The 71,281-nt window shown below is 48.0% G+C and overlaps 2 protein-coding genes across 2 annotated transcripts; both read right to left on the bottom strand.

Moving 5' to 3' along the window:
- Window positions 1-10,869: 10,869 nt before the first annotated feature.
- FAM53B (family with sequence similarity 53 member B) lies at window positions 10,870-38,313 on the bottom strand. Its single transcript, XM_062496555.1, has 4 exons — window positions 38,245-38,313; window positions 35,107-35,158; window positions 27,828-28,501; window positions 10,870-14,606 (listed from the first exon to the last, which is right to left on the bottom strand). The coding sequence occupies exons 1-4, from the start codon at window positions 38,311-38,313 to the stop codon at window positions 14,289-14,291; spliced, it is 1,113 nt and encodes a 370-aa protein (XP_062352539.1). The 3' UTR covers window positions 10,870-14,288.
- A 25,760-nt stretch (window positions 38,314-64,073) lies between these two features.
- On the bottom strand, window positions 64,074-70,747 carry EEF1AKMT2 (EEF1A lysine methyltransferase 2). The gene is made up of 6 exons (XM_062496653.1): window positions 70,692-70,747; window positions 69,834-69,899; window positions 69,196-69,310; window positions 65,986-66,093; window positions 64,951-65,167; window positions 64,074-64,201 (listed from the first exon to the last, which is right to left on the bottom strand). Exons 1-6 carry the CDS (start codon window positions 70,745-70,747, stop codon window positions 64,074-64,076), a joined length of 690 nt encoding a protein of 229 aa, XP_062352637.1.
- Between the last annotated feature and the right edge of the window lie 534 nt (window positions 70,748-71,281).

Raw genomic sequence — 71,281 nt, 5'->3', positions numbered from 1 at the left:
GGAGTCCCCGTCCCTGGAGGGATTTAAAGGACCTGTGGATGTGTTATCTGGGGACGTGGGTCAGTGGTGGCCTTGGCAGTGCTGGGGGAACAATTGGACTCAGTGATCTCAGAGGCCTTTTCAACCTAAGTGATTCTATGGTTCTGTGTGTGCTTTCCCCTTTCCCTTTTTTTGTGGAGTGACATGTCTGTCCTGAGCAGGAGGCTCCTGAGGAGGCTCAGGTGACCAGCCTGGGCACAGCTCTTGATTTTGGACAGACAGCTCTGGGTGACATGGGTCTGGGCCAGCCTGATGGGAAGCCTCAGGTGACTGGGGGTGAATGTTCACCTCTGCAGTAGCAGAAGCATTTTGTGCTCTCAAATATTTATCTGTTTCCTCTGGCTGTTCTGGTTGGCCTAACAGAGCACATTGAACAAATATTCCCATCACTGTGTAAGATGGATTGAAGTGGTTTCCATGGGGCTGAGGATGGCAGTCCCTGCTGCAGTAACTCCTTTCCACCTGTGTCTTCTCAGGAGTCAAATCCAGCATCCATCACCCAGCATGGAGCCACGATGGCTTCACCTTTGGATTCAGGGTTGGATGGGCGCACAGCAGCTCAGAGCCCACAGGATACCTGGATTATGGGCAGAGGAGAAGGGAGCAGAGCCCTTTGAGACAGAAGGGGCTGATTGGGTGTCCCCTCATGCTGTGCTCACCAGGCTCCAGCTCTCCCTGCTTTACCAGCTGTTCCCAGGACATGTGTGCAGCTGTTTTGGGATTAGCAGGCTGGGAACCAGTCCAAAACCTGATCAGGCATGTGTGCTGCTCCCTCTCCTCCACCATAATGCTGGTATGCACACTTTTAATGCCTGGCCCCTGCTGAACTGCTCTGGCTGTGCAAGATGAGAGAACTCTGCAGTTTTGACAGGAAAATTGCTGCCCAGATGCAGGAACACCAGTGCTCTGCTTGTTTAAATATTTGTTCAGACCAGCTTGACTTTCCAGTGTTTTTCCATGAGGGATTTTAGAGGTAAGGGAAAGAAGTCAGTAGTGATAAGATCTCATGCTCTGGTGTAATGACATGAGAGCATTTAGCCAGGAGTATCCTCTGTCCCATCACCATCCTGCCTTCCTTCGTGCCTGTTTCTTGCTGTACAGATGTGTGTATGTCCTCTCCACAGACTTTCAGGACTTTTAATCTCCAGAGCTCCTAATCTGGCATGTTCACATGCGCTGGGTTTCCTGAGAGAGAAAATAAATAGGGATGGGTGGAGGAAAACAGCTGCCATCATCTGCTTCCTCAGCACTGTGTGCTCAGAGTGGAGGGTGCACTGCATCCTGCAGAAATGCCAGGAACTGGGATTGCTCAAGGGTTAATTTGCAGTCAGCACAAGTAAATGTTATGTCTGTGGAGAGGAGTATGGGAAATGCTTGTGCTGATTCTCTCCCAGGCTTTTTATGTGAAAATCATGGAATTTTGCTCCTGCCAGCCTCCAGCTCTTGATCTGTTCTCTCACCTCTGGTCATTTAATGTCTTTATTTTGACAAAGTCCCACTTGCTCTCCTTGAACCTCTTCATATCTGTGGTTACAATCCCCATTTCCAATCTATTCCTTGCTTCCCAAAGTGATGTCCTGCACCAGATCTTGGCAGTTTAAAAAGACCTGGTGGAAAACCTGGTGGAGCAGAGTGCAGCAGGGGCACCAAGCACTCCTCTTTTAGCCCTACCAGTACTCTCAGCACCCTCTTCTAAGCAGTAATTTCTGGAATTGCGTATCTGAGATCTTTGGTTAGAGCATCTCCATGCAGCCAGCTGATCAGAAGCTAACAAATTCCAACTAAACACTTCCAATTAAATTTTCAGCACATGTATGTTTGAAAAGTACAAGTGTTCACCCGAGAAGTGTATTGAAGTTCAGAAGAACAAGGATCTGGGGAATGGCAACCTTCCAGTGCCTAAAGGGGCTCCAGGAGACCTGGAGAGGGAATTTGGATCGGGCATGGAGTGACAGGATAAGGGGGAATGGCTCCCCATTGTCGGAGGGCAGGGATAGATGGAATATTGGGAAAGAATTGTTCTCTGTGAGGATGGGGAGGCCCTGGCACAGGGTGCCCAGAGCAGCTGTGGCTGCCCCTGGATCCCTGGGGTCAGTCTGGACAGGGCTTGGAGCAGCCTGGGAAGATGGAGGATGTCCTGGCCCATGGAATGGAATGATCTTTAAGGTCCTTTCTAACACAAACCATTCCACATTTCTGTGATTTTTAGCATTTGGCAATTTAATTTAATTTAATTTTTAGGAAAACTATGCAGGAGGATAACTCCCTGTACCCTCAATCTTAGTATTGTCCACATGTTGAGATACATTACCTGGAGAAGTGTTGGACTTAAGCTGGTTTATTCTGCTCAGTTAAAACTGCAGCAGTTTAACATAAATGGGAACAATTAAGTCTCAAGCCCACAGACTTCCTTCAGGTGTTAGCAAACAATTTGGCTGTAATTTCTACCCGTCTGTGGATGCTTGAATTTAAATGAGTCACAATTAAACACAATTAGTGTGTGAAGTTCTGGGAGGCAAAAGAAGAGCGGTGGAGGATGCTGGTTTGCTCTGGCACAGCTTTGCTTTGCTTGGAGCTCTCCAAAATCCATTTTTTAACCACAAAAGCCTCTCTTCCTATCCCAGGGGTCTGTCCATGCCATGAGAGGGTCCAGGTATGGGGTTTCCTGGAGTTCTGGGAGCTGCTCCAGCCCTGGGTGCTGTTACTGATTTTGGTGTGGGTTTTTCTCTAATTGTATGGTCAAGAAATGTGCTTTACAACCATCCCTCAGCTGTCCATCAGGGACCTGTCAGTCACTGTGATTTATCTGGGTTTTCAGTGCCAAACTGATTAAATTTCCTGTTTCACAAAAGAAAGAGAGTTTCGCTCATGGCAGCAAGTCTAATTATTGCATCTTTCCAAAGCATCCAGCAAAGGTTACAGTGTCTATTTGCATTCCTCATAAAGAAAACCTTGTTAAACCCAGTCTTGCATACTTTACAGCCATGGTAAGAGCCCCTGAAGAATATGCTGTCAGGAGAAATGGTCTCAGGCTTTTTTATCTCATTTTCTGGAGCAGGAGTTGGTGCTGTTTAATCAGGGAGTTGGTGTGAAGTCTGGTGGCACAGAGATGCCTTGGTCAAACAGAGGGTGAGCTGTGGGGTGGGGTTTGCTGTGTGCCAAGAGTGGAGCTCAGTGGGACAGCAGAGCTGGGATCAGCTTTGCCAAATGACTGCAGCTCTGTGGCACTGGAATGTGGGATCATTTGTCTTTTTCAAATTCACTTTGGTGCCTTGCCTTCGCCCTGCTCAGTGTTTTTCCTACCTAGCCCGATTTCTGAAGGGCTGTGTAAGAGCTAATTTTAACCTGTGATACCGATCAGGTGTCGATCAATCCCCATCTGCTCTCACTCTCTCAAGTCAAGTTTCAGCAGGTCTCAGGCTGAGCTGGATCTCGACTCTGTTTCCATCCCTGTGACCATGACTATCCAGTGTCAGCTACCTCCACTTGGGCTTTTATCTGGTAAATATTTTGCCCATGCAGTAACCCAGCTGTTTCCCTTTTGTTCCCCACGTGTTTTGCTGGAGAAGAGCACGAGTGAGGTGCTGAGAAGGCCACTCCAACCTCACACAACCAGTGTGTGAAGTTTCCTAGGACAGCATGAGGGGAAGCCTGGAGCTCAGACATCCCCTCTGAGGTCCTGGGGGGATGGTTTGCTCCCAGTTCCTAGAGACTCGGTCACATTCCACGTTCTGCAGGTCCAGTTCTCTTTCCAGCAGTGATTCCATGTGACAGTGCCATTGGGACTGGCTGACAGCACCATGCAATCCTCTCCTCAACACACAGACCACACCTGGAATCCTGACTGCTGTGGGGAACAACAGAATTAACTCAAAGGCTGTGGGTTTGGGGTCATCTTTCCTCTGTATTTGCTTCAAAGACTCCTAGTGGTGCCTGAAAGGACCAGGCAAGCCAGCATAGATCCCTTCATCCCTCGGAGATGTTCAGCTGCATCTGGGTAAACCATCCCAGAAAATTGCACAGAAGTTGGAACAAGACCATTCCTGATAGCTGAGTCCAGGCAGGGAATCCAGCCTGTCAGAACGGACTTGTCCAGGTGGAAATCTGACCCACACAGGAAGTGAACCTTCTTATTCTTGCAGAAGCTGATTTTTTTTAAATCAGTCCCTTACAATTTGGTTTTATCCTTCACCAGGAGGAAGCCATCACTTCCTAACAGGAGTTCTGAGACTGGAGTTCCCCTGATAGCTGGAGCTTCTCTTCCCAAGTGAAGAGTTAAAATTTCAGAGCCAGTTTCCTGCAGCACCCTGCTGCTTCCTGATGTCTCCAAGTGCAGCACTGATCTGAACTAAGCAGTTTAGTACAGGCTGAGGGTCTGGCCCAGAGCACAAGGGACCACAGAACTGCTCAGCTGCTGCAGCCCTGACAGTGACAAATGGCCCCTGGGAGAGGAGGATGTTCAGTCATCTCCTGAAGAGCATTTGATGGACACGAGTAACTGGAGCCTCAAGACCCCTGTCTGAGCTGCATCATGTTAAGAATAGTTCATATTGTTCATGTGCTATGATGCACTGGTCCTTTTGGGTGGCTTTTCTTTTCAAGAACACATTCTCCTAACATCACCCTGTGTCCCTGTAAGGACCAGGAAGGACCACCCTGGATTTCAGAGGGATCCTGTGCTAAGCCACTCATTTCCCTGACCCCTTTGTAATGCCAGCAAGGTGGCCACCAAAGGCAATGCAGAAGTGTCACATTTCACAGTGCCATGGGCAATTTGGGCTGGAAAATTGTGTGCACTTCCAGGCTGTGGTGCTCAGTCATTCCAAGGAGTCCTTCTTTACAGAAGAAAGTGTTTCCCAAGGCTGTAGTTGATTTTTCACAAGCAAGTTTGTGCACTGGCCAGGAGTGCTGACAGCTCAATGTTCAGCTGCAGTGTATAATTTTCTGTCATTTTGATTTATGCTCTTCTCTGCAACCAGAGTCCCATGTGAGAAAAAAATTGGAAAGAGTCTGTCCTAAAGTTAGCTCAATGCTAACTTCTTCAACTGACCTAGCAAATGAAAGATATTTTTAGATGGGTTATTTATTTATTTATTTCTGGAATATGAAAGAAGAAAGCATTAAAAACTAACCTTCACTGTCAGTTCTGTGACCTGCAGTTGCCATGGGGTTGTTGTCACTGAGAGAGAAGCTGAGCTGGGCCCATGAGACCGAGATCTGCTCTTGGCTCAAGCTTCCACCTGCACCCAATGACCTTGTCCGGGGAGTGTCTGACACATCAAAGTAATACCCAGGACATCAGGGCTGAGCCCCAGAGCACTGCTTCACCTTAGGGTATCTTAAAACTCTCAGGGGCTGGTGTTTCTCTTAGGAAAAAGCCCAAAATGCCCAGAGAAGAGGCTGGTGTAGAGCCATAGTCTGTGCTCCCCCTGCACAACAGAATAAGGGCTCATCCTCCAGCATCCTGGGTTTGCCCAGAGGTTTTATGGCACAGCTCTCTCTTTTTCCTCACTTCTGGCACCCAGGCTTGAGCTCCTGAGTTGTTTTGTTGCATTTGGAGCTTTGTTCCTTGGCATTAGAGTTTGGGGATTATTGCTTGCAGTTCCCTTTCGTCGGATGCTTCAAGAGCATCTCTGAGCCAAAGCGGGGAGCAAACCCATCCCGTGGCTGTTTTTGTGAACCACAAAATGCCTGTGAGACAAAGGAAGGGGCCACATGAAACAGGAATTGTGGTGGCACTGACAGGGACAAAAGCTCCACACACAGCTCTAGGAAAAGGCAAGAGAGCAGGGAAGTGTGTTTATTTCAGCTCTCTGCTTTCCTTAATGTGTTTTAATATTAACTTCAGTGAGCCAGCAGTGTGTTGTGATCCCATGGTATTTGGGCAAGTGGGTAAAAAATAACTTATTTCATATATATACATATATATATATATACACATATACACATACTCCCTTTTCACATTAAGTGCATACAGGACTTTTCCTTGATGACTGGCATTTAGCAGCTGAGTTACAGATGGATTTCTGTGTAGTCAGCACAGATATTAATCACAAAATCCTTTTAATAGATCAAAGAGTGCTGTGTAATTGAAAATTTCTTGTAGAAGCGTTCATTTCAAGCAGTTCTTAAAATTTTCTCCTAATGTGTAATCTAGGAAAGGAATGTTTTTTAGGGTGTAAAATGCAAAGACAAGTTCTGTTCATTGCTTTATTTAGTTCTCCACTCAAATTAAGGATTAGTGACAAGAAATTGATATTTTACTGTATGCCCAAAGTTATTTTTGTGTTCATCAAAGCCACTTGGTTAAATCAGGAGTGAGCAGTAATTACCAGTGAAGGGATGGACACACACTGCATTTTTACTTGCTTTATGTGAGAAGATTTTTCTCCATCAGCAAACTCTTTTTTACAGTTGAGAAAAACCTAAAAAGTATCATAATTTTTATTCTCATTGCTCCCTAGCCCTGTAAGATAGAATTTGGATATTTAAAGAAAGACCCATCCACCCTTTAAATAAGATGCAGAGTCTGTTTCATGGAGCCTGGCACTGGGCATGGCTTTGCAAGTGACACAAGGAAAGGTGAATATCAGCTGAAAACATCAGGATACTTTATTTTTCCTAGTTCTTAGCATAACTTTGCAGCAAGTAAAGCCTCAAGCACACAGTGTGGGCTTCCAAAAGAGGCCATGCATTTGTGGGGAGCTCATGGTTTGGATGTGAGGAGCACAGCTGAGAAAAGAGCAGGAAGGAAACAGCCCTGGGGAGCTTCAGTGCTGGGACAGAAGAAATGATTTGGTGCTTGTACAGACAAGTGTGCACCAAATCCTGCACATCATTAATAATAATAATAATCATCTCTCTGCCCTCCCCTGCATCCGGTGGGAAATGCATCTTCCCCATAGAGAGGCTGTGCTAAATAAAGGTTTGTCCTTCCCAGGGAGCAGGAGAGGTGGGAGGTGGACATTTGGGCTCCCATCTCTTTCCCAAAGGAAGGTCATTAAGCATACAGAGTACATATGTTTTCCCTTCAGCAGCTGTTGGGTTTCTCAGCCCAAGAGCCATAACAGGACCATGAGGTTTGGAAAATCTCTGCCTCCCACATCTGCCCCTCTCCCCACCAGCAGTGCTGCTGAATCAGCAAAATGGGATTGTGCAGCTGCACCTCATTAGGCCAGTGCTGCTAATTAAATATTGGCAAAAAATGGCTTCAAGTCACTCTGCTTTGGGGTAGTGACTTGGTGGAGGGTGAGACTGAACCTTCTGGTGGTGTTTCAAACCACTGCTGCTGGGTTTGCAAGAGATGGTGATCCTGGAAAATTAAACCCAGGCAGAACCTTCCTTTTCTCTGAAGTGATGTGAAGACTTTCTGTGTCTCTAGACCAAAAATTGTTCTTTCTCTGCCTATTTCTAGATAAAAACTGTGGGAGAATGTATATTTGTTTTTTTGTAGAGTCCCAGGCTTGCAGTGAGGTTTCCTTACAGCGTGGTGCTGCTATTGCCTGGGTGAGAAAGTGCCATGTAAAATGCAGTGCAATGGATTAGTTAATTAACTAATTGGAATTCTCTTCTAGTTGAGGCTTTGCAAAGTTTTGCCGAGCTCATTTGCACAAAGGATCTAGGATCCACCTGGACACAGGGGAGATACCTGGGTGTGGGAAGGGGATAAAAATAAACGGAAGAGGGAAGAATGTGAACCTCAGGGGTGCTCCATTGGCACTGCCTGGGCTCTGTGGGCAGCAGGATGATCAGGGACATGGGGCCTGTTTGGGATGCTGCCCTTGCTCAGCTGTGCCCCTCTGTCTCCTCCCAGGCCATCTGATGAACACCACCCCTTGGTGAAGCCTGATGCCTACGTGAACAACCTGGCTGAGGCCGTGGACATGATCCTCCAGCAGCAGCTGTAAATCCCAGCAGGGGCAGGGATGAACCCTCACGTGCAGCCCCTCCATGGAACCACTTCATCCTCTCCCACCTCCATCTCTCACCTTAACAAACCCAGCCCAGCCTTGTCCACGGTGGTGGGTGCCCACCTTCCGAAATATTTCACGTGATGGTACTGAAATGATCTACTTACCTCTCATCCAAGGGAGCACAAAACTTGCTGTCCTCTGGCAAGTCTTGAATGTCCTGCCCTTGGTGCTTATGAGGGGCCTCAGCCTCCTCTGGGTGATGCTAGGGGGCTGTTCCCCCTTTTTATCCTTGCTTGCACACTGGGGACCCCGCCTGGAGGTGAGAAACAGAGAACCTGGGCATCCCCTCCTGAGTGGATTTACCTGTTTAACCCTCATGTCCTGTGTCTTTTGGGGTGCCTGGGATGGGCTGGGGGATGTCCTTGGGGGCTGATGGAGGCCATCAAGCCCCGGGGTCCTGTGTGTGCCTCGGGTGGCACAAAAGCCCTGGGGAGGGGGACAGTCCCACATGCCTTGGCAAGGCAGGAGCTGTGGTTCTGCCAGGATCAGCCTGTCTGGAGCAGCCCCAGGTGAGGGCACAGGAATCCAGTAACACTTTAGGGAATAACTGCACCATGCTCTCAGGAATAAACCCTGTCCTTTGGATCTGGGCTGTTTTTCGTTGTGTTCAGTTGATCAGCACTGGCAGGGATGTTTACAGGACCTGAAATTATTTTCCTTACCTGGAAGAGCTGGAAGAGGCCATGGGACTGATGGGCTTTGCCTTCCCTCTGTAGGGGTATTTTGTGAGCAGCCGTGGCTGTGTGGGAGGGGGTCTGGATTTCCTGCCTCTCCCCATTAAAATCCTGGACGTGCAGTCCTTGTGCCAGGGAGCTGTTGAGGCTGAGTCAGACAGCTCCAGCTGAAAATGCACTTTTCCCAAGGGCATGTAGTGATAGATCAAGGGGGAGTAGCTTCAAAAGGGTAAGTTTAGACCAGATATTGGGAAGAAATTCCTCCCTGTGAGGGTAGGGATACTGTGGCACAGGTTGCCCAGTGAAGCTGTGGCTACTTCATTCCTGGAAGTGTCCAGGGCCAGGTTGGACAGGGCTGGGAGCAGCCTGGGACAGTGGAAGGTGTCCCTGCCCATGGCAGGGATGGAATAGGATGAGCTTTAAGGTCCCTTCCAACCCAACCCATTCTGGGATTCTAGCATTCTGTACTCACTGAACATCCCCTGGGACTGATCCTGCCCCACATGTCTGCTGAGAATCTGTTGCACCAGCTCAGCTCCAGCTCAGCCCCCTCCTGCTGCCAGGAGTGCTCAGCCCATCCAGGACTAGGACAGGCATGAGATTTGCCTTTTTGTCCTAATCAGAATAAGGATTTCTAAAAGGACCTGTTCCCTGCCTCCAGCCATCGCAGCCCTTCCCCTGGGATTTTGGTTTCTCTCCCTGTCAGTTTTGCAGTGCAGCTGTTGCAGCGTGTGTGGTAGCACCTGGCCACGCTGTACCTGGTAAGAGCATGGAAGAGGCTCAAAATGGGTCAAAAAATTAAAAGATGAGGAGTTGTTCCATCAAGTCCTCCGCCCACCCTCACTGACACACGGTAGCGTTTGCAGGAGTCACCGTTTAGAGGCAAACGTCTCGTTTTAATCACTATAGCAGCAACTCTGTACCCTCTTGGGCTTTGGGCAAGACTATTTGAGCTTTAATCTGCTTCAGATCTCCAAGGGGCCATGGAAATCATGTAATTATGTTTGTGCTACATATCTTTAGTATATACCCATACTCTCAGCATGTGCTGGCCACTGTCAACATTCAGCCACTGTTCTCTGCCTCTGCAAGCAGGAGGTAAAGGATAATTCCAGCTCTGTTTCCAGCAGCCCCAACAGCTGAAGATGACCCCACTCATTGAAGGACACCAAAATGATGCTCCCTGTTTCTGGAGTGTTGGAACACTTGTTTTTCAGAGCTACCAGCTGGCCCTGGAGCTGCATAGCATCCCCTGGGGACAGCAGGGAAAAGGGGGCTGGGAACTGAGTTCTAATAAAATAGGCTACATCTGGGAAAATGACCTTCATGCAATTTTTTTTTTGGTCTGTTTTTGCATCTTTTATCCTCTGGGTAGTGGTTCAGCCAAAGTGTATGGTGCTGTCGGCATCCACACACATGGAAGGATGCTGTAAACCCTGGTCAAACGTTCAGGCTGTGATGGATGACTGAGAATTTCTTTTTTATCCCCTAATTCTTCCTTTTTTGTTCTATTATACTAAGCCTATCACTTCAATCTGATTAAGTTTAGGGAGATAAACATCCTGCCATCTGTCATGAAACTTTTTACACTGTTGAAGCACAGCTGTTTTCCTTTTTGGGTTAAAAAAGCTGCAGGGAGATACTGCCCTGTTTCCCCAAGAACTTATTTAATACCTCCATGTGTCTTTGGGCTGCTGCGGGCTCTGAGTTTAGATTTGAGTTTCAATTTTATTTTAAGGGGCGGGATATTGTGTTTGTCCTTAAACACAAATAAGGAGGTGCTACTTGGCACTTCAGTTTGCATTTTGTTTATATCTTTGGCTGTGTTACAGCTAAATTACAGGCTTGGGGGGAGGCATGGGTGTTGTCCCCCCACCGTGGGGAGGGTGCAGCGTGTGTGTCTGCATGTGAATATCATAAAATGTCCATTCTCTTATGCAGCCCGTGGCTGGTCCTGGTTGAGGGCTTTCCTGATCTCCACCCATTTTTTGGGACATCCCTTCCCAGCAGCTACAGAGATGTCAAGGAGGTTCAGCCAGGAGAGCAGAAGAGGGAGCTCCATCAAACTCCAACCGGTGCCACAACCCCAAGGATCAGTGATGTCCCCAAACCCCCTGACCCCACGGACGCGCACGGCCGCGGGGACAGCACAGAGAGAGAGACGAGACACAGGGCAGGGGGTTATTGAACCAGGAAGCTTTATTTACACAGTAAAAGTAACAAGCAATTTCCTGAGATTGAGCTGCTCTAGTGCAATCAAGTCATGGAGGGGGCAGGAGCAGCCTCCTCGCCCGCCCGTGGAGGGGACACCTCGGGCAGCCCCTCCCGGGACACGCACGGCCCGCGGCGCTTGTGCAATTGCCAGCGAGACTTGGCTACTACAGGTCATAGCTTCAGAAGGCTTTGTTTTTATTCTTCTTCCCATTTTTTGTTTCGTTTTGTTTTGTTTTTTTATTTGGCCATCCTCTTCTTTTTCTTTCTTGAACACCGAACCCACACACGCCGCAAAGCACTGCTACAATCCTAGAACATCCTACGTCAGTCTGTTCGCCTGGGCAGCCAGGAGCTTTAAACAATGCACTTGAAACACAACTTTATTGGCCAGACAGGCTATGCTAGCACGTGGAAAAATTACAATCTATTTTACAAATGCTTCTTTTCCTTGGTTTGTTTATTTTTTTTTTAAATGTACTTTTTCATAGGACAGGCTCAAAGAGCTACATCTGCAAATCACACAGCAAACTCCCGTGTGCCTGCTAAGACTTTCTGTGTTAAAAATCCTATTTTTTCAGGATGAAGAACCTTTATTGCTGCTTCCACAGCTTTGGTGTCATCCCAAAACGGCTGCTGCCCAGACTGGGTCACACCTTGGACAATCCACTGACTTCCTTCACTATAATGAGTCTATTTTAGCTACCTCGCAAGGAAGAACATCCCTTGTCTGCATATTAGTTTAGCATCACATTCTGGCAGCCAGCAGGCTTTTGCCTTGGGCTTTGGGGAGGCTCCCAAAGCATCTGTGTAACAGGTGAAGTTCTTTACAAACCAAGAGCAAGACCCCCAGGGGATGTCCTGCTCTCCCACTGTGTAGGGGACAGATCTCCTGACACCAGGGGAGCAACGCCACTTCTGACTTTACAATCAACAGGATGTCCCCTGAATCTGAGGCACATACTATATTATATTTAATATTTTTAATTACTTTATTTATATATATATTTATATATATATATATAAATCCACAAATGTTTTACCTCTACAGAGAGAGAGAGAGAGAAAAAATTTTAAAGTAAGGCTTTCTTAAACTGAGAATAAGTACATGAAATCATACAAACCCAACAGGAAATACCAAACAGAACACCAGTGTGGCCTCAAAACTGTCGCTAACTGTAGTCTGTGCCTACGCCAACGTGCCCAGTATAAGGCCATGACTCATTGGAGAAGCATTTTTAGTAAGGCAAACGGGTTGTGCTGAATGTAAACTGAATGCTACAGCTACGTCCAGGACAGCTGGGCCGTGGCCCATTGGCCACCTTCCCACTCTGGAGGGTTAGCATGGCACCAGGAGCAGCCCTTGGAAAGGAAACAGAAGCCCTTAGGAATTCCAGCCCTGGGGGTACCCACACCAGGGCCCACCAGGAGCCCTGCGGCACCACTGGACGTGGATTTGGGTGCATTTGCCCTTTTTTGCTCAGCTGAGGAGGTGCTTGTGACCAGCAGGAGCCGTGTGCCCCGAGACCAGGACGTGTCAGTGGTGGGGAGGGATGGATGGAGCATCAGGAAGACTCAAAGCCAAGAACTGTGCTGTGAGGGTGCCACTGCAGGGGCATGGACAGAGGGGCAGCAGTCTGGGAAAACACTGGCATGGCTGGACCTTCCACAGCAGGAGGGATAAAAATTAACCCAGGATGTATTTTCTTCTAAGTGTCGCAACAAGCGACACTTTAAAAGAGCTGGAGGGTTCCCCAAAATGAAAAGACATCCCTGTCATCCCCTCCCCAAATATCTGGGGCTCGTCCTGCTTGCCTGGAGGGAGTGGAAATGGCCTCAGCCACCAGCAAAACCTCTGCAGTGCCAGGACAGGGGGAACGACTGATGGGTTCCACTGTGGTGGGAGATGCCACATGCATCCTAAACCACTGCGGAAAAAAGTGCACTAACATAACCAGAAATGATGAATGAAACCTGTGCCTGCAGCTCTCAGCCTTTCTGAGTTATGGACCCTCAAGGCATTTCCAGCAGGGGTGCTGAACCCCTTTAAAAATGTCCTGTCTTCAACTGTCTTGGTATCAAAGTTTTTATTCCTTTCTCATGTTTGCAAAGCTCAGGAAGCGACTCCTGAGCTTGAAGGAACCAGCAGAAGGAATTCAGAAGATGCTGGAAGCCATTTGTACAGCTTTCCTAGAGCTTTAAACAAACAAATAATAAAAAAAAAACACCCCAAAAAAACCGAGGGAGGAAAAAAAATATGCGTCCTTCTAAACCTGTTAGCAAGTGGACAGCTTATTTTTAGCAAAGAGAATTCATATCATACAAACATAATGGTCACCACTTTATCTGTGCTTTAAAAAAGGCACAGGAAGAGGAAAAGCTTTCAGTGCTGCTACCTGGATTTTCAGCCTCTTGCCAGCTGACTTTGTCAAGTAACCCCTTCACGACGTGCCTTGGGCAGGCAGCCCTTCACAGTAAAGCCAAAAAAAAAGAGGGTGGCAGCCATGCCCTGGGTAGCAAAGTGGGCACAGCTACTGGTAAATGGGTAAACAGCTCAGCCCTGCTCAAAACAGGGTGTTGGGAGCCCAAATGAGGGTGGCACCAAGCCTGAATAGGGTTTTTTTTTTCCCCAGAAGAGTTGAGAGAGGGGCCTGGGAAGAAAAAAAATAGGGAAGGAAGGCATTTGAGCATCCCCGTGCAGCAACCAGCAAACACTACTGGTTGCCGCCCTCCATGGGCCAGGGATCTGTTAAATTCCTCATCAGGAAAAGAAAAACTAAAAAATAAAGGAGTAAAAATCCAGCTCTTGCCATTATTAAATTGAAGCAAAACACTTCACTTGTGATTTCCTTCTCATGGCACTGCCAGGGACATGGGCAGAGAGGGGAGTGCTGGGAGAAAAGAAACCACAGCCACCCTGGCAGCCACCAGGCAGTGCTCAGTTTGCAAATCTCAATATTCTGCTTTTCCCTCCCTTTCTCCAGTCCCAGGGGTGGTGGTCTCTCCTTGTGCACCCCTTTCTAAACTAGCACAGGTGGGACCTGTGGGAACATGGCCAGCTCCATCAGCTAGCTCCCTATCCTGGAAAAGCCATTTACTCATGGATTCTGAGTTTTTGGCAATCCCCGTGCCCAGTTTCCCTGGGGGACAGGCACTTTCCTCCAACTGGCTGATCTCTGGCTACAGTAGTTACAAAGAATTTCAAGATTTAAACACGCATGCACATAAATTCCTCTAAATACCTGATGAAATTTTGGCAAAGCTGCTTCGTCCCCTCCAGCAGGCAGGAAGGGAGCAGTGACAAGACCCCACAAACTCGCTGGCACTGAGGAGCCCTCCATGGCTCTGCTGGCAGCCCCCAGGCCCCAGGGTGAGAAGAGCTGCTCCCTTCTCAGTTGTTCTCTATCTGCTCGATGTCTATCTCGCCGTCCAGCTGGAAGAGGCTCTGGGTGCCCGTCCCTCCGCTCCTCCAGGATGCCCTGTCCTCCTCCTTCCCGGCACTCTCCTCCTCCTCCTCGCAGGACAGATCATCCCTGCTGGCCTGGTGGCCATGGGGTCTGGCCCGTGGTGGCTCTGGGACCGGGGTGCAGGCGGGAGTCCTGCCCGGCATCACCTCCGGGGCAGCGGTCCATGGCTGGGGACCCGCGAGCCGCTGGGAGCCGTCCTCGGCCGTGATGCTAAGGCAGCTGAGGCTGTTGAAAGTCTGGTTCTGCAGAGGCAAGGGGAGAGAGGCAGCTGAGCTGGAGGCTGGGGGGAATCCTGAGGCTGGGATGGAAGTTACAGCAGATCAGCTAGGAGGCTTCCTGACCCCAAACCCAAGTTCGCTCAGCCTGACAAAAAACAAGCAGAGCAGCAGGAACACTCAGCAGGTCCCCAGGAGATGAACAGCTGCTGCAACTCCTCACCTTCTCATCCATGGCAGGTCCTGTGGCCCACCTGTCCCTGCAAAAAGCCACCCCCAGCCTGCACTGGATCAGTCCCATCACCATCTCCACCCCAGTTCCATATGTAAGGCAGAATGGAGCTCACGAAAACTGAATGAACATTTCCAACAACTCCCTTTTTCAGCCAAGAGAAACTTCAGCCCTTTCTTTAAGTAGCTGGAGCTTGTGTCCGGCTAAACCCTCCTCTGTGATGGCTCATGGCTGTTCGTCTCACTAAAGACCAGGTGAGCACAGTTATCTGTTCCCCAAGTCTCCACACCTGGCTACCCTGGCCAGAAATTCGATTTAGTTTATGTACTGTCACATCTTCTAAACAGTTTCAAACTCTGAGAATGACAATGAGTGTGCAGGCATTCCAAACCCTCTGGAGCAGAGGACACAGAACTTCCCAGGCATGCGGTCTGGCCAGGAGTGTGCTCACCTGCCAGGGAATGCCTTTAGCCCAGGTTGGTTTTTAAAAGAGCAAACTAAACCCTGATTACTGAGTGCCAATGGAAATAACAAAGTCATCCCAGTGGCAGTGTGCTCTGAGCAGGAGGAGACTGAGGAGGATCTCAGCAGCTTGTGGAGCCTCTCATCAGGCCAGTCTGTGATGGTGCATTCACTTGTCAGACATTTGGCCTGGACACATCCCATGGGATAGGCCTGAATGGGAATTAAATAAATACCTGGGAGGAAGGCAGCCCCTCACTAGCTGGAGATGTTCATCTGTTACTGGTCAGTTTTGGGCCCCTCATGACAAGAAAGAGGGGCTGGAGAGAGATAAAGGAACGGAGCCAGGGAAGGGTCTGGAGCACCAGGAGCAGCTGAGGGAACCAGGAGAATTTCAGTACCAACAGAGCATTGGCGACACAGAGTGACAGGGATGCTGCCTGTATCTGCTCAGGATGGCCCAGTTCAGGACCAAACACACAGCCTGAGACACAACCTTGCCCCAAAACATCCCCACTGGCATTCCCAGGGAGTTAGCACGTTTGCTTGAGGGTTTTTTCGTTCAAATCCAGCTAAGCTGAGAACAACTCCACCAAAATAACTTACCCCAGGCTGTAAACAAAGGAAGATCACCTATTTACACAGCACCTAAGGGAGATGAAGGGGCTCTGCATCACACCCCAATCAGTTGTTAACAAATCAAATGGCCTTGTGCTGAGCTGGACCCATGGACCATTGGTCAGAGGCTTTGGGTGCTGCACTATCCTATGCACACGATAAAAAAAGTCATTGAAGAGGCTGCTCTATCTAAACAGAGAAGTTCTTGCTGCCTCAGGAGGAGCTGGCCACTGCCCAAGCTGGGGGAAGCTACATTTCACATGGCCTTCAGTTTCTGAAACCTTCAAAAACCCACAAGCCCCAAGCCTGTGTGAAAAAAAGAGCATTTGTTCTCTCATTATGCAACTGCACCCAGTCCTCACGTCATCCTGGGTCGTATTTTTTTTAATCCCAGCTGTGCGTCTGTCTTTTGGGTGCTGAGCATGCAACAGCTTCAGGCAGAGAGCTGCACACTGTGGTTAATAGACAACTCGTAATTACCACTGGAGAAGGCCCGAGGACATAGTAGAAATATTTTCTAAGTACTTCACAAAATTTGCAAGCATATTTCCAACAGTGATTTAGGGACTTTAAAAGACTATGTCTCCTGAAAGTCAACAGCCCTCTCAGAAGTGCAAATCCCTTCTACAAACAGAACTCTGGCACTTTTGGGAATGTTAACTTTTCTCCTTAATCAAGCTCATCTCCTGGATCTGGCACTTCCCAGGGCATGGTACCCAGGTGTGGACATTCTGGGCTGCTGCAGGTGGGATAGAGCATCCTGAGAGGATGGGAGATGCTCTCCAGTGCTCCAGAGGAGATGAGTGATGCCTGTGGTGGTGAATGAAGGAGGATGCAGACTGGAGAGTAACTCAACAGGTCCACACAGCACATCCTTCCCATCCAAAAGAGAAGCATTTCCAAGCTCGGACATGTCTCAGGGAGCAACCATGAAGTTACTTGACCTTCAGGGAAACTCTGCATTTTATGGGACTTTGGCAAGACAATAAAGCCAACGGGCTCATTTTCCCTGCTCAAATCCACACATTGCAACCCATGAGCCATTCCAGGGAATGCAAGAGGATGGAAAACCCCTTCTGATGGTCCCGGTGCTGCTGGTGCTGTGGCAGCTGCTGCTGGAGGAAGGCCACGTGCAGAGGGTGCTGGGCAGGGACACTCCCTCTGAGGCAGGTTTGACAGCTCAGAAAGCAAGTTTTCACAGGCACAGGCTGCCACAAAATCCCACAGGTCGCTTTGCCAGTGGCTGGGGTCAGGAGGGTCCCTGGCCTCCAGTGCCAGACAAAAAGGGGTATCAGGCACCTCAAATCCCTGTTGTTCTAGGGGAAGCTGTGGGACTCCAACACAGATGGCTTTTGGGAGATGTTTCTGGCCACCCTGGCTTCACCCAGCAAGCACCTGTAACACACCTGACACCCAAACCACCCTGAGGATGAGCACAAGGAAACATTTTTGACCATTTGAGCTGCTGTTTTTTTCTTCCCCCAACTGTTCCCAATGCTGCCTTAATCCAGCAGGCTGGGCAAACCCTCCAAGAGAAACAAGGCATTGCTATTGGAAGTACTTGAAAACTCATCTAAAAATACATAAATAAGAAATTCTCAGTCACTTGGAATAAGGTACAGGGTTGCTCCAGAACAAAGCCCTTCTCGCATGCTGGTGACCAAGCTCAGGCTACTTCTCTTTCCCACAGGGTCTTGTGATGCTCCACACTGTGCAGGCAGCAAGGCTAGAATCAGAGAAGGCTTCAGGAACCGACTCACCCCTCACATCCATCAGGTTTTCCCTCCCCTTAGGCACATGTCCCCATCAGGGATGGGGCTGGAGGCTGCAGGGCCCCGACAGCAATCTGGAGAAATCCCTCAGCAGCATTCCTCCATCTGACTCTTCCCGTGTAGAACACCCAGCTGTGAGCTTTTCCCCAAAACACATCCCTGCAAACACGGTGGCTCTACCTGAACAAATATTAGCAGGACTGTGATCCCTGCAGTGATCACAGCTTTTGCTCAAACGCATTTTTATTTTATCCACCGTGCCAGGTGATTGCCGCAATTTTCCCAGGAAAGGTGTAATGCTACAAGCTGTCAGCAGCACCGGCCCTACCTCCCAAGCTGTCATCACCTCCTGTTAGCACACTGGGCTGCAGTTGCTTCAGAAAGATGAAAATAACCCGGTGCCAGAAGGGAAGGGGGAAGCGGGCAGCGAGCTCCATGTGGGAATGACGAGCCTCTGCCAGCCCTCCCAAGCCAGCAAAGTCACCTCCACTGGGGGATTCTCTGCCTGGCCCAGGTTTAAATCACTCTGTGAGGCAAACGTCTCCTGTAAAGCACCTTCAGCTGAGTTGTTATCTTTATATCATTATGTATAAATGCTTTGGTTGTTTGCGTTGCAGTAAATCCTGCCTGACATTTGTGCCAGGGAAAGAGCTCATCCGTGCTGCTGAGGAGGAGGGAGAGGTGCTTGAGACTGGAAAATGGGTTTGATTTGGTTTTTAAGCTCTGCAGAACTTCATTACAGCAGCTGCTGTGATTTGGGCCATGCGCAGGCTCACACATCACTTCGGTTCAAAACGCTGCGCTGCCTTTAAGGCACCCACAATCTTCTCCAACTCCATCCCCAGGCTGGTTTCCTGGTGAGTGGAAATGGAAGGGACACGGGGAGGCAGCTGCAGCAAGCACAGCTTAATCCCAAGGCTCCAATAACCAATTCTCCTCTTTATAACAAAGGAGCATCTCAGCAGCTTTTCCAGCAGGTCCAGGCTGCAGCACTGGCACAAGCACATGCCAGGCTTTGTGATGCCCCAGTCTCACCAGCACCTCCCTTGCTGCAGTTTGGCCTCCCCAGAAAGAGGGAGACACAGCAACCTTGCCCCAAGGAGCTCTGGTGACCACAGCCCCACGTGGCTTCCAATATCAACATTGCCTCTGGGGGAAGGTCAGAGGTTTTGCACCGACCCTGTCCTCCCACAGAAGGGGCCTCTGAGTAATGAAGTGTTGGGAAAGAAATGCTGGAATACCCGAGGAAGGAAAACACAGGAGGCAGTGATGAGAGGTGTGAAAAGCAAAAGGAGCCCGTGTGCCTGGTGCACAGCGAGCTGGGTTAGACGCAGTGTTGCCATGTCAGGGAGCTCAAACTCATCTGCTACTCTATTTTCTTTAAAAAAATTTATCTATGGAGGCATTGAGTAGCTCACAGGCAGCCCCACAGCCTCCACCAGGCCAAGATGCTACAGAACATACCTGCAGCAGCACCCCAGAACAGGGGGTGGCTCCCTGCCCTGCTCCTGGTGGGTACCACACTCCTGCCTGTTTTTCAGGGTCTGCCTTCCCAGATTTTCCCTTCTCACTCACTAAAGATCAACTTTTACTCCGCCCCAATCCTCATTTTGCAACAGGCACCAGTTCTTCTTTGGTGCATTCAAAGCTTTAGCAGGTAATTTTGCTTTCATTCTGTTTGATGTGAACACCAGCTTTCACAAGCAGGCTCAGAAATATCTGTTATCCTCCCAAGTCACTTCACCCCGCAGTATTAAACAAACAAAACCAAAAAAAGCAAGGCGAGGGCTTTAAGTCATTAGTAGTGATGTTTTGGAGCCTGTGGAGACAATTTGGATTTACTCATGGTTCTGCTCTTGTCTGTGGAGTATGTAGCTGCCTCAGTGCCAGTGAGGATGTTCAGGGAGATTCCATAAGTGCAAAAGAAAAAGGTGTTGTATGACCCACCAGTGGGAACCCCTCTGGTGCTACAGAGCCTCAAGGAGATGCTGAAGAGATGAATACCAGAAACCATGGAGAAATACAGAAGGCACAGCAATGCAGGGAATCAAAGAGCAGTGAACACCACTCTGGGGCTCCACTGTCCCACCCAAGCACAGCATCCCACACGTGGGGACTCAGTCCCAGCACAGCCTCCCAACCGATTCCTATTCATAATAATAATTGGAGGAAACCCTCATTTCCTGCCAACAACAAATATTTTTCCTAACAGACACCAAACCCTTTGCTCTGAAATGGGAAAATCCATTTACACGAACAGGTCATTAGTGATCACTGTGTATTTATTTATTTATTTAGAGGTTGCCCTTCCTAGCCTTTCACCTCTGCCTTCTCCTGTGCATCCTTTTGGGATGCAGATCCCTGGAGCACTGCAGCCCCTTATGCCAACACTCAGCAATTCCAGGAGCCCAGTGGGGACAGTGGCAGGGCTGCCCTCCCAGTGATGATTTTGCAGTGCCATGGATTTCAGTGGAAAAGGATGAACCTGAACCTGACTCATCCCCAGAGCTGCCAAAACTCCAGGACTTGGAGTGGCTCATCTTCGGGGAAATTCAATTTGAAAAGCGATTTGACTTGTCCCAAGTTAGGATAAAACATCACTAATATGGAATTATTCTTTTTTTCTCAGCCCTATTCCATTTCATACTTCATGATTTCCAGCACAGAAGTAACATTTCTGTTATGCCACTGTGATTCTCACTTCAAGGCCTAAATGATAAGGTGGAACCTTATAAAAATTAAAACCAAACTTCATGTCACTGTTTCAGCAGGACTGAAAAGAGAATACCAGCAAGTAAAGGGATAAAATCACACTGTGGATGACCAAAAATCCACAGTGTGTGGCACCTGCACCCACTGCCCCTACCTACCAAGACCTCCTGCAAATCCCATGCAGACTTGAAATAACACCTCACTTTTCTGTCACAGCCTCGGTTTCGGGTTAACCCTGAGCATCTTTGTCTAAAAAGGAAAAATGAAGGGCTCTTATTTATTTGTTTGTTTATTTGTTTGTAATTTATTTAGCGCAATTTCCTGAAATGCTTTGCCTTCCTGAAATGCTTTGGGAGATTTTTGCAAGGCAAGTGGTTCCAAGTATCTCCCAGCAGCTCCTATCTAACCCAGTAGCTCCTAGAGTGCTGGGAGGGTTTAGTAAACCATCATGAAAAATCCTTTTGGCTTTTTTGAGCCAAAATGCCACTTTTGAGCATGCTGACTCCTTCAAGAGTGAAATTTCTGTGCTTTCTCAAAGCTGCTTTTTGGAGTCACACAGCCTACAAGCCTGGGGATGGGAGGGTTAATGAGCACGTGGTGAATCAGATGTGCATCCTCGGGATACAATTGGATTTTGTCTATGTTTGGGACAGACACTGCCAACCTTTGTTTATGTTCCCAGCCCTGTCCTCCCATGTGAGTGCAAACAACTCAACCCTGAATCCCTGGGCCTGGTGGTGGGATGGAGCTGGGAGCAGGGGATAGAGGATGGAGGCAAGAGCAGGAGATACAGCCAGGAGCAGGGGATGGAATGGGGTGGAACTGGGAGAGACTTTAGAGCCCCTTCCTGTGCCTGAAGGTCCTGCACTAGAGCTGGAGAGGGAATTTAGACAAGGGAGTGACAGGACACAGGGAGTGCCTTCATACTCCCATAGGGAAGAGTTAGATGGGATTTTGGAAAGGAATTGTTCCCTGTGAGGATGGTGAGGCCCTGGCACAGGGTGCCCAGATTTGCTGTGGCTGCCCCTGGATCCCTGGAAGTGTCCAAGGCCAGGTTGGACCTTGGGGCTTGGAGCAACCTGGGATAGTGGAAGGTATCCCTCCCATCTTCAAGCCAGCCAGTTTCTTTTGATTCTCAACCAAAGGCTTTTTCCCACTAGCCATAAACTGACCTTTGGAGACTCTCATTCCTGTTTATTTAAAAAACACTGGGGCTTGGAAGCTGGAATCTCTCTCAGAAATTACATCAATAGCAAACTATTTCCTAGGATACGTATGGAATTTAAAACCTCCAGTTTTTTGCCTATCACTACATTTGGAAGTATTTGTCACTGGCTCAAGTGGGTGCTGACGCCAACCAAGATCACTGCCACCTCTCCTGCCCTCTGCAGCCAGCCTGAAAGGTGCCAAAATTTAAACAGAAAACCTTCTGACGTGAAAATTAGAGATTTTTAATCTCAAGAAAAGACCTGCGTGCTCAGAGAGGAGATGTCCCTTCTCCCACCCTGCAGTTTGAAACTTCTTCTCACTCAGTGCCAATGCCAGCCTGAAACATTTCAAACTGGTGCATTGCTTACTTCAGCCCTGGGAGTGTACAAACTCCTTTGTGCATGGATCCTCATGGAAACTGCCAGAATTCCTAAGTTTGCAAGGGAAAACAAAAGCCTGGTTGGGGCCAGCCAGGCTCCCAGTCATCGCTAGCATTACACACTGCACTGTGTCTGGAGACCCTCTGGATCTCCAGCCCAGGCTGGAGCTGATTTTAACCCTGAAAACCACAAGAACCACACACGCTCATTACAGGGGGATGCTCCTGTGATTCCTGGTGCAGATGACTCCATCCTCTGAAGGCACGTGCTCCTCGTAGGGCTGTGAAGTCACCCTGTGAAAGGCTCTGTCTGTCCAGGCAGCCAGGGAACAACGTCAATGGTCCCCTTGTGCCCAGACCCTTCCCACAACAGGCACAAAGTCCTCTCTATAACTGACCCTCATCAGGCACACCCAGGGCTTCACCCTCACCACCTCCTCAGCTGGTGCCCACTGCTGCCAGCACCCTCTCATCCCTCACAGGAAAGAAGCTGTTTATGAACTCATAACTGTGGGATGCTCTCCATTAGCTAGGGAGATGCAGGGGAATATTGTATTTTAACTGCTTTGTTTTTTCTAGAGTAGCTACTCTGTCTCTATACTGCAGGACATTACATAATACAGAGCTTCACAGAAGAGAAATACTTTGACAGCTACCTGGGAATCCTCAATGTCCATGGGCACAACCTTTGTAGAAAATGAAATGGATATTAGAGAAAATTCAGGGGGAAAAGAGCGGGAGTGCAGTATTTGTTAGGAGAGATGAAGCTCTTCGAACTGCAACTTCTCTGAAGGCTCACAGAGGGACTAAAACCTTGAGGAGCTATCAGAAATGGGGTACAAGAGCCACCTCCATGCCTTGATTTGCTACCAATACACAGATCCTGCAAATGGAAGGAGGCCAGTATCTCATCCCATCTGATAATTCCTGTCAGCAGTGCAATGCTTTACATGCCACTGAGATATTTGTTCCTTTATTTTCATGGAAAGTTGTATTTTCAGACTCTACAGCACCTCCATTTCCAGCCAGAGCTACTCCTGTTTGGGGTTTGTGCTGCAGGGAACATGACTGGGTTGAACAAATACATATATACATTAAAAATCAGAAAAATAGAATGGTTTGAGTTGGAAGAAACTTCAAAGTCCATCACATTCCAACCTCTGACTTGGGCAAGGACTTTTCCACTAGACCAGCCTGCTCCAAGCTGTATCCAACCTGGCCTTAAACATTTACATATATATATATACACACATATAAAAATAAATTATCCATTTAAAAAGCACATCTGTAAAAAGGACAGCTCTTTTTGGAACTGTCCTAACACAAACTGAAATCTCTCAGTGACCACCACACCAAAATTTTAGACAGCAGGAAGCAGAATGGGGAAGAGATAGCAAGGGCTTGCATGGCCACAGATGGGGATTACTGCAAATTCCCACTGAGGGTGGCAGTCACTGGTGTGAGGGACCTGTCATGTGTCCCCTGCAGCTGCTCAGAGCCTGTGTGAAGGAAGGCAAACTGCACACACCAACAGCAGGGCTGGCCCATGGCTCAGCTTCCCATCAATGACTCAACCAAGCCACCAAACCCAATGTTTGTGCTGCCACGAGACGTTCCGGCACACAGCGCCTGAGATCCCGGGAAATGTTCACACCAGGATGTCAGAAAGCAGCAGATGTGGAGGTGGGACGTGTCAAGTTCCTCTGGAGAAGAATCCACCACACCATAGGGGAGGAAAACCCAGTGGGTGTCTCTCCACCCCACAGCATCCCTGGCAGAGTGTGACTTTATTTTAGAAAATCCAACTTCTCACATAATTCACCCAGATGCTTCTTCGAGTGACTTGCAAAGGGTAAAACCACTCATTCCTGCCAAGATCAGCCCAGCTGGGAGGACTCCTGGGGTCTAAGCCACATCCTGTCACCTTTGCAACACTTCTCATCTCACATTTATTTTAGATGCACCCACATCAGGAAAAGAAAAACCAGTTCCCAAATAATGGAAAAATCTGATTCCAATCGTTTCTGGTCATGGCCTGCCAGTACAGACACAGTCCCTGGGGCTGTGAGGCCAAGAGCACTGTGCCTGGGAAGGAAATTCATTAACACTCTGTCAGAACAACTGCTGGGATCAGGTAGGTGGGCTGTGTCCTCCCTGGGCTTGTGCATCACTTGGAAAGAAGGACTAAAAGCCAAGGCTGGAAAGCAAGCCCAAACCCTACACTGAAATGAGAGGATGGTTCATGTCCTCATGTTAAGGAGGTTGGAGATGCCAGGCCAGGTACCCAAACTCTCCTTGACCTGGATGAAGAAGAGAAAGCAGCTTCTTCCCACCCCACTTGCCTCTGAAGTCAGGATTATTAAATGACACCTCGTAGTCACCCACTCGCCTGACTGAGACCCTCCTGGATCATTCCCAGTTTGAAGGCAAAGAGGCACAAGGCAAAGACTTCATGTGCATTTGAAAGGAGCAGAAGGATTGCCATGGTGCCTGTGGCTTTTAAAATTTGTTGCTATTTCAATGACAACCATGTGCACGTTTGGTTTCTGCCCGAAGCTGAAGCCTGTCTGATTTGGTACCATATGAGTAAATAATAAAGGGAGGGATAAGGGCTCTTCCCTCTCTGGGCTATGGGAACTGCAGACAGAAGAGACACAACCAGGATTTTGAGGAATGAAAGGCAGTATTTTCCTAAGTATTTTCCCTCCTAGCTTAACTTCAACATTTAGATTCCTCTCTTAATTATCCCAGTTATGTAGCCATGTAATTGCTTCCAGGAGCAGCTCCCTCCCCTCCTGCCTGGCCTAAATATCCCTCCTGGTATGAAGAAAACATTTCTTTCAGGTCAAATTATTTTTATTTTGATTATGGTGCCAGCTTTCAAGCATACAAACACATGTGGTTACCAGCACAAGTGAAAAATTAACCAATCTGCTGCCAGAGCCAGATACTGATCCAGTACCCAGCACCTCAAAGCTCAGTCCCCACTTTGACACTAGCACCCAGGGAGTCAGGGAAAGCCCCATGTCTCAATTTCCCCATCTGAAAAGTGAATACTTTGTGGATAACTGGAAAGTCCAATCTGGACACTTTGGCTGTCTTTTGCTTTGCCCATTACACACAAGGTGTTCCTACCCTGTATAAACCCAGACTTGAGCACACAGAGTGCAGCCACACAGACACTTGCCATTATTTCAGCTCTTCCTCTGACATCACCCAAATTTGTAGACTCCTGGGCTGGAAGCTCAAAAGCAGCCTGGAGGAGACTCAAATGTGCAGGGTTTACTCCAGCACATTTATTCCCCACAAGGAATTAGCTGGTTTTCCTGGTATTCCCATTCCAGGGAGGGCTCTGACCGTGCTCCACCAAGGGCAAGAATGCTCTCCATGACTTGCCTCATCCTGCTCGTCCCTCTGTGCCAGTCCTCCCACGCCAAGAGGTGCTGCCAGAGCTGCTCTCCATAACCCCTCAGCTCTGAAACCCTGGCCCTTTCACAGCTTTGCTTTCTTCCCACTCTGCTCCAGCCCTGCTGCCCCACACCCAGCAGCACATCCCTGCCTTGGGGACTCACCCGCTGCCATGGGCACATGAGCCATGCTGGGTTTCCTGCCTGAAAACTGAAAATATCCATGGGACCTGCTTGGCCTGGATCCCATTGGGGAGTTCCTTAGTGATGCTGTTGTTGGTTGTTGGTTGTAGCAACCGCCGGGCGTTCGGCAGCAACTCCGGCCACCCAGCCTGGACCAGAGGGACAGGAGGGGCTGGGAGAGGGGGTGCCCACTGACATTAGGAGAGATGCTGCACCACGCAACCCCTTCCCCATTCCTACAGAGCTTGTGCCACACAGTGTGGAGCTTCCAACCCTTTCCTTGTGGTATCACTTCTCCCAGAGGATGAACCACCCCAACACTGAGCAATGCTGAGCGTTCAGGCATTGCTTTCTCACTTTGGAAGATGTCTTGATGTGAAGGACAGCAGCCAGAGAAAACACAACTGTTCCTCAAGCTGAGGGTTTTCCAGGAACATGGACTGAGCTGCTTTTTGACATCCAAGTGATTAGATTTTTTGTCATCCTTGGATCACCCACCGATGTCAAAGCCATGGCCATCCAAATTATAAACATGTGCTTGGGCTCAGCATCCACTAAAGGGAAAGGGAAGCTCCTCCTGACCCTCAGGATCTCCTTGGCCAAGCCCTTTTTTACAAATCAGGCAACAAATTTTCCCCCTTGGACTGATGCAATGGAGAAGCTGCCTCAGAACATCCTCATAGGGCAGCGAAGATCTGTGCATCCAGAGCCTGGACAGTCTCCTCCTTCCCTGTCTATCATACCAGAGAACCACAGAATGGTTCTGGACTGAAAGGATCCCTAAAGCCCATCTCATTCCACATCTTGAGATGGGGAGGAACATCTTCTACTGGACTGGGTTGTTCCAAGCCCCATCCAACCAGGCCTTGAACACTTCCAGGGAAATGAAATTATGCTTGCCTGCTTGTACAGAGAGAATCAAGGGGTAGTTGTGCTATTCTGCCCTGTGGCTAGTAAAATATAACAATATATGTGCATGGTTTTTACTGTCCATCCAGCTTATTATCTAATAAAATAAGCTTGGCATAATAAACGTTGCTGTTGTGATTTACGAAAAGACAAGAGCAATTCTGATGTTTTTTGCCTGACCTCTCCCAAATATGTGACTCCTTTGCCCTTTTTATCCTCTAAGCTCCTCTGGAGGAGGACCTTAGATTAGAGGATTTTCTTCCAATACCACTCTACTCCTTCAAACACCCTCTGCACTGTCAAGCACAGAACACCATAAAATATCATGTTCTTGTAAGGCAAAAATGTTGGATCTCACCCATATGGTGAGTTTCTCCCAGCAGTTTCCCTTGTTTCCCAACAAGGAGAATGACTTGCACCAGACAGGCTTTGCTGGCCCCAGCACTAAGAAAAACCTTTAGGGCAAACACTCCCAACACAGATGACTCCGGGATGAAGCACAGCAGGCAACCACATGGAACTGAAACCATGGGGGAAATTTTAAGGCCAGCAGAAGGCGACAGCCCACCCTGGGAGCACACCCTGCTCCTACAGTGAGAGCCCTGGGGCCTTCACACAACCCCATCATCTCCATTCTACACTGAGCTGATGGTGTCATTGACTTTGTGACTGTAAACTACTGATGTGGGAAATGTCGAATCATAAAACTGCAGGAAATCTTACAAATGTGAAAGGGAAACTTTGTCCTTTGCAAGAGCAGCCTCTTGCTCTGTCTCTTGCTAATGTCCAGTGACTTGGTCCAGCAGGGAGAGGACCAAGGAGCAAAATCCTCCCAACAGATCGTGCTTCAGATCTGTTATCTGGCTCTGTGCAGAGGATCGAAGAGGGAGGCTGTGCTCTGTGTTTGCAACTGAAAATGAAACGTGATAACATCTCCAGAGTGGAAAATTACAGAGCCTAAGAGCAAGTAAAGCATGTGGCAGTAAGAATTCGGCACCTGACAGAGCCCGAGCTGGGTGCCGTGGTGTGCTGCCTTCATCTCACCATGGCAGGCCCATGGTTCCTCTCCCCTGAATTCAAAAATATGGGGTTTAACATGTTCCTGCTCAAAATCCATGCCAGAAGGAAATGATGATACGGTGGACTTGGCATGCGAAAAACCAGCGCGGAAGAGAAATGAACGAGTTTGCCAAAGAAATCCATTTAGAAAGGAAGGGGTTATTCTTCCTGGATAGAAGGAGGTGTTTCCCCATAACACCCACATTCCTCTTTGTGCCACAGACCCACCCTGGAGGACGCTGAAGGCTCTTGAGCAAAGCAGAGAACACCTGAGCCCCTCGCTGGGATGGCCCCGCCGCCTCTTACCTGGGTCATCTTGGCGAGGTCCAGCGAGGGCCTCTGCTCCTGGACCTCCTCCGGCCTCCTGCGCTTGATCCCAACCTTTTTGTCGTTGAGGACGCAGGGCTGGGAGCGGCTGCGGGAGAGGCCGGCGGCACGGCGGCCCAGCTCGGGTGTAGAGGCCGCGCCGTACTCGGAGCACGAGAAGCGGTCGTGCGAGCAGGACAGGGACCTCTGAATGTCCACCCTGTCCCCGCCGTGCCCTCCAGCAGCCGATTTCCTGGGCTGCCCGCCGCAGAGCGGGTTGGAGCGGGTGGGCAGGCTGAAGCTGGAGCTCCTCTGCATGGTGGCCACGCCGTTGGAGTAGCGCTGGACGCTGCCGCCGCTGTAGCAGCGCCTCTTCTCCACCGGCGTCCACACCTTGGAGCCCAGGGGCCTCCAGGAGGTCCCGCAGCCCGACATCTCATCGGAGAAGGACAGCGAGCGGCACTGGCGCTTGCTGGGAGGGGCGGAGGGGTGGCCGTGGGGGTCGCTGAGGCTCAGGTCCTTGATCAGGTTGGTGACGGAGCAGGTGCCAGCTGTGTCCCTTGGCCAGCGCGAGCCCTCCTCGCCCTTGTCCGACAGGCAGTCCCAGATGCTGGCGCCCGGCTGCTCGAGCTGGAGTGGACATTTCCTGCTGAGATCTCTCCATCTGTCATTTTCTGGTTGAGAAAGGAGAAAGAAAGGAAAGGAAAAAAAAAAAAAGCCACACACGTACAGGCATTAGCGTTAATTAATTCTGCGACTCGCTTTTGACGTCCATAAACAAAAAAGAGTAGCATATGGGACGTTTTCCAGTACAAATTAATTAACTCTTGGAATATGGTTTCCCGAACTGCCAGCAGAGCGGGTTGTGTGGTGTAGATGGAGAGAGAGACAAAGTGACAGTCCCAGCAGGAGCAAAACTGCTAGAAGAAGATAAAAACAGGCCTCTGAATATTCCAAGTTGCACTAGCTAAGGGAAACTCAGCAGTGTAAAACATTGAGGCTATTGGTTATCTCTGTGCTAAACCATGTCTCAGATGTGCGTGGTTTGTCCTGGGCTCCACAACTGACAATTGCCTGAATTACAGCTGAATTTAGAAAACATGGAATCACAGAATGGCTGAGGTTGGAAAAGCCCTCTAGGATCATTGAGTCCAACCATTAACCCAGCACTGCCAAGGCCACCACTGACCCGTGTCCCCAAGGGCCACATCCATATGGATTTTAAGCACCTCCAGGGTTGAGGATTCCATCACTGCCCTAAGGCTGCTGTGCCAGGGCTGGACAGTCCTTTCCATTAAGAAATTTTCCCTGAAATCCAATCTAAACCTTCGTTGGTGCAACTTGAGGCAGATTCCTCTAGTTTTATTACTTTTTTATCTGGATGGAGACCCCCACCTAGCTGCACCCTCCTATAAGGGAGTTGTGAAGAGTGAAAAAGTGCCCCCTGAGCCTCCTTTTCTCCAGGCTGAGCCCCCTCAGCTCCCTCAGCTGTTTTTATCAGACTTGTGCTCCTGACCCTTCCCCAGCTTCCCACCAATAGCCACGTCGGAGGAGAGGATTCAGGAGGATGATTTCATTCCCACACACATCCCACTGACAGCAAAAGAAGAAAGCAAAGCAGCCTCAGGACTAGGCTGCCCTGCAAAGGACGGGGCTCTCTGCAGCTACACCTTCAACACTCAACAGGAAAACCATGGCGGGACAACCCTGCCGGCTGCTGCAGTGGAAAAAAGTCATCAGCCAACAGCCTCTCACCAGTGCCTGTTTTTGTCGTTGGCTTCTGCAAACAGAGCCCAGTCATGCTGGAGAACCGTGGCTGCCGAGTTTCACATGATTGTATCTAAACCGTGCAATATTTTGGGGGGCTTTTTGGGTATTTCCACTCAGGCAACTGAAGGATGAATTAAGAGCTGTGCCCAGCCCGCAGCTGCAGGTACCAGCCTGGTAGGGAAGGTGCAACAGTGCAGAACGCTTCCGACGAAGGTTTCAAGTCAGAAGGTCAGATTTGGGGCCCCCCTTGCACCATTCTTGGCTGAGTTTCCCATTCCTCCCTGCCTCCAGCTGCTGCCGTAACAGCTCCAGCCACAAACAGCCTGGCTCTGCCCGCAATAACCTCGCGGCATCTCAACTGTTGCTCTCCTCATTTTAATAAACACAATGAAAAGTGAGAAATCTGCGCTAGACAACTCCATCTATGTTTAGATCTTTATTATTTTTCCTCTGTACTATGCTGCCAGCAGAGAGATTTCTTGGGTCAGGTCAGCAGACAAAAGAAACAGAAATAGAAACCGATTTTTCATGGCAAGCTGCCACAATCCTCTGGCCGGAGACTGTACAAAAGGCCTTGGTGAGGAGGATACGGGACACCTTCCTCTTTCACCCCTGCTTCAGCACAAACAGCTATAAATCTTCCAAACCTGGCAAAGAAAATGGTAAAAGCACCACTATCCCCAGCCCCAGCGTGGAGTTACTTGCTTTTCCCCTTGCACAATGTGAGCTGGCACAACCTGGCCCCTCCAAGTCCCCAGCCACCACTGACCAGTACCAAAATTCCAGATAGCCCAGAAAATGGGTTTTCAGTGCAATTAGGTTGCCCTGAAAAAAAATTGAAAATGGAGTAGTCTAAGGGCCGAGGGTATAATTAAAGAACTCTGGAAAGCCTTACTGAGGAAAAGCAGCTGGTTTTCTGATCAATTTTTAAAGACCAAGATTCCCATCCTGTGCACGTTGATAACGATAATTGCACTGGAGCCATTAATTCTGCTGCAGTTAAACATGTATTAATTTTCTTAAACTGCAAACCTCAGCCTGGTTTACCCTGAGGCAGCAATTTGTTCCAGGATAAAACCCTACCAGGAGAACCCCTTGGTCTGCAAGTGAACTGCCTGGCTGGAAAACTCTCCTTTGCCTATTGGAAAACAAAGGGACAACCAGAGCATATTGTAAGTGCAGCCTGAGGGGCTCTTGCCCTGCTTAAACAGGTCCTTCTTGGCTGTCAGTGTCCCTGGATGAAATAGCATCTTACTTTTGGATTTTGACTTAAAACTGCAAAAATAAACACTGACACCTTAACAAAACCCAGCCATTCTCTCACAAAACCTTGGCTGTGTCAAACAAACCCTCGTGGTGCTCATGGACTGGAGTCACATCCCAAAATTGGGGAGATGGGTGTTGTCTTCCATCCCTGAGAGCTTTGCACTGCCCCATGGAGAACAGGAGCCACCCTCAGAGCAGCACAGCCACCTTCCCAAAGGCTGAGCTCCAGGTTTTGCAGGAACAGTGTGGGGACACATCAGGCACTTTGCAGCTCAGTGATGGCCCTGGGCTTTTTAAATGACTGCTGTGCTCCTCTGGTGACACAGAGTAAATTTTAATGACCACTCATAACCACAGAGAAGGGTGTAAAACCAAAACGCTGACACAACTTTAACTACAGCGACACAAATGTGCTGCTATAATATTTTTACAGTTCCTTTTATACATTATGCATGATCCTTCTGCTCAAGTTTCCCCAATGTTCTTTTCCCATGAAATAATTTACATTAATACATAATTTACTATGGCAACTTGTAAAGCAATTAGGGGTTTCAATCAATTTTTCTTATCTTTTTTGGCAGATAAATTCTGTTTGGAACCTAACCCAAACATTTGTCTGCGCACAGGTGCATATCCAATTCCCTTTCTTTTCCGTGTTGTTCAAGTTGAATTTTCGTCTCACAGTCCCTGTGCACAGGCGAAAAGACAGCCTGCATTTTCCACTGCCCCCTGTTTTTGTTCAAGAGATAATTTCTAAGTGTGGAGCACATATAATGGCTGTAATTAGCTGATGGCAGTGTCAGGGAGCTTTCCTAGTGCAGAAATAAGAAGAAAATACGATGGGCAGAGCTGTGCTTCAGAGGAAAATGAAAACAACAGCCCCAAAATCTACTCTGGAGATTAAACACACCTGTGGGGTGTGGGTTCCTTGTGCCAACAGCCTGCACGGGGGAGGGAAATCCCCAACCTCCACAGTGAAACATGCCCAGCTCTTCAAAGGGATCCTCTGGAGAGGTGTCCGTGCTCCAGATACACCTCACCAGAACTCCCCACACAGCTTTTTCTCTTTGCAGGGTGACTGTGTTTGAATGTGCACCAAGATGCTCTACACTGATGGCCTTTCCAAAAAACACCCTGAAATTCCAGAAAACCCTGGTTCACAAAGAGGAGGCATGCAAGCCTGGCAGGTGCTTTCAGGATGCATTCATCACCCACACTAAGGGGTTCAAGGTTGGACTTGACGAACTTGGAGGTCTTTTCCAACCTTAATGATGCCATGAGCTGGCTTTTCTCCTGGTTTCACCCAAAGATGGTGAAAAGCCACTTCCAAGAAAGAGCTGTGCAGCAGTGAGCCCAAGGCTGCAGCCCTGCCCTGGCACGCTCGGAATGATGGTGTTGCCAAATGTGGTGGAGGAGTGACGTGAGAGTGCCAAAGGACACACAGGCTGACCTGTGTGCCCCATCCCTCACCCTGCTCTGCTGCAGCACTCCAGGAAAAACTCTGAGAGAGCCCTCCAAGGGAAAATGGAAATGATGGGCTGCTTAGAAAAGAGCACTTCCCAGAGGATGAGTGCAGGATCTGTCCCCAGTGGGCTCAAAGCCATCCTCCTCCCCCCTTTTACAATCAGGGTTGGGACTGGGATCCTGCATATGCAAGCACCTTGTCACTGCCTCAATAAAACCCTGCCTGCAGCTTCCCTCAGAGATAATTTCTTGCTTACACAGAAAACAGGAGGTCATGGCTGTCAGCACACGCCTACTGAGCTTCTCTTACTAGGTCAGGTTGGACACTGGGGCTTGGACCAAACTGGGACAGTGGAAGGTGTCCCTCCCATGGCAGGAGGTGGAACAAGATGGGCTTTGATGTCCCCTCCAATCCAAACCATTCTAGGATTCCATTGCTTTTGACTTCCTCTATTGGATTTTTTCTGTCTTTGGGTGGATAGCAGAAGACATGAGCAGGGACACCTTGTGCTACCCCAGAGTGCTCCAAGCCCCATTCAACCTGATCTTGAACATTTCCAGGGACAGGACATCCACCGATGCTCTGGGCAGGCCTTCGCCACCCTAATGACACAATTTTCTAATATGCCACCTTTTACTAGCACAGTCACTGATATTTTCACTGGGGGCCTGCCACAGAGACTGCTGAGGAAGGAAAGGGGAAAAAAAGGAGGGGAAAAAACCCCCAAGCTATGCATCAACGGGACAATTCTTACACTCCTGGGTATTTCAAGGACCCATCAAGGAGAAGGGAAAGCAGTAGTTGTTGAATTTATAATTTTAGTCATTTCACCTTTAATCTTCCTCCAGGCAAAGGGCTGTGTAAAGATAAAACCCAATCTTTTTAGTAATATTATCATTTCACTGGCAGAAATATTTCTCACAAATCCAAAACCCAAAATATTATTTAGGTCACCCTGAGAATTAGACCTAGCCATACATCATCCAATATATCAAGTCTTTATAATGTTTACCCAATATACTGAGTTTGGTTATGATCTAGAATCCATTTCCAGATTCTTGCAGTGTTTAGTACCTTACAAGAAAAGCTCCAGGGTTTGGATGATGCTCTCTGTGGCAGAGGCTGGGATTCCCTCTCCGCTGCTGCCCCATGGCCATGGGGTCCAGAAACAAGCTGCCTTCCTGCCCAAAGGTGCCCTTGCCCCAAAAAGACTCTTTTCTAAGATCCTCTTTTCTCTAAAACACCCAAAAAATCAGCCAATTTCCCTCCAAATTTCCAGCAGATAGGACTGTGAGTCTTTGCCTCGTGTTGTCTGTGCTACCAGTCCAAACTTCACTGTGTTTATTTATCTCAGTGCTTTCCACCAACAGGGACTTGGCCCTTTGACCTGAAATATTCCCCAAGTTTTGCATTTCAATAGCAACTCATTTAAAAAGTCAAGCAAGTTTCCATACTGGATTAGTCTGTGATTGTGACCCCACATTTGGGGACATCGAGAAGAACTCAGGGAAGATAACTAAAATGAAACCCAAGCCTAGCAATGCCCTCAGACGAGGGAAGGATGGGCTGCTCTTGACTGGGCAGGACAGTGACCACGACAGGGCCAGCTGAGGTCAAGGAGGTGGCATTCAGCTCCCTCAGAAGGAGGATAATTTGGCAGACATGAAGGCCAGCACAACAGCACTACAAAAACGCAGAAGGCTCTGTAAAAGCTCTTAAAGACAAGCTGCTTCTCAATTAGGCAGAGACTCTGTATATCTGTTGAAGAGCCTGCCAGTGCCACAGTGCAAGACAAAACCATCTGATTTGGGTTCTTTGTTCCTCACTCGTGCTTGAAAGGCAGGAGAGAGGGAACGGGCTGTCTCTATCCCTTCTTGACTTTGAAGCTTTGGATTTTCCTCTGAAAAGAAATCACAAATGCTTTCCATCTCCTCACACTCCCAATGGCTGGAGCTATCAGAGAGCTTGGGAGACATCTCCTGTCAGTGCATGTGCCCAGCTCTCATTAACGCTAATGAGAGTTGTGTCCATGAAGAAAAGGGGCAGCCTCTTTGTCTGTGAAGGATTGGCTTTCACAGCAAGGAGCTTGGCTCAAACTTGACCTACAATTTTAATTGGGTTTTGAGGCCTCACCCAGTGATTGGCTCCCCACTACGAACACCAAAGAGCACAACACAACAGCACATCTTCTGGCACTATCAGGTTTTCAGGATCATCAGCCAAGGCACCAATCCTTCATCCATTCTGGGGGCTGGTCAGCATAAAAACTGATAGCAAGCTCTGACATAAAAGGTATCAAACTTATTCTATCATGATTACTGTCAACGGCAAAAATTAGATGTTTTCCGTATTGTTCGAGGTCTGTCCAACCACTTTGTGCCAGGTGGTAGAACATTTTAGTGATAAATGCTGTGATTTATTGCTTGAATCAGTCAAGAACCACAGTCTCAGGCTGGATACTCAAACACAGCCTCAGACCCCAAATATTTATAACCTCCACTGTAAGAGTAGCTCTAAAAATAAGCAGACGTATCAAAAGGGAGGGGAACCGAGATAAGAAATTCAACTCAGCAATGGCAACAGGGCACAACAACCAGCTCTGGGGAGGAGAGTGGCACAGGTGTGGCACCCCTCCCTCCCTGCTCTGGGGACCCACCCCAGAGCCTGCAGGAGAGTGGTTTTGGAGACATCCAAAAGTCAGGACATCTTCCTGCCCATCCCTGTGAGGAAGTGGGAGCAGAGGTGGAGGAAACACGGAGAGAAGTTTCTGTTACTTACCCATCACGCCACAAGAGAAGAGGGTAGGTCCTTGACTCATCTTTGGAGTGTGCTGCAAACAACCAGAAAAACTATTCACTTCTTGAAGACTGAAGCTGGGCACCAGACACCTCCCTGCCTCCAGCCTGGGCAAAGCTTTCCATGGCCCTAATCCAGCAGGGACCAGGGGACAGATCCAGCCACCTTTCCTCAAGGAAATCAACTTTCATTGAACGCTGTGCAGAGTCTCCTTGCCAAGGCCTGAACTTGCAGATCAAAGGTCCTGCAGCCTTCCTCAGGGAAGAGCTGCAGCAAGGTCCCCATCCCTGGGAACCAAAACTCTGGAGAAAGTAAAATGGGAGCTGCGATTCAGTGGTAATCATGGATTGGGCAAGAAAGGAGCAAAAGTGGTATCTTGAACCTCATCCAAGCCCATTAAGGCCTCCCCATCTAGGTACAAAGCAGCTATTTAGATTTTTAAAGCATATAATGTGTTGCTGAGGCAAGGTGTCCTCACCTCAGCACTTCTGGGGAGTCTGTGCTCATATTGTGCTGATTTGCACTAAAAATAGGGGCAAATGCCACTGTATGGGTACAAAATAATCCTGGTTGATTTTCACTGTCTTTTTTTCCCCAGGAATTTTCCTCTTGACAGCGTAAGAGACACCATCAGACTTCTAAAAATGAGCATGGATGGGTTCACATATAATAAATCAATGTTATCCACAGCTGCATGCCATTTCAGCTATGCCTGCAAAAACACACTTTCATACTAATTGTTCCTTTATTATCCCTAAAAATATCCATACTTTGGCTTCTGAAGTGTCTATCCTGGCAACACCATCCCATCTGACTGAGGCTTTACATCATCTGAGGGAAGCACCAGCACAGCCCACACGTTCATCTGCACTGCCATAATTGTGTTTTATCTGGCATTTGGCCACAGCACTCACACCTTCACCTTCCCTCCTGATCCATGTTTTACATGTTGCCTGCTCACATAACTATGGAATCTCAGAATGGTTTGGGTTGGAAAGGACCTCAAAGTCATCCAGTTCCACCTGGGCAAGGACACCTTCCACCACCCCAGGCTGCTCCAAGCCCCATCCAACCTGGCCTTGGACACTGCCAGGGATCCAGGGGCAGCCACAGTTTCTCTGTGCCAACATCTCCAGTGCATAATGAGGACAGCAATAATAATAATAATAATAATAACAACAATAATAATAATAATAATAATAATAATAATAATGTATCAAATTATGGCACCTGAGCAATCCAATAAAGGATCCCACTTCATATACAGAATGCTGGAAATACTGAGTATAGAGGGATAGGGAGGCATAAAACAACTACTGGGTGTAGATGTGGAGAAGGTAAATAAAGGTCAGTCACCTTTGGAGCATGTGACACTTTTCTAGGTGAAGTAAGGATATCTCCATCTGTCAGGCCCCACCTTATGATCCATCAGCAGAATTAATCAGGAGGCAGAGAGGACAGGCAGCTGTCTCCAAGGAGCAGCCAAAGTGGAGCAAAGATGGAAGTGGGACAAGCCCCACAGAAGGCAGGAGCTGTGCCAGTGCACATCTGTGTGCCAGCCCCAGAGACCAGACACTGTCTGCAAAGGCAGGAGGGAGAGGAGTCTGACATATGTCCCACATCAAGTATAATTACCATTTTGTAAGAATTTTGTCTCTATACCAAACTGGGAGCTGAACCAAACGAGCCCACTGGCTGTTGGAAGGTGAGCCTGCCCCATTGCTCAGACACCGATTTCCTTTGGGTTTTGCTTTTTGGCCTTCCCCATGAAGTCAACAGAAAAACTCTTGCTTTCTGTAGTGGATCAGCCTTCTTGTGATTGTCTGCCCCAAGTTAACAGCCCAGGCAAGCCAGCAATTCACCTTGTGTGCCCAGGACTGTCCCTGCACTCCTGCCCCAGCCCCAGAGCAGCAGGAAGCACTCAGCAAACACGCGAGGGCAAAGTTTTGTGTTACAGCTCTGCATCTCTACCACCTGCCATCAGACACCCCGAGCACCCAGCCCTTCTCTCAGGAGTAGAAGAAATTGCTCTCATCTGCCTCTCTGCAGCCAGCTCCCCTTCAGCTGCCCCACACACTTCCCAGGGCAAAGCTGGCACTGAATGTTCAGGCTTCCCCCTTTCCACCTTGAGCAGCAGCCATGGGAGATGCTGCCTTCCCAGCAGGAGCCAACACTACAGCAAGGGTATTTTTTTAATGTATCGATATCCTTCCCAAATTTCACCCTTTTAAGGCAGGATTTTCCACTGCCTCTGGCTTGCTCACCTTCTCCTCTGCCTTCCACTGCCAGGGCAGCCTGCCTTCACCAAAGCACACTCTGCTCTCTGCCTGGGGAGCCCAGCTGGACAGTTTGTCATCCTCAGAAAACTCAGGCATTTATATTTCTTTTATGTTCAGAATGCCCATTTATGGCTCATCCTGCCAGATGCTTCCTGCTGTGTTCCTTATCTGAGACTCTCAGAGGACCCTGCCTTTCGGTCAAGTTTCTTCTCAGACCATGCCCATCTGTCTCTCCAGGAGAACAGAGGGGCAAATGTCCACAACCAGCCTTGCTCTGATGGCTCTCCATCACCCTTCACCTCCAAACATTTGCTCTGACCCTGCCTCCAGACATGCTGCCCCTTATTTCCCCCTACCATAGATAAACTCGGCACTCATAGCATCCTTTAGTTTGCTTGCTGCCCCTCATTTGTTTTTTTGTTGTTGCCTGCTTGTTCAGCATGGTGGATTTGCACCTCTCCAGGCTCCCAGAGAAATTAAGTACCACAGCACTGCCCTTCACCATCTCCCACTTAATCCTGCTTCCCACTTGCTCATTCTCCTATTAATGATGAGCATCCGGTGAAACAGCTTCTCACCTGTGTTACTCACAGCATTGATTTGATTTTTTTTGGTACTGTTTATCCCATTGGGTGCTTACTGAAATCCACATATGCAAAAGCCACAGCACTCCAATCATTTACTAATCACCTGTTCCTTGGACATTAATGCAGCTTTGTAGAAATCAGTGGTACAAACCATCTAAAGATCCATCCCTGCAGGAAAGAAAACCCTTATTACAAAGCTACAGCAATGTTCTTGGCAGAAAAACAGTTTTGAACAGAGATTTCACAAAGCTTACCAGCTCAGTCCTGCATGTTGCAGAGTCAGCACCTTTGTTTTCCCGAGTTTTGGTTAAGATCATCACCATGGTAATGCAGTCCTGCCTCGGAGTCCATCAGGGTCCAGGCAAAGGGTGCTGGCTGCTGGGGGCTGGCAAGCTCCTCTTTCAGTCCATGTTCCCCCAGGAGAGGCTGGGCCCTGCCAGCTCCTCGTGGGATGTGCAGGGACAGCCTTGGGGTGTGGAAAGATCCCTGCACAAAGAAAGAGAGAGGAACAGCTTTAGGGAACTTCCCTGGAGGGTGGATGCACTGGGCAAGGGGCAAGCACTGCCCAAAAAGACACCCTCATGGTGACTGGTTGAGGGGGTGTGTTCATTTTAGGATCTTAAACATTGTTGGTGTCTGCTCCCCATCAGCTCAGAGGTGTTTCATAGGGTGGGGCACTCATGGGAGCTGCTGGAAACACACGAGGCACACAAGGTGATCCACAGGGGCACAAGTATTTCAGTCAAATTAATAAAGTTTCCTCTGAATTCTCCATTTGAAAAGGTCACTAGCATCCCCTATATTGAAGATACCAAGACACTGAAATAAGAGCTCATTAAAGCTCCAGGGTTGATCTCACAGAAAACTTTTGCCCCCAGACCAGCCGGGAGCAGACGTTCAGCAGAAAAAGCCTCTCCAGCATCATTATGGCTGTGAAATCCCCTGGATGCACCTATCCCACCCCAGTCACTCCATGATTCCCAATCTATGAAGAGCCCTTTAGGGAAAAACGCAAGGCAAAAAGCCGCCTCCAAGGAAGCAGAGACAACTCCTTGCCCTGAAATCCTAAGGGCCACACCATGCCTTTTGATCTTCACCTATTTCTTAGGTGAAGAAAAGCTGAGGCTGGACAACAAGGAGGCTCTTGAAACAAAAACTACAAGCCAGCTCATACAGCACTGCCCAGTCCTGACAATGAGCCCTGCCTCACCTCCTGGCATCCTCCCCAACAGATTATTCCCTTGTAAAGCAGACAGATTGCAACTCAAATCTGATTACAGAAATCAGCATTTCCCCCAAATCACTCCCCTAATCCTGTTTCACTATTTTGCTGCTTTGCAGTTAATGCAAACAACCAAACCCACCATTTGCACAATCCAAAGAGCATAAAACACTGATCTTTGTGCCACCCAGTCAAAGCCAATTGTGATATTTATGGATAAAAGATGAAAATATTCCACTAAGTATTAACCCTTATTCCAAACTGATAGGGCTGCTCTTCCCAGCTCCCAAATCATCCTGTCCATGTTTACTTGGATTAGAGCTTGCAGTGGTGTTAAGAGTAGCTCATTTAAAGGCCAGCTGGCTGGTAAAGAAAAATCACCTTCTATTATTTTATGAGGACAAAGTTCATCCAGAGTGCAAAGACAAGATTGGGAATCAATACATTTTCTGAAGATTTACTGTTCCCAAGGGTGCCTGGTACAGTTTCCATCTTTCTATTGGGATATCAGTGGACTCATAATTTTCAGTTTACTGGAAACTACACCATAAACCTCTGGGCAACCCAGTGACCAAATGAAAACTGTCAAATAGAAAAGTAAATATTTCAGAGTGTCAGAATGACACATAACTTGTGAGCAGGGTTAGATGGGATACTGGGAAGGGATTCTTGGCAATGAGGGTGGTGAGGCCCTGGCACAGGGTACCCGGAGAAGTTGTGGCTGCCCCTGGATCCCTGGAAGTGTCCAAGGCCAGGTTGGATGGGGCTTGGAGCAACTTGGGATAGTGGAAGGTGTCCCATCCCATGGCAGGGGTGGAATGAGATGGTCTTTAAGGTGCATTCCAAACCACACCATTCTGTGATTCTGTGATTTGTATCTATCACAGCCTTAGCTGTCCCTGATCCTGCCAGAGATAGGAGTGCTTGCTGCTGTGACAAACTCTCTGTGCTGGGAGGACACTGGGACACAAAGATCAAACAGGGGTTCAGAGCAGCATGAAAGCAGCTAAGCACATTCACCAGGTATGATTTCTTCAGGAATAATTACCCTTCCCTGAGGTGATGGTTAATGCTGCAGCAGCAGACTCAGGTACACACCTGGGCAGGAGCAGCAGCAAGTACAGGCAGAGGCTCCCTGCCCTGCATGCAGCACACACCATCACACCTCCCTGCTCCTCTGCATCCCCTGCAATTAACACAACCCCAATGACAGGCAGCACAGCAAAGCTGGCAGCCACCACTACCCTCCAACACCAGGGCCAAGGCGCATTTGCAGGTATCAGCAATTTTAACCACTGTTTGGTTGGGTTTTGGAACCATCCTCATGGAGAAAATGCAATAAAAAGAGAAACTTCCCAGTGAAACGTGATCTCTGGCTCCCCATCCTGCCTCACAGGGCTCCTGACGCACAGTCCTGCCCTGTCACATCCTCTCCATGCAAACAAGTGCCATGGGACACAAACTGCAGAGCCAGGATGGACCCTGTTGATGCTGAGGAGGAAACCACTGTGTATTTATAGACTGGACTCTTTCACACACACACATGCTAATAAAAAGATACTCTGCAGGGACCATTAACTACTTTAAGAAATGTATTTCCTCATTTGCAATCAGATAAGGGAACTATCTTCATCATGATGTCAAGGTTAAGTTTAGACTCGAGCCATGGCTGCTGGGATTGACACGATCTCCTGAGCTATATGAAAAGCCCCTGAGAAACTCCAGTGCACAGAAACCCCCAAATTTTAGCAAACCCTGGTTTCTACATGGTTTAAAACACAGACCAAGCAAAAACTTCATGATCTTTGCAGTGGCAGAGGTGGGAAGAGGTTTCTCTCAGAGCTGCTTTCCAGATTGTACCACAGCTATGGAGTGTTGGGCTTGGAAAAAAAAAATGAAGTGAAATGATCCAACTCTCATCCACAGGCTTGAAAAATAAAGTCTGGGGAACAAACATGTTCCTTACAAGGCACAAGCACAGCCTTACAGCTGCTCAGGGGGAATAAACAGCCCTTGCCTGCAGTGAGGTCTCACACATGACTGTGTTAACACAGCAGCTCCAAGCACCTCTCACAGCCATGCCCTGCTCACCTGCTACACTGAACTGCATGGAAAAGACCTCAAGATTCAGCAAACTGTCTGACAGATGCTCTGCCATGGCTGGAGGGAGCAGTGACCAGTATCACATCCCCATGCAAATTATGAAAAACCTTCACAGAGAAAGGGTTACCAAGCCTGGAGTCCCCATCCCTGGAGGGATTTAAAAGCCCTGTGGATGTGGCACTTGGGGACATGGGTTAGTGGTGGCTTTGCCTGTGCTGGGTAAACGTTGCACTCCATTATCTTACAGGTGTTTTCCAACATTACCAGCCCCATGATTCCATGGTCTGACCCCCAGAAATGCTCCTTGTGAAAACAACTGAGGACTAGAATCACAAAAATTTCCACTTGCTGTGGGATCACCACCCTCTGAAGAGAAAACATGAAACCCCTGTCCAGCTCAATAATCCATCTCCAGACACACACACTGACATAAAACCTATTTACAGTGGAAAGGGCACACAGGACTGAGGAGCTGGAGTTGTATTTTGCATACTGATGCACCTCACAAGCAGAGCACTGAGAATTCTCTCAGAATATAAATCACCTGCCCCTGCTGAATTTTTAATGCTGATCAAAGTGAAGAAGCCATGACCCAAGCAGGACCTCACTCTCTACCCCTGCCCCAGCACCATTCCCTGTGCTGTGCTTGAAGAAAATGGCTGAGCAAGGAGCTACTGCAATTTCTGGAGTTTATTTCAATGCAGGCTAGACCCACGTGTCTGAAGAACCAAATCTAATCCCTCTGTGCCCAACTCTGGGTATGATTCTAAGCCTCCACCACCATCCCTCTTCACCAGTGAAACAGAAATTCCCTCCACTATGCACATCTTGATTTCTCCATGCAGTCAGACCACTGTGGGGACCAGGCACAGCACAGCTGCTCATCCCCTCCCAAACCCTACAGGGGGCTACAAAGAATTTGGGGAAACAGCCAAAACTGGTGACTGTAATTAAAAATTGTGGGGTTTAAGGTTTTCTGCAAGCATAGCATGGCAATATTCACCCAAAATAAAAATCATGCCTCTCTTCCCATCCTTCCAGTTCATAGAAGTGATATGGGGCTACACTGAATCTCCTCATTGCACAGCCTATCTCAGCTTCAGGGCTTTGGACAATGCCAGGGAGTCCATCTTAAATTTCTTCATTTATTGCGTTATGAATTTGGAAAAAATCCATTAAGTCTATCATTTGCATGTAGCTAAGACTGGGTTTATTTCCTCACTCAGGCAATAATTTGTCTTCTGCAACATGGCTGAGTAGGTTCAGCTCTGGGCAGTTTGTTCCCCTTGCTTGAACGCTAGTCTATGTCATTAGAGAATATTGAGTTTATTTATGGGGTAAAAACCTCCAATAAATGTGAAAGATGCCATTCAGAGCTTGAGAAGAAATCTTTACACTCTGAAAATGCCCCATGGACTAGTCCTGAGCAAACAGGATCATGAGTCAGCACACATGACTTTCAAAGGATGAAATTTCCACGGAGGCAGCTGCTTCAGGATTGTCCCCTGGGACTCTGTCAAGAGCAAAGAGCTGCCCCAGGATGCCCAGCCTTGGGAGGAGAAAGGCTGCAGCCCTGCCCATCTCACCCTGAGCCTGCAGCCAGTTCCTCCTGCTCCACAGGGTCTTCCCCAGCTGCTGGAAGGGCAAACACCATCCAGGACACCGTGGCTCTCACACAGTGTTCCACTCCTGCCCGACTTCTGCCTGGCAAAAATTTGTGTTGCCCCATGCTCCAGATACTCAGAGACTACCAGCCCAAGAAAAGGAATAAGGAAATGTCTTCCTCTGCCTCCTGCCTACACCCAGACTAGACTTCTCCAAGGCTAGCAAGACAAAGACACACTTTCAGCACTGAATAGTAAGTAAAGGACCTGCCTGCACATAACATAGCGAAGGGGGAAGCAGTGTGTGAGGTGAGCATGGCTCCACAGGTCTGCACAGCTTCAAGAACCAAAGAAATCACCTCAGTGCTTCTGACCAACAGCTTCACACAGGAACACAAGTTCTCACCAACACAGCCCAAAACTCACCTGTCCTGCCAGTGCCAACATATGGAGCCAACATCTACAGCCACAATAGTAAATCCATAGCCAGAAGGAGCTCGAGGTCTCCCATGACAGCTCCCATCCCATTCCATACTAACGTCATCCATTAGGAACCAAAAATGCCACATGCAGCCACCACAGATGGCCTCACGCAACCTGGTTCACAGAGTCTGAGATTAACCCTCACTACAGGAACAACAGACATACCAGGGTCCTGCCCACAACCAGAAATGAATTACCAAGCAAATAAAACTCTATTATTTCAATCCCATCCCCTGCTCCACGTGCCTGGGTACTGTCTCAGCCTGAGAAGGCAGAGGGTCCCCAAACCACACATCCAAACACCCCCAGTTCCAGGGAGAGCCTGAAGTCCAAGCTCATGCCCAGATCCACATGCTTGGGTTGAACCTCAACTGCAGGCAAGTTCTCACAAAAAAAAAAAAAAAAAAAAAAAAAAAAAAAAAAAAAAAAAGGAATAAGAGGAATTAAGGAAAATTACACACCATCTACTTGAGTAAAAGGTTTATTGCCCCCATGCTTTTAGGGAATAGGAGTGGCAGGGGTATGAGTCCCGTACACACCAGCAGCGGAAGGACTGAAAGGACAGGGCAGGGGCAGAGGTGCTTTGTCTCAACATCTTTAGCTCGAAGGAAATGGTGCTGGCAGTGACTTTGACTTTTCCTCCCTGGCAACTGAAAAGGAAAAGAAGAAAGCAAAATTAGTCATCGCAAAACAGCGACCAGCAAGAGAGAGGTGCAAGCGAGGAGCCGTGGGAAGCAGCAGGACAAGGGGGGATGGCTTCAAACTGAAAGAGAGTAGGTTTGGATTAGACATTAGGAAAAAATTCTTCTCTGTGAGGCTGGTGAGGGCCTGGCAAAAGGTGGCCAGAGAATTTGTGGCTGCGCCATCCCTGGAAGTGTGGACCATGTAGACAGAGCCTACAGCATGATCCCAGTGCCAACGACCACAGAAATTACACATGTTCTTTGAGCAAACCTGAAATCCTTGCCTATTCCACTCATTAGAGGACTGCTTCTACCTTTGAGCAGTATTTCCATGAAGTATTGGACAAGGGCTGCCTCTGGAGAAGAGCAGCTGAAGCAGCAGCAGCAGTCCATCCTGCTGGCCCAACAAACCATCTCACCTTTCTGTGGGTTTCCCCCGCCGCCCCAGTTGTGAGATTTATTACAAGAATTTGCAGTGGTCTGGGAGACACTGTGAGTGTTGGCCACGCTCCCAAAAGCTGAGGAATTGCTGAATTGAGAATTGCTTTGGCTGCTTAATCTAAGCAACTAGGGATGCTGAACAAGGCAGCAGGGTCTGGGTTTACTTTTAATCACCGCTCAGAGCGTGCTGCTCTAGTAAACAAACACGAAAAAGCAATTCTTGTTTCTTCTTTATATTCTTTTCCCATATACAGCCTGAGATGTCTGAGCTCAAGACAGTAAATGGCCCCACCACATTGCTTTTACTGACTCCCTTCTCAAGCATAAACGACTTCATATAGCACATGAATCCCTCAGAATACCTGTCTGTATGAGACAACCTCCATCTGCTTACACACACATAATAATGCTCTCAGGGCTAGAATCACTGAATGGTTTGGGTTGTAAGGCACCTTTAATCTCATCTCATTCCAAATCCCTGCTATGGGCACCTTCCATGTGTCCAGGCTGCTCCAAGCCCTGTCAATCCTTGCCTTGGACACTTCCAAGGATCCAGGGGCAGCCTCAGCTTCTCTGGGCATCCTGCACCAGGGCCTCCCCACCCTCGGTTAGAGGAACTCTCAGCCAGCCCAGGCTTCCTTGCTGGCTCCAGGGCTCTCAAGGTCCCTGTGAGAAGCAAATCCTGGAGATGCAAAGCAGGTTCAGTGCTGCAGCACTGACTGTAACCCTGCTGCTCATCAGTGACCACTAAAAATCCACCCAGATGAAGCAGGAGCAGGATCTGGGACATCTCACTGTGTAATTGGGGAACACTTGCCAAGACCCACAACACCATCATGGCTGTCAGAGCCAATTTGGATGGTGTTTGTAAGTCAGATTTCTCCCTTCTGCAAGGCTGAGATGGAGAACAGGTAGAGGCTGACAGCCCTTATGGACGTGCCTGGATTTAAAGCAGGAAAATACTGGATGTATGCATATGTACTGCCAGACTCCACATTACCTTCTACCACCTCCCCTTTATGGACAAATACTTTAAGACTGCAGAACCCTCACATGAAGCCCAGAAAAATGATCACTCAGAACCTTCCAAAAATTGAAATTATCTCCCTTAACTCAGCAGGCACTATTAAAAGAATTTCAGATGCTTTTGGTGTCTGTGCCCACAGAGGGTGACACACGTGCCCACTGTCACCTGCACACCCTACACTGTTTGCATTAGACCAAAGTACTTGGGCTCTTGGGCAGGCTCTGGGGGTTCATTCCTCAGCTGAGAAATGGATTTCAAAGAGCTCCTGGGCTCCTGAAAGACAAACCTGGAGCCTTTATCAATGCTCCTAGCAACCAAAAGGCACTTTTCCTGCTGTTTGTCCATCCGTTGCCACCAACACCAGTAAGGGGAAGGCACGGTGGAGGGAGGGAAGGAGCTCCGGGGCCAGGAAACCTTTGCCCACACTGCCACCTCCATGTCTCCGTAAATTTCCGAGCCCTGAACCTTCCATAAATCTCTTTAACGAAGGAGCAATCAAACATCTGTGAGTTGTCTGAATTAGCTTGAGTTTGGCAGACTGAACAGCAAACTCGCATCGCCCCGCAGCCTTCGCCTTTCTTGTTTTCCTTGGGCTCATTAAATACACAACAATCTGTTACCAGAAGACGGCTCCTACGTGCAGGGGCTGCCAAGGAGCCGGGTTTGATGGCTCTGGTGGAGATGGGGGAATGTGTGACAAGCAGAGGGGGAGCTCTTCGTGGTGCAGCAGGACAAGGAGAGGACAGGCTGCACCCACCCTGCCTCCCCCAGTGAGCATCCATCATGTGGCAAAGGTTATCTCTGGTGTCAGCCATCCTGGAGGTGATCTGGGGAAGCTTCAAGGGGAACAGAGCAGAACAAGCAGGAGGAGATGCCTACCACAGCCAAGGATGTCATCCTGCAGCATCATCCCAACTGGGATGACTGTGCTGCATCCAGATGGAGAAGCCAAGCTCTGCCAGGGTTATTCACACCCGTGAGCAGAGTCCTGGGCAGGGGGTATCCCTGATCCTGAGCAAACTGGGAGGTTCCCACTGCTGCTGGGCAGCACGAGGCCCAGGCATGCAGAGAAGGCACTGCCAGCACCCAGCCACAGGCAGACTGGGCTGATGCTCTGATGGAGAACAGCACAGCAAGAAAGCCTTCCCTCAAAGGAAGTCTTTCGCTACGAGGGAAAAGTCAAAGCAAACACCCACTCACCGTGTTTACCCGTCTAAATCAAAGCCAAAGCAGCACTGAAACGTGCCCGACAGCATTTCCACAGAGTCATTCATGGAGAGTTTGCACTTGGCTTTTAGCTGGTGTTTTTAATATTGCAGGGAGACGCTTGTGAGGCTGGAATAATACGGAATCTGTTGCTGTAACACACTCTCGGCTCCTGCGAGGTGTTAGCAGCACGTAGAGCCCAAACCTTCTGCAGGTTTGGCTCCATCAGGGCATCCCTGAGGGCCAGCAGGGAGATGCTTCCCATGGTGGAACAGCTCCAGCAAGCCCGAGGTACCACTGCCCCAAAGCAAGGTACCCCACCAGGGGATTGCCCAGCTGGAGCAGTAACACCCACAGAGGACAATTCTCCCAGAATTGGGATGCTTTTTCCCCAGAAATGCCCCTGATTCCCATGGAGTAAGGCAGGATGAGCTCCACTGTAACTTAGCAGCTGTAAAAGCCCAGATTTTGCAGCCTGTCTTGGAGATGAGGAAATTTTTTTAAAAGTAAGTGGAAATGTAAACAGTCCATGGTTTTATTTGGGCTGGCAGGAACACAGTCGTGCCCTGCACTCCTCGAGCTCATTTATGACAGCGTGAATAAGCAGTAAAAAGGAGAAAAAGAAATTAAAAATCTGCATTTTCCACCCCATAGGTCTCCATCTCTGGATAGTCTCCATATATCCCTCTTTCTCTCATGCCACGGGGCAAAATCAGGAGAGAAACAGATTCCCCTGTGCCAGAGAAAGGGGAAGCCCAAAGGACAGATGGGTTGGCCCCAGCATCAGCATGGTGTGAACCACAAAGCCCACTCCTGAAACAGCATCCCAAGGAGAACTGACCTAAATGCTGCATCCCATCCCAGCTCCAAAGCTGCCAGGAAGGGAACCACGCCAGGTATTCTGTCAGTGCACAAATATGAATGATCGCCCAGAACAAATAGGGCAGCAAAAAGGTCCACCTTCATCACATGGAAAAAAACATGTATCAACTTGCAACCCTAATGAGCGAAGGAACTAATGAATCCTGGAATTTGTAAACCATTATGAAGTCACTAAAATAATGCCAGCACCTTAAATGAATGACACTGTGATTTAAACAGCAGGTTCTGTTAGAAAACAAGATACAGGGGGTTTTATGGATATTAAGGACAATAAGAAGTCATACTGACAACAACAGAAAGAATGGTGAAAACATTAGTCAGAATGCAGAAAAGGAAGAAATAGAAAATATGAACATTACTGTCCTGAGCAGAAAGGAAAACAACACAGTCCCATTTGTCAGGAGTAACCTGGGATGATATTAAACAGCAGGCACTAGATATAGATCCTTCTTAAACAAGAGCTTCAAATAAATTTACACTTTCAATTTCATAAGATCATGCCAAAAAGTCTTGTGAGGCGTCACCGATGGTCCCTGAGGAGAGGCAGAAGCCAGCCTGGTAAATGTGGTGGGTGAGACCTCAAGCCCAGCAAGGCTCTGGTTTCAGTGCAAGGTCAGGGAGTCAGGAATCATGATTACAACACCAAGGAAAGAGCTCTCCCCTCACCTGAAGTCCCTGTGTAGGTGAAAGGGAGCACTGGTATAACACACCTCATTAAAGTGCACAGGAGTGGATGACAGCTGCTGCTAACACTTCACTGGCACACCTCAAACAGACCTGCAAAAGTAACTGGTGACACTGGCTGCAACAGAAACTACACTGCCACCCTATGCCATGCAATATTTCTAGCAGTAATCAGGGAGGAAGCAGGAAAACCAGTGCTGTGCAAGTGACTCGAGACCAGCAAAGTGCTAAACAGAGAGAACAACACGGTAATACAGAACGGAGAGAAACAACCAGCACAGTTGGTTACAGAGATGCTAAGATACACCCTAAAAAACTAAATTACTTAAAAGCCACTCACCTCAAAGGCAGGGGCACATGCCCAGGCTCCTGCATGGTGCAGTAGATTACCCAGGCATGCAGAGATATGTCCACAGGCTGGGTAAATTTGGGGTCTCCAGGAGGAGAAGGGATGGTACAGCCTCTGTGCTCTGCACTCGATGCCCTCCGTGGGTACCTGGAGCCTCCTCCCACCTCTAACCAAGGCCTGGAGGGGACTCCTGGAGTAACTGGGGGGCTTCAAGATTCAGGTACAGCACAAGACTGGGGAAACGTGGAGTGGTAACTGCTGAGGATGACCCGGCTGCCTCAGAGAGGGCAGGAGAAGCTGAGCAGGTGCCTTGGAGGGAGCAGACCAGCAGTGGGACACCTCCCAGCACAGCAGGAAGCTGGAGCTGTGCAGACCCAGAGCAAGGGCAAAGTGTAATTTTTTTTCCTGAACAACTCAGACAACAATCATTGCAATAAACTACAGCACCACAAATAACTGCATGAGGCTCTCAACCAGCACTACAGCTTAATCTCTGCACTGGGGACCTTTCTAAAAAATACTGAATCATAGAATCATTAGGTTGGAAAAGACTTTTAAGATCACTGAGTCCATGCTCTAGCAAGAATTAACTCAGAAAACCACTACAAATGGTGGCACACAGAGCAGTCCCTGAAGCAGGGCTCTCCTGGCTCGCTGCCCTACACCCCAAGTGAGCTGTTGCACCCCATGCCCAGCAGCCCCCATGTCCCAGGGTGGGATGTGCAGGGATCAGGAGGGTGGACTGACAGAGCAGCTCCTCCACAGGCTGGCCTGGCTCTTGTCTAGCCCCTCTTGAAGCTGCCACCTTTATGGTGCACCGTGGGGCTCACAAGACAGGCACAGGGAGAGCATCCACACAGCCCATCACACTGCAGAGATGGAACTTTTTCATTAAATTAAGTTTCAAGTACTTACATCTGAAACCTCCACTCGAAAATTAATTTCTACCAACAACACAAACCATGCACAACCGAAAACGCGGATGAGAGTTTCTAAATGAAACGTTTACATTTTGGCAATGTACATCTTCATTAACCACAATGCTTTCACTCTGAGAAGTGCCATCCATTGCCCTGCATTTCATTTATGACACAGCTGATAATCCAATAATCACAGAATGGCCTGGACTGGAAGGAACCTTAAAGAGCATCTCATTCCACCCCTGCCACAGGCAGGGAGATGTTCCAGGCTCCCCCATACCAGGTTCCTCCAAGCCCTGTCCAACCTGGCCTTAAACACTTCCAGAGAATCAGGGGTAGCCACAGCTTTTCTAGGCTTTCCTTTTTTTCTGTTTTTCTGAGTTAACAGAGTCTACAAACCCAAAAATGGATCTTTTGAATGCTTTATGTATCTTTATAATTATAATGGCTCTTCAGCTTTGGCACAGAATTGTAGCTTTTGGCACCTAGTTCATACTATTAAAAGTTTCAAAAATATTATACAATATTCATTTGTACCAGCTGGGACAAAAAAACCCCAAAGCACTTGGTAACAAGGATAATAATATATACACTTGAAGTAATTTCATAGCATTGACAACTATTGCCCAGCACACCAGAAGGTTCAGTAAGGCAATCAGAGAAACACAAAAATCACAGTTATTGTGACTTTCCCACATCACTTGAAACAAGAAATGGCCAGCCCCACCTGGCTTAACTGTGCTGCCAGGCTGTCCTAACCAGAGAAGATTAATTGTCTGCATTAATTCCTTTTTCTTATAATTAACATTTCCCATTGGTGCAGAGTAGTGATGATGGCACTCGTACAGCTGGGACAGATGAGCAGGAAGGTTTGTCTGGGGTCACTGTGAGAGTCGCCGTAGGGTAAAGGACAAAAAAAAAAATACCTTAAATGCAAATAAGTAACACACTTCAACTCAGCCCCTTGGCTTTAGGAGCAGGATGAGGGGTGAGTCTCTTGACCCCCTGGTCCAGACCAGTCACTGAGACCAAAGCACCTCAGCAGCCACATCCTTGTGCACCACCACCTCCCCAAGCCCTGCTTCTCCTCAGCCATCCAAAGGACTCCTGGTCCTTCCTTTCAGGGGCTGCTTTTGAGCAGACAGAGGGAGAGCAGGTTTTCCAGCTGCTGGATCAAAGCTTGCCAGATCCCATTTTTTACAAACCCTAGGAGACACAAGGATTTGTAAGCACAAAAAGTCAAACTCCTCTTTCACCACGGTCCCGTACCTACCGCACAGCCAGCCCTGAGCCCTGGCTGCTGAAAGCAAAATCTATGGCCAGGAGCCACAAATATAGGGAATGATGTAGCCCAAGGGATGCTTCAAATGGACTACAGAGGAGTGACACCAATGATGCTGCTATATTTAATCCTCTAAAATCAAAAACCATGACCAAGTCTCCCTTGGGTACACTTTTAGGGGGGAGGCACAGAAACTCAACGCACCAGAACAGATTTTTTTGCACTCACTCAACCAGTTCTTAAAATATTACCCAAATGAAGTGATTACTGAGCCAAACTTGCTTGGTACTTCCCACCCATCCATGCAGGGACACACAGCATGCAGTGCTGGGAGCAGCCACACTTCACACAGGGTTTGGTGCTGTTCCTCCATGTCAGCCTAATGCAATTTACTCCTCCCTGTATTTCAAAGAAACTTCTAACATACCGAATATTATTTATGTTACATAGCATATGTCAGATCCATAAGATGCAATATCACACATACCCAACACCACAGGCAACAAAACTCATGGATAAACCACCTGAAGCCAGGAGAAATCCTGCCTGGAAATTGACTGCACCACCACACTTCTTAATTTTCAATCCCCACCAGACCTGTTGATGACTAAAGACCCACACATCCACAGTCTGTACTGATGCACCATCCCAGCAGGGTTTCAGAAACAGGCACTTGCTTGGGAATTTTTTGTCTCTGTAAAGGCAGCCAACTCAGAAAAGTTTGGAAAAACAGAACAGCCCATGGATCTGTTCCCTCCAGTTCCCTGTATCAGAGCCACGCTCCGCATTGCTTCTCTATAGAAATTGCTGGGTCAGGGGCAGCCAGGCTGCAGCTGTGGGTGCAGAGTGTGACCTTGGAGAAATCCTTTTTCACAACTGCAACACAGCCACTGCTTGTAGGGACACTTGTGGGCAGAACCAGAGCTCCAGGGCTCAGGTCTGCCAGTGTCCTGACTGCTTCCAAGGAATTTACAGGAGGTTTCATCTCTAAAAAAAGTGGGGGCAATCACCCCATGCCATGCTGGGGATTGGGGACAGAAGCTTCCCCAGGGGGGAGCAGCCCATATGCTTGCTTCATGGCAGGCTGGCAGGCACAGAGGGGTAGCATGGTGGAAAATTCCCTCCTCTTCACCTGATTAGTTTATATTTAGCTCTCTGAGGAGCAGCCTGTTGTTTTGGTGATGTTTTTGCCCAGCCCCGCAGGGACCCCTGCAATGGGAACTGTGGCTCCCACCACACATGAGACCCACAGCACTCACAGCACTCTGCTGTTCGGCAGACCTGCTTTTTTTTTTTTTTTTGTTTTTAGTTCTGTTTCCCCGAGTCAGCAGTCTTGCTTCCTCTTCCTCCTCCTCCCTTTTGGGAGAGAAAGGAGCAGAAAACAGCCAAGAAGAGAGCTTGCTTGAGGAGCTGCAGAGGAGCAACATCCCAGCTCCTCTGCTGCCCTGGTCCCCCATGGCCACGGGAATGAAACTTGCCTTTCTGAAGGTATTTCACTCTAGGAGAGAGTTTTGGGGAGTGCCAGTCTGACACAGGCTCTGCTTGCCCTCTCCCTCCCCTGGGATGTGGGAAGGAGGCTCGACCCTGCCAGGCTCAGCTCTCCAAACAGCTACGAGCATCTCTGGCACCTCGCCCCGTCCCAGCCCATCGGTCCAAAGTCTGCCCTGCCACAGATTAATGTTCATTAGGACTATTTCCCAGCAACATCATTTGACAAACCATGTGACATGGCAGGGGGAAGGGAACAAAACCAAAATCACCCTTTCAGCTTGAGGTGTCCTCTTTCCCATCTGAGATTTGATAAGGCAAGTGCAAAGCACCTCCGTCCAGACATAAAAATTCTGTGCAACATTATAAGAAAGGATAAAAGGAAGAGTCTCAAACCACACAGCTGCCATTTGAGAAATCAGAAATCAATCAGCAGCAATAAACAGACAAGTAAGATAAAGTTCATTCTTCTCCCCACCCAGCAGGATACAGCCCATGGTGTCAGCTCTGCACACAAATCCAGGCGCTTTGACAAAAAGTTGTGTACCTTGTTCTGTCTATACTTTTGCTGAAAGTGAAGCAAGCCTTTGCTACTACTAAAAAAAAAAAAAATTGCATGAAATTAACCAAAGCAGATTTGGGGATTTTATTGGTATATGTTTGCCTATTTGTATGTGTGCATATTTATATACATGTATTTATTTATGCAGGTATCCATAGCTGAAAATTAAGCTACACAGGTGCTGGCTCTGTCCCACAGTCTGCTTGATCTCCATATACAAAAATCTGGATCTCACTCACACAAATCAATTATCCACTGAACTGATTTGCACAGATTTTCTATGCAAAGTTTTGCATTAACAGCAAAAGGCCATCTGCTTTCTATAACCACTGTGGTTCCTGGACACCTCGGCCCTGCACAGAGCTGGAAGTCACAGAAGTTTCCCTCCTCCCTCCTCTGGGTTGAAACTGGAAGTGAGAAAGTCTGGAGCCAGGGATCCAGCAGCAAAACCTCCGGCTCGCGTGGCCGTGCTCCACGTGGCTGTGCTTGCCAGGGTGTCCTTCCCTGTTCTGAAGTGAAGGGAGAAATTCCACGGCAGGTTGTTTTGGCTGGGTTTTTCCCCCCACATTTGGAAGCAAGGAGGCTGAGTGCTTCTCCTGATAAAGCGCCTCCAGCCCTAATCCTGCCCCCCTGAGCTCTGCCGTGCCAGAGCTGGGTGTGACACACCCACCACCACAAGCATCCTCAGGCTCCACGGGACTTTTGAAAATGAAGAAATAAATCAGAAGCTCACTTCAAACCCGCACTGAGCCACGAGAGGTAAGGACGGAGCAAACTGCACTGAAATTCAGGTTTTTTACTACAACTTAATTAATCTGTTTCATGATCCACCTCATATATTTTCTCTAGAAACATTATCTGCACTGTTTTGGGGTTTCTTTATTTCTTTTTCCAGCCCTCAGCCAAGCCCTGATAAATATTTCTACCCAGGGCAGAGGCAGGCCAAAGGAATCTGGGCTTTGTGATGGCAGCAGCATCTCCTGTGTTCAGAGATACCCAACACTGGGCAGAGATGCTCACAGCCCTCCGTGTTTTTACTGGATTATCCCAAAACACTGCTACCTCTGCAATTTGCAAGTAGTTTTTAATCTGTCAAAATAGACTTTTAGTATTGCTTGAGGATTCAAAAGGAAAATATGCACATCTGGTTTCAATCGCCAACCGAAGTTTCGTCTATCAGCCTATTTCATAACAAATTACGCTTACTTTTCACTCCAGAGGATTTCCTAAGGAGGGGATGAGCTGCCAAGGTACACCAGCGTCTGTGGAGACCGCACGGCACCGAGAGGCAGCAGCACAACTCAGTGACAGGCACCGCGCTGGTGCAAACTCTCTGTGTCAAGGAAATTAAAATTACTGGGGAAAAGCCCCTTACCCGTGAAATCTCTGCATACAGCTACACATGAAACCTTCACGTACCTTAGAACCTGATCAACCTGACGTCATTGTAGGGACAAACGAGACATACAGGCTTTCTAGGACAAACCCAGTGCCAGGGCACTTCACACAGCAAGGCGCTGCCGTGTCCCATCGCAGCAGTGTCGGGCACTGGAGAACCCCCGGGGACCGGCCTGTCCCTCTGTCCTGCTGCCCTGAGCTACCTCACACTTGCCAGGAGTGAAATCCGAGGCACGGCACCGTGGGAAGTGTGCGCTGGCCCTGGGTGAGCTGGAGAGCATCTCTGCGGGGATGCTCAGCCACGGCTCCCCTGGGCTGTAGCCGCCGTGAGATCCCGAACCCGGGGAGTTCTGCAGCGAGCCCGACTGCGCCCGAGTTTCAGCCCACTGGAGCAGCACTCTCGGCCCGGAGAAAGGAAAGCACGTGTTGATCCTTTCGCAGGAAATAATTCCAGTGGCAAAGGCAGAGCACTCGGAGCGGGTGAGGACCGCTCGCCAAACTCCGGAGAGCCGCCCATCCCCGCACGTCGGGCTCAGCATCCCGCAGCCCCCCACCGCCCCCCTCCTCCCCCTGCCGCTCCGGACACACATCCCACCGCTCCACGCTCCCTCCGGCCGCCCGGGCGGCTCCTCCGCGGTGCCCCCCGCTCACCCCGGGGCGGACAAAGGCGGACATTCCCACATCGCTGCGCAGGGATGCGGTGGCGGCGGGGGGTACCACCCTCCTACCCCATCCCCTCCGAGCCGCCCCGTCCCCGGGCAGGGTGCACCGCCGCCCTTTGTCCGCTGCCCCCCGGCACCCCCCGGGGCGGCACGGCCCCGCTGCGCTCCGGGCATCGCTTACCGAGCGCGTCCCGCGGTGGCGGCGGAGCGGCCCGGCCGGGCCGGCTGTGAGCGCCGCTCCGACCGCGCTCCGCTGCCGCCGCCGCCGCCGTGCTGCGGGCGGGGCGGGCGGGGGGAGGGAGGGAGGGAGCGAGGAGGAGGAGGAGGAGGAGGAGGAGAAGAAGGAGGAGGAGGAAATGTGCTTGTCACTTCCTGAGCGGAGCCAGCGCCGGCAGAGCCCGGCCCGCACCTGCGGAGCGCCCGCCCCGGGGAGCCGCGCACCGGAGCGCTCGGTGCGAGGGGAGGCGGGGGAGACCCTGGGCCGCTGCCCCGGATGGGCATCCCCGCAGTTAAACATCGCCAGAAAGAGCGTGTGTGTGCGGGGCAGAGGGAAAGTCCAAATATAATAAAAAAGGGGATTCGGGCAGCCGTGAGGCTCTGCCCGACGGGGAGCCAGGGCTGGCGGAGGCGGCGCTGCCGCGGCAGCAGCGCCCGCACACGGTCCCGCAGCCCGGGATGCTGCGGGCGCGGCTCGTGTGCGGCTCCGCCGCCCGTTCGGAGGCCGAGAGTGACTCCTGGTGGCACGGCCGGCCCGGGGAGGAGCTGGAGAGCTGGACTCAACCAGCAGCTCATTGAAGGGTCCCCGTAAGAAGTAGCACTGAAGTTTTGGCACATCACAGATGGACACCAGGCGCCCCTGCACCTAGCAGTGAAAAAAAATTCCACTCCTTACTTTTTCTCAATTTTTCATAGAATCATTGACTGGTTTGGGTTGGCAAGGACCTTTAAAGGTCATATAGTACCCCACCCCTGCCATGGGCAGGGACTCACTCCTTCCACTATCCCAGGTTGCTCCAAGCCCTGTCCAACCTGGTCTTGGACACATCCAGGGATCCAGAGGCAGCCACACTTTCTCTGGTCACCCTGTGTCAGGGCCTCAGCACCCTCCCAGGGAACAACTCCTTCCCATTATCACACCCTTCTTCCCAACCCTGCCTTCTGTCAGTTTGGAGCTGTTCTCCCTTGTCCTGTCAGTCCAGTCCCTTGTCCTAATTCCCTCTTCAGTTCCCTTGAAGCCTGTTTACAAGGGGCCATGAGTCCTCCGCAGTACTGAGAGTACATCTGCTTGACCTCACGTGGGAATGGCCTTTAGCAGCACTGAGCTCTCAGTGACATTTTCCATCCACCCACCAGGCTGCACCGCGCACAGCACGCAGGCTCCTTCCGAGAGCGAGAGTAACGAGCGAACAAGGAAACTACATGACAGCTAAAAGGAAGATTTAGGACTCATTACAAAACAGAGCCCAAACATTAATCTTAAACACATGCAAGCAGACAACACGGATGCCATCAGGAATGAATCTGGGGCTGAATTTCATCCACCCGGCTGGATGGCCAGGCACGGTGCTGGGGATGGCATGTAGGGACAAGTAAGGGCATGAATGGCAAGAGAAGCTCTAGCTGTGAACTCAGCAGTGCTCCTGGTGTCCTCCCCTGCTGCCACACAGCCCAGGACAACAAATTACTGTCGAGGAAGACTTAAAAGTTAGTATTTAATGCAGTGAAGAAGAAAGAGGGAATCAAGCAGAAGTGGCAGGCGAATACTTAACAAGGGAGCAGCTCCCACCAACACAGTGAGGGCTGATCTCAACAAAAGTGGCTCAGTGCTCAGTACACTGATTTAAGCAGGAGTGGCCAATCTGAGTGGGTGATGAGAAGGGTTTGATGATGTGAAGGGGCTTTTGCATCATGTTCTTCCATCCCACTCAGTATTTGCTTTTCTTATCACGTGTTGAGACTGGTAGCAATAAAGCGCTTGCTAACTCCTTTTCCAGAACTTCGGGAATCAAGTCTGAAAATGTTTTTTTTATATGGTTTCCCAGTGGAATATTTCAGCAATAAAGCTCAGAATGTAATTGAATCCATTCCCGTGGCAGCCTTGGGCTCCAAGACTCAAGCAGAAAGTTGTTTTCTGTCTGCTTCTGCAGCTCACTCCAAACCTAGCATTTTCTGCCTCTCATCCTCTGTGCTTCCCAACAGATGAGCTGGCTGTGGACAATTCCCAGCACGTGTGAAAGCCTGTTGCTGAAGCACAAACCTCTTTTCCACAGGCAGTATTTTCAGTAATGTTGTTTAAGTAACTGGCTGCCCATAGGCCTTTCTTCTGGACAGTGCTTTTCCCCTTTGTCAGAAGAGGGGAGGGAAATAACTTTCAAGCTTTAAAGAACTGGCCAAGAGAGTTTAGTCTTTGTGAACAGAAAATTAATTCAGTTCATTTGTGAGTTGATTTAATTTGTGTTTTTGTCTCAGATGTCAGTGCCTTTGCTACCCACTGACTGGGAACCTTCCTGATGGGAATGGAAACTGTGGCTAGGAAAAAATCTAATGATCCCCACGGTCCTTCTGAAGTGATTCTGGGGTCCAAGTCATTAAGACATGTTGATGTAGCAGTGCTAAGCCCTGTGGATAGACAGCATTTCCTTCACTTCCACTACACAGGATCTGGCTGCAGTTACAGCTTTCTTTCCACGTAGCCTTTCCAACGCTTCGCTGTCTGCTCCAGTTTGTTGTTATTCAAGTCATATGCACCAAGGTTACCAATAATTCCAGAAGTTTGTCCCTTTCACAAGGACTCTGCACTGTCCTTCTGGGCACCTGAGCCATCCCAGTTATTTATTATCCTTCTGCTTCTCCTGCCAGGCAAAGAACACAGGTAAGGGGCTTGCCCAGGGCTGGGGAGTCAGAGTGTCCCAGCCACAGGCCGATGTCCCAGTCACCCTGCTGTGCTGGGTACCACGTACCCACAGGGAAACTAAAGTTGGGTCCACTAAAGGCCTCCAGGAACACAAAATGGAGACCAGCTTCAGACACAACCTCCTGTTTCAGGACAAATCCTCAAATTCACAAAATCCTAGTAACAGCAAGCAGGAGGAAATTTAACAAATACTTCATGCCCAGGGGATGAGCATATCTCTGTAATAGGATCAAGGTTCTCTGTGTCAGAAAATATCTGAATCACAGATGCCTTAAACAGGTGAAGCATCACTGTGCAGAGGATTGAGATGAGGACTGTAGCTCTGACTACATCTGCCATACAATGGGATTTCCATCAAACTTAAAAATCCCTTTTTTATGTCACAGGCCATTTGCCACACACATGCAACAGTTTTGTGTTTGCTGCCTCCCTCCCTGCCTTGGCAGAGGATGTGCCACCTGATCTGGGTGCCCCAGACCGGGAGCAATGGAAACATTGATGGATAAAATAAATAGGCCATGAAATACATATGTGAGCCTTTCTCTTGCCCGAATGTGCTTATCACTTTGTCAGCCACATTTGGGTCCGAATTAGTTTAAGATAAGCCCAAAGTTATTTGTCCATCATCCACAAACCCGAGGTAGCTGCAGACATGCCCCAAAGCATCACCCAACCTTGGATAAGCAGCAGTGCAGCAGCCATGGAGTTGAGGAGCCCTGGGGTAGGGCAGAAGCCAGCAAGGCTAATTACTGCTGAAAATTGGGGTGAAAGATCCTTCTGCTTGAATTTCAGTTCTCAGCCCTAACAACAGCTAAAATTTCTTGATGTATGCACACTCTCCTCACCTCTACTTGACACATGACACTGTCCATGCATTCCTGGCTGCTGCAGTGGCTGTGCTGAGGTTTGTGTCTGTTCCCTCACTGGGCTCTATTAGCTCTGGTTCTCCAGCACGGGCTCACGCACTTGTGATTACCCAGAATTTATGTGTTACCTGGCAGCAGCTGGTTTGCCTGACAGCACTAAGCTTAATTTCCAGTAACACAGAAATGGGCTCATTTCAAGCTATACTGTTACCTAACAAATGGAAATTAAGCGGCAGGTTGGCTTTTCCCTTATTTGTGTTAAACAAAACACACCAGCGTTCCTTTTCCTCCTTTGTCTGGAGGCTATAACACCTCATCCCCTTTCACTGAAAGCCCTTGGTAGCCATTAATTGCTCCTCAATTTAGCTGCTACCTCAAGGGTTTGGTCATGCTCAATCTACTTGCAGCCAAAGCATGGTATAGAGGCATGCACCACCCATTCAGCCAGAGCAGGTAACGCTGTGCAGGGCAGGATCCCCCTCCCCTTATCCCAGAAAACGCAGCAAGCAACAGAAATTCAAAAGCAGATCTCCTACCGGCTTTGCAAAGCCCTGGCCCAATTATTTTCTTTGTGCTCTCCACGTATTTTACAGGAGATGAACCCATACGTTAAAATGCTTGGAGGGCCTATAAAATAAAGCAGTTATTGTTGCAGCAAGCCATGTTCTCCACCTCTCAGCATGCCAAGATCAGGGAAGCAATCCTAGTGCCAAAACACTGAAAATTTTGCTGTATCTTGCTAAATACCACACTTAAAGATTTCGTCTGGTATGAAATAACATAAAATTTGGCAGTCTTACACCAGGCACCCTGGCTCACAGCAGAACAGACATAGCAGAGTATATGCACAGGCAGATTTTCCTCACAATGGCTACAGTGCTGCCAGTGCATTCCTGGAATGTACGAATACATGGAAGCCACTGTCAGCGATGAGGAGAAGCACGCTGTGCCTAATGCACCAGAAAAGCTATTCAAGAACTCATCCTTACATAAAAATAACTCCACAGAGGCTGTGTCAGCTCATCTTTGTCACTTTGCAGGTAACTGCTCTGCCCTGCACACCTGGCCTCACCCTGCACTCCTGGGTACAAACCCAGTGGTTCTAAGTGAGGGATTTCAGTTCATCCCCCTCATTTGCCCATTCATTTTACTCTGGGTTCACAGATTTCACAGCCTATGCAGAACTGAAATAATATTGATACAAATTGTATGAGAGAAAGTTGTTTGCTCTCCAGAGAATCACACCTGAGATCTGTGTGGTGGGACATGAACTTCTTCACCCGGGTATAAGAAGCTCTGCAGTAAACAACAAGTGCAGGTTTAAAAACCCAAATATCTGAAAGTTCCTTTTTCACATTGGTTGGGAAAGTACAAAGTTAAAAAAAATAAAACAACAAATAAATAACAACCCAACCCTCCATTGTTATAAGTGTTAAATACCTCAAATCCTACAATACAATCAAGGCAGCTGGCTATTCCCAGATTTCAGAAATGGTGTTGCAACAATGGGTTTGAATTCAAGGTGAGCCTATAATACGAGCAGCTATTTCAGCCTCAATAATGAGCTTTGCAATGATGCCCTCAATAATGATTTGCAGCAATATTCTCCCAATGGGACAGACAGCCTGTAATCACATGCTGCATCACTGCTGGCCCTGTCTGGAAAAACAGCTGCCATAATTCTGTTGGTGTTTCTGATGTAACCCAACAGCTCTTAAAAAACAGTTGTAGCTCCCAGAAATTCTTAAGTGTTACACCCTTAAATTATACTGAGTTTCAAGAACAGAATATTAATTTCATACCTTCTAAGCCATCCAAAAAAGAAAAATCAACCTTCAGAATAAACAGGCCATGGACAGCACTGCCTGCCAGGCTGGGGAGGGTTTGGAGTAACTTGGTCTAGTGGAAGGTGTCCCTGCCCATGGTAGGGGGTTGGAATGAGATGGTTTCTAAAGTCCATTCCAAGCCAAATTATTCTGGGATTCTATGATTATTCCTGCTCCTTAAGGACCATCAAATCAACGTGCCTCTCTTGCAGATAATGAGCTGGTCACCAAAAGGGAAGTCAAGGAATAAGGAAACATTATCCTTCCCTCTGAATTTTCTGTGTTCATTCAGTTGTGCCATTATTTTCATGTCTGGTATTTCTCAATTTTTAATCCCTATAAAAATGATTATAGGAGTACTTATTTCAAGAAAGTACTGTGATGCTGAAAGGGCAAAGGTTTTCTGTCTAGAGAACCCATTCACCTCACACACTAGCAGAGTCCCATGTGTAGAAACTCTCCTAGAACAGATATTTCAAATCAATAATTATTTCATTAATAGGGCTTGTTCACCTCTCTCAGATATTTCATCCTGACAGTTGAGTTCTGTGATAAGCCCCATAAAATTCCATCTCAAAATGCTCCAAGCTCTTCCAGTAGCACAAACCCTGCAATGAATTCAGTGGCCCCTCCCAGTAAACGCCTCAAAAGGGAATCCCTAAGCACAGTTTTCTTGGCAATAGGAGGCATCAGGAGCCAGGTTTGAGCTGTGCCAAGCACAGATGTTGGTGGAGGTGCTTTGTTTGGGCTTAAGCACTAAAAGCCATCCTCCATCTTCCAGGAATAAAAGGTCAGTCCTGAGAGAATTTCATCCTTCAGAGCGCTGTCAATGAACCAGGGAAGACAAACTCTTTCTGTTCTGCCCACGTTCTATGCAAAACCACTCCAGGAAGGTTTGCCAGCTCCACAGCATCATCCAGCCTAAACTCGGTCCTGCAGGAACAGCCTGTGGGCTCAGCCACCTCTGGGATCCATGGAAGATGCTAGTTTTACTACCCACAAACCTCATATTTGACAGTGAAATCACAGATAGTTTTCAGATAGCAAAACAAAAGGAGTGAAATGTGTTTCAAATGCTGCATTTATTCTCCTGCATTTAGTCTGGCGCTGCAGCTGGAAGCAAAAGTCACACACCTGTGTAGCCATGAAGATTCCAGCCTCCAGGAACTATCATGGAGCACTCCCCCAACTTCCAGCAAAGACTTGCTCCTCCTAAATCACTGCTTATTCCTCTGCCTCTTTTCCTAAGTTTTTTCACTGAAATGCATCAACATTTAGAGATTACATCATCAAGAACCTCTCATCAACATAAACTGCCCCAAATCAAGGGCAGTCTTGGGCAAGTCATTTCCAAATCCTTGTAGGCAAAAATACCCCACTGCCTAAGTCAGTATTTGAGCAGCTACCTAGACTCCATTATCCAGAAAATGCCAGGTTTCTGACAGAGCAGATTTTAAATAGTAAGCCTTTGGTTATTGTTGCCTCAAATAAAGCTCCTAAAACATGTTTTACAAGCATTTTTCTGCTCTCCGGTGACACATGGAAGTGCTTGGGACTGAAGGAATATGCAAACTACAGATCAGATGCAGAAATCCTCATTTTCAGACAATTCTAAGAAGCTTATTTTTTAGCTTTACAAGTTATATAAAAATACTACCCAGAGAACAAAAATAATAATAATAATAATTGATTCTGTGAAGAGGAGAAAACAATTCCTGCCCTGACCCTTACATATCTTGTGGAATGGGAATCTATGGTTAAATTCCAACTAATTGATTAAAAGAAAATCCATGACAGTCCTGATTTTATTTTCATCCCATGATTAAATACACATCATGCCTTCATTAGCAAAAATTACAGATGGGAATAAAACAGATGCCCAAAACACATCCTGCCAGAGTCCTTGAAAATTAAAATTTCCTTGTATTAACTCTACCTGATGCCAAAAATGTCACAGGCTTTTTACTGAGGCAGTTACGAGTAATGTACTTTGAATCCTTGGTACTACTATGCTAAAAAAATCCTCTCTTTGGATTCCCAGTTACATTTCCTAGCATTCCAGCTGGCTGCTGGGCTGGGGCAGAACACAGGACTACAACAGTTACCCAAATGGTAACAAGGCCTTGGTTTTGGCCCACAGGTAAGAACCCAAATCTGACCAAATATGCAAAGAATTATTCTGGGACTGAATTTTTTCAGCACTGCTGATAAACCATTCTCCCAGTTGAACACATTTCTTTCTGCAAAAAGGTGCAGCAGTAGAATTCCTGTCTTGAAGACATCAACAGATGGACCACGGAGGGAAGACTCACTGCTGTGCAAAATAATGCCTTGATTCCTATTCTGGGAAAGACTGGAAATATTTATTGACCCTTAAAGATCTCCTGAGCCCTGGGAACGAGGACAAGCAATTCCCTGATAAGCAAACATGACCTTGCCTGTGAAACAAAACCTGATTGCCTAAGAGGGCCTCCTTGATGTTTGAAAGAACAAGTTTATTGTCACCTGCAAATGTGTTTGTCGAGGCATGAAGAAATCTCATTTTCCTGCCTTTCAAGCAACAGCAATATTCTGAGATTACAAAACAGAAGAAATTAAGGCAATGAAACTGAGCAAAAGGGTTGCACACTGAAATTTAAAAAAACATGTATTAAAAAAAAAAAAGGAACAAGGATTGGATAGTTATGCTTTGAATTCTTTTGGATTTATGCAGTTAAAATCCATCCTGAGAAATTCACTGGGAAACTTCTTGTCATTGTGGCTCTAAAGAAATTCCTGTATAGGAGGTTAATAATGAAGGAGGTATATGTCACACACCAGAGGCTGCAACATCACACCTTTATGTATTCATGAGATCAGGGAAAGGAACTGGCCAGGCATGAACACACTCAGGAAAGGGAGACTTAAAAACACTCCCTCTGTGGGAAAAGAGCTGAGCTACTTCAGAGGAGACACAATTATGCTGAGAACCTTGGAAAATCTGAATTTAAAGTACCAACTGGTCCTTTTTTGAAAGTGCTGTGGATTTTGTATTCATTTTCCTCCTTAACAGCTACCCTTGTGTTCATTAAAGATCCAGCACTTAAACTGCAAAAGCTTGCTCCCTATTCCACTGCACAAAAAGAGAAATGAGATTTTTGCTTTGTAGGATACCTTTACAGGTCACTGCTTACCAGCACAGAAATTAAGTATCAGGTAATCTTTATGTTTCAAACACAAATATCATTCAGTTATATTGGTCTCTGTATTTAGCACATCTGATTTTCCTCTCTCTTACAAACTTGCAGCTTCCCTAAAACAAGTGAGGTTGTAGCAAGGACACAATTTATGGGTAAATTATGCAAAGCTGAAATGTTTCTAGGGCAATGTTTTATAGTCCCTTAGAGCTCCATACATAGTATTTTATTGTGCACTCAAAAAGCATTTATTTACACACGTGTCTGAGGTTTTCTGTCAGGTTTAAAGTTCAGACTTTTCTCATCTAATCTAATTTGTCCAAGATGGATGGCCTCACTTTTTTCTTTTGGAAAACCAATGCTGTTACACTGTTTCCAATTCTTCCTCCAAAGCAAAACTTGGGTGTTGGCAGCTCCTCCAGAATTTCAAATCCTGCCAGACAGAAATCAAAATGCTTTTATTAGAAGGAAGTTGTTTTATTCGCCTCTTGGATAACCCTTTGCAAACCATTCTTTATTCGTCTGGAAAACTTGCAAGTCAGTTAATCTGTGAGTTTATAGGACTGTATTGTTACACTGCACCACTGCTTTATACAGCTGAAACTCTTCCATGGATAATAAAAATCTAGCTGGCTGACTTGCACAAATTAATGGCAGAAAAGATGAGAACTTGCCAGTAATTTCGGTTCCCCAGAAGGGATGGCTGTTTCAGATCCACACTGAGTTTCAAGCCTCAGGCATGAGACTGAGGAGCCTACTGGCACATAAAAAAACCCTCCTAGATGGATCACTAGGGCAGCTGGGGAAGTGATAGAAAAGACACAGTCTTGCCAGTTCCCCTAAAATGGGTAACAATGTTACTCCAATTTCCGAGCAATCAAAGGGTGAACTGGATCTGGTAAATCAAGGACCCAAAAAGTATCAGCCGGCCACACCCACTCTCCCGGGGTAAGTAGACCGAAATTCCCAACCTCCAAGGTGTCAGGAAACCGGGCACTGACAAGCACAGGAGCTGTAATTCCCGAAGAAAACAGAGAGAAGACAGGCTGGAGCATTTACTAATCGCTTTACCTCCTCTCATCGTGATCTGGGAAAGTCAGTATGCTAACACACATATTAAAATTCCCTCATGCCTTCCTTCAGCAGCCCCACGTTGGCAGAGGGCTCTGCTCAGCTGCTTACCTTCTCTGAACTCGTTCAGCAGCTCCTCCTTGGTCCAGTTGCAAGAGGTGATGAGGAAGAAGCCCTCTGGTTTGAGCACCCTGCACAGGGATCCCACGTACACCTTCCGCTTCCTCACCGCGTCACTGGGGTCGAGGCTTATGGCATCAAAAGTCCCCTTGTCAATGCAAATGTCAAAGCCTGACAGCTCAGCTGAGGGTGCCAGGAAGTCTTCTACCTAAACCAGAAGTCTGCAGCTGTGAGAACAATCTTCTACTCGGCAGCTCCTGAATCTTTAATGCAAAGCAAGACTTTAGGATACAAAGCTTCAATCCTGACAGTGGGTGTGCTCAGGCAAGGGTAACTCAGTGCCATGGCAGTTTCCTTCTTCTCTACACATTGTGTGATGATCTATTTGCTGTAATCTAAAGCTCAAACTAACACACTCGAAGCTCATTCTTGAAATCGTTATTTGCACTTTGATCCCTGCCTTGTGCCAGGCACTGCACAAATGCAGAAGAACACACAGAGCCTGCCACAAAGAGATTTTACAGCTGACACACAGGAGCAGAGACATCACACAGGTAGAGGAGAACAGCACAGCAGAGAGCTCAGAATGACAGGCAGCCACAGAATCCTGGCATGGCTGAGGCTGGAAGGAGCCTTTGGAGGTCCTAACCCTGCTTCAGTAAGGCCTCTCAACCTTCCTGCTTGTCAGCATTCATTCTATCCCTTAAGGACTTCTTCCTCTACCTCAAGTCTGAAATTCAGAATGTAGCAGCTGGAATACAGAAGTTGCCACTTGGTAAACCACTATTCTGTTGCCTGTTCCATGCAGGGAAATCTTGTTAGCCCTAATGACTGTTACAAACAAAAACCAAATAAAGACTAAAAATCTTCCCGTAAATTGATTATTTGGGTAGAGTTCTCTCACAAATGAATCTCAAAAGACATCATTCATTTAGTACACTGAGTACATCTGAATATCAATTAGCTCATTTAATCTTGGGCTCAATTGCTTTCTATTTCCTCAATTACCTTTCTCTCAAGACTTACCTTTAATTTAATGTTAGACATCCCTTCTTTCTCTCTTACTTTCTCTGAAAGCTGTATTGCAGAAGGTGAATAATCAATCCCTGTGAGATTCATGTAGCCAGACTTTGCCTAGACAGAAGCAGAGAATCTTAATCAGTGTGCTAGCAATTGTTTTTATCCAGCCAGTACATTCCCTACCTATAATCCATCTCAACTCTCCTCCCCTTAATAACGGGAAAAAAACAGAACTCACCTTTAACTCATTTTTATACCTGTTACTATTACAAGAGCTTAATAGCTAAATGAGCTGAAATAAATTTATTCTGCCCAAAAACCTCATCCAAAAAACTGGTGACTGAAAGCTGGTTTATGTCAAGGGGCAAACTGAGCACAACTGTGAAAAGTAACACTCTGGAGGAACAGGCTCTCTTATCTGCAACAAAAATAACTTAGAAACCAGGAATTTTTGGTGATGACATGTGACAGATGCTTCAAAATACGTGAAAAAAAAAATCTCTGACACGCAACATCAGAGATTGAGCAATTATTTAGTTTATAGCCCAAATTTTAAGAGCCAAAAGTTGTAATGCATTGCACTAGGACAGAAATCCACTGCAAAATCATACATTTTTCTAATTATTCATGCTAATGTCTATTTGAATACAACTATTTGCATGCTGCCAGGTGTCTGTATCAGCAATTTTCAGGCAGGTTATGCACCACATAGCACACAGAGACTTTGTTAATCTAAGTTTGTTGGAGATAAGGATAACTCAGTTTAGGGAACCCAGTGAGATCCCAGCAACCCTTTGGCAAAGCAGGTGGGCACCTGGCATCAGCTGGAGCTGGGCACGTGGGAGGGGAGCAGGGACACACATCCTTGCTCTGAGGGAAAAGCTGAAGGGACCAGCTCAGGGTAGAAGGTATCCCATGTGTCAGTGGGTCTGGCTAGATCCAAACCTGATGGAAGAGCTCTGATCCTCTGGCCAGCTGCAGGCTGTCACAGCAGACACAGGGAGGAGGCTGGGGTTTGGAAAAACACATGGAGTGGTGTTAAGCAACCAGCTGCCTGTCTGCTTGTTCCAGAGGCTGACACCTCAACTGCCAGGAAAACGATGAGGAGTTTCCACACTGTCCTTCCTCCTTGCAGCAGCCCCCCAGGCCTGAGCTCGGTGCTCACCAGCTGTTCTGAACTGAGGGCTAATTGCAGCTGAACACAAAGACACTGTTGTTTGCATGGGATGGAGAACATTTATTGCTCAGGCTCCTGCCCACGTTCCTCCCCAGAGCAAAGCACGCTTCCTCAGATGCCTGTGCTGAAGGTTTGGGGGTGGAGGAGTGGTTCCCACAACAGCTCCTCTGTTTGCAAAGGAAAGGCTTGAGTCACTTCAGGGAGTTCCCATTCACTCCTCTAGTCTCGGGGGCAGAGAAAGAAGGTTTAGAGATAAACAACATTAAATGCTGCAGAACCTGTAGGGCCTGACTGTGACAGGAAGGGATCCTCCACTTGTGCCAAACGTGACCATGCTGCACCCTGCAGCTGGCCTGCTGCCCTGGAGGTGATTTTACAGCACTCTGCTGCTGCTCCTTGAAGAAGCAGATCGAAGAGCAGAAGGAGCTTGGAACATTATCAGCTTTGCCCTGTGTTTAGGGCTGACACCTCCACTTAGGTGAACATTCTCCACTTCAGCAAAGTTCTACATTACTTGTAAAAATAAGAGGAGGACAGAGCTTTCTGTGGCAGCAAGGTTTCCTCAGAAGAGCTGGAATTTTTGGAAGGCAAAAGAATTATGTAACAAATCCAAGCTACCAGATCCCGGAATTTCACAGGGGTGGGACCACAGCCTACTGAACATATAGAAACATCAAGGGGTGCTACTTATGTGACACTTATGCACCCTCAAGTAGTTCCCTTGCAGAGAGCTGCTACCAATGTCCTCCATGACTGAGTTTTTTCCAGTATTGCCATTTCTGTCTCATGATGGAGTCCAACTCCAGTAGCAGAACAGCCCTACAGTAGCTGCCAAAAGAATTCCAACTTGATTTCCAAGCCTTGCAGCTAACACGCAAAAAATTCCTTTTACATCAACTAAGCAAGTGAGATCCTGAATTATTTAGCAAAAATAAACAAGGTAATTTTTGAAGCCACTTTTCAAGAAGGAACTGGACTGAAAATTTCCTATGAAAGAAACCACAGTACTGTAAGGTGCTTAATGTAGGGAAGGAGAGTGCTCTCACAGGAGTTAATAGTTTATAAAAGCTATCAGGCTGTCATTTTCCCATTATAGTATGAAAAATCAGTTTCCCATTTGCAAGTAGAGTCAGTATAAAATTGAAATCTTACAAATAAGATTTTTCTATCGGGTACTTCAACCATGATAGAGCTATCACTGCACTCAACAATCACCATTATCAAACTATTTTTTCTTACTGAGATGAGCAATTTCTGCTTTTGCTGACATAAATTCTCCTGTGCTGTGGTGTAGCAGCCAGTCTCCATAAAGGCTTTAAAGTCTTCTAATATCAAAGTCCATGTTAAAAAAAAAAAAATTCCACTTCAAACTTGACTTGGGCTTTGAGTCCTTCCAATTCCTACAGGAACTAATGGAGCCAATGGGGAATGCAAAACAACAGAAGCTGTGACAATATGACAGCTCCTTTTTTTACCAACTCCCCTGCAGTATTACACCAAAAAAATCAATCAAAAACTGGATAAAAATACTAGAACTCCTGAGCATCTTGTGCACAACAAAAAACATCATAACACTTTAGAACACACCTGATCAGATTTCCCACCCTGACAGAGATGGACACATCTTTCAAAGAAGTGTTAACAACTTTTTAAGTTATTTATGTAAAAGCCCTTGGGTTTACCTACTTATTTATATCAAGTGTTATTATCAGAATGGAGTGCAGAGAAAGGGTCTGGTTTTGTACATCAGGGTACTTTGTGAATTTGTCAACTTCATTTCCTTATCTGGGGGAGTTTACACATCAATGGGAAAAAATGAAGTTTTAAATGTGGGGAAACAGGAAGGTAAAGTTGAAACAAGGGATGCTCAGGCTGATTGATTTACAGAAATACTTCAAATTTTGAAGCTTGAAGTATTGACACTTTTTGTGTTTCACACAGGTTACAGCTCCCCATGTCTATCACTGCCACTTGTGAGAACCGTATTTAAACTGTTCCGATTCTGTACAGAAAACACACAGACTTTGCAAAATACCAACCAATTCAACCAGTAAAACACCATTCCCAGTCCCAATGTCAAGCACAGAGCTGTCAAGGGGAACCTTGTGCTTTTCCAACCATCTGATTATGCGCACCATGCTTTCTTCTCCAAACCTGGAAAAATCAAGGGCTCAGGTCATTAAATCAGAAAAAAAAAAATAAGCAAAAGGTACAGCAAGTTTATTTCATCACCCTCTCTCTCCAGCTTTTGCAAGGCCCTTCTTACTGTTACTAAAGCAAAAGCTGTCATAGCTCATGTTTGCTTTGTTCAGATGAAAATTAATCCTGCAGCCTTAAAATTCACTGAAACACCAGCTCTGGGAGGTGAAAACATCCACATATTTTAAAAGGAAGCAGCAAGGGCAACTTGTGTAGTTCAACCTGTGCTCAGGCATAAAAAGCACATTTGTCAGTAACATACACCTCAATTACCAGCTCAATTTCTGTGTAATGAGACTTATCCAAGTGCAGCTGAGCAATCTTCACTGTGAAATTGAGCAAGAGAGGAAGTGCTGGTTTCAATGGTAAAACTCCCCATGGTTTTGTCAGCAACTTGTTGAATTTCTGGCTGTGGTTTTGCAATATATTTTACCGTAAAGAAACAACAGAAACATTCTGCAGGAGTTATTTTGTTTACCAGATTTCCCCGGTATCTCCAATGTCTTGAAAAGTTCGCAGTTCTCTTTCATACGCAGCATCCCAGCTGGAGGCAGGGGGCGGGGTGGGGGGGGAAGAAAGGAGAGGATATCGTAATTAATACTGGGAAATATTTAGATTAAAGAGAGGGCTAGGGGGAAAAAAATTGAAAGATTTAGGCTAGATAGTTGGAAGAAATTGACTGTGAGGGTGGTGAGGCACTTGTCCTCAGCATAAGAACAACATGAACTTGTGGGAGAGAATCCAGGGATTAACCTGGAGAAAAAGCTCCAGGAAGACCTCAGAGCCCCTTCCAGAGCCTAAAGGGGCTCCAAGAGAGCTGGAGAGGGACATGGGATGGAGGACAGGACACAGGGAATAGCTCCCACTGCCAGAGGGCAGGGATGGATGGGATATTGGGAAAGAATTGTTCCCTGGGAGGGTGGGCAGGCCCTGGGACAGGGTGGAATTCCCAGAGCAGCTGTGGATCCCCTGGATCCCTGGCAGTGCCCAAGGCCAGGTTGGACATTGGGGATGGAGCACCTGGGACAGTGGGAGGTGTCCCTGCCATGGCAGGGGTGGAATGGATGGGATTTGAGGTCCCTTCTGACCCAAACCATTCTGTGATTCTATGAAAGGGTGAGAGGGCTCTATCCTCTGACAGCAGTGCCACTTTACAGAATCACAGATTCTCCAAACAAATAAATAACATATAAACCAGAGACCGGCTTGTGTTGAGAGGGGACTTTATGAAGACCTTTTATTTCCACCCCGCGCGCCGCGGGCAGGGCCACCTTCCACAGCGCGGGTGGCTCCGAGCCCCGTCCCGCCCGTGCCCGCCCCGTTCCCCGGCACTCACTGCTCCCTGGTGCCCAGCACCGAGGGGCTGAAGGGCTCGTCCCCGGCCAGCGCCATGCCCGGCACGCCCCGGAACCAGTGAGCGCTACGGGCGGAGCGGCCGCGGCCGCTCCCGGGCGGGAGGACCCGGGCTCGGTGGTGCGGCCGTGAGGGGGCACGGCGCGCTCCAAGACCTGCCGTGTTCTGTGATCTTTTCTAACCCCTGCGGTTCTGATCGCTGCGGTCACCAGAAATCCCGTCCTGGGAGTGTCCAAGGCCGGGTTGGATGGGGCGTGGACCCGGTGTGTGCAAGGCCCCATGGCAGGGGTTGTAAGTGAATGGTCCTTAAGGTCCCTTCCAATTCAAACCGTTCCGTGGTTCGATGACAATCAGTGAAATATTTAGAAGAACTGCTATATTAAAAGAATATTTATTATTTTCCACATTTATTCGTTGCAAGTGTCACAGATGCTATTGCTTCTACAACGTTTATTGCAAGGTGTTTTAATAAGAAAATAAGAGCCATAAACAGCACTGCTGCACAGTTGCCTCCTGTACAGCTCCGTGTGTGTGAACCACAGCATTCCTTCCCAATATCCCATTTATCCATCC

Source organism: Cinclus cinclus, chromosome 7, assembly GCF_963662255.1.
Source record: "Cinclus cinclus chromosome 7, bCinCin1.1, whole genome shotgun sequence".
Classification (NCBI taxonomy): Eukaryota; Metazoa; Chordata; class Aves; order Passeriformes; family Cinclidae; genus Cinclus; species Cinclus cinclus.
Note: the sequence above shows the minus strand (reverse complement) of the source record. Positions and strands in the feature narration are given on the sequence as shown.

Bases quoted from the DNA above. Each gene is read 5' to 3' on its own strand.
- FAM53B (XM_062496555.1), bottom strand. From the start codon at position 38,313: ATGGTGATGATCTTAACCAAAACTCGGGAAAACAAAGGTGCTGACTCT. The intron at 28,502-35,106 runs GTAAGTAACAGA...TTTCTCAACCAG, and splicing joins CTTCTCTTGTGGCGTGATGG to AAAATGACAGATGGAGAGAT. The intron at 14,607-27,827 runs GTAAGAGGCGGC...TTGCCTCTGCAG, and splicing joins ACCTCGCCAAGATGACCCAG to AACCAGACTTTCAACAGCCT.
- EEF1AKMT2 (XM_062496653.1), bottom strand. From the start codon at position 70,747: ATGGCGCTGGCCGGGGACGAGCCCTTCAGCCCCTCGGTGCTGGGCACC. The intron at 69,900-70,691 runs GTGAGTGCCGGG...CCCTGCCTCCAG, and splicing joins GTGCTGGGCACCAGGGAGCA to CTGGGATGCTGCGTATGAAA. The intron at 66,094-69,195 runs GTTGGTATTTTG...GCTTCTGTCTAG, and splicing joins GTGTTTTACTGGTTGAATTG to GCAAAGTCTGGCTACATGAA.